We start from the raw sequence: 72,089 nt of genomic DNA, 5'->3' as shown, positions 1-72,089 counted from the left end.
CTCATGTAGAAAGAGCTCATTTATTGCAACTAAAATATCTCTTCTTGGAAGGCCATGACCTCAGAAAGGTGAGCACTTTAGTTTTTCTAAAGTAGTGAATATTTCATCTCTCTTACTTTGGACAAGTATTGAACCACATATTATTCCTGCTTGATCCCCTGGTCTGTTCACTCCTGGTTCCTTGTCCCTCTCTCATTTTCAAGTGAGAGCTTCAAATTGCACAGGAATTCCAACTGCACCATTCCTTTTACTCTTGACATTTCTATGAGCTTCAAGTACCCAATGAGAATTCTGTTTCTGGTGTTTACCAAGTGAATTGGCATGGACAGAAGGGCGCATGCCCCACACCATTTGCAGGAACTGTTTCTTATGATCAGTAATTTTAAAGCAATGCACCTCCTCGGGCTCTTAACTATGTCATCCCAGGAGCTGCTGCTCCTTTTTTCCCATCTCCTTTATCATCCATGTGTCAGACATGCCTCAGGCCTACTGGGCATCTGCTGTTTATCAGTGCGCCCCTCTCTGCCCCCAGCCCCCTGGGAAAGCCCTCTGAGGAGTGAATTATTGGAAACACAAGGCAAGGCCACAGACTTATTGGGGGAGACAAATATATAACAAGAAAATTATGGCAGGTGTGAATAATGCAATAATAATGTTGTTTACCAATAGGAGTGCAGAGGAGGGTCCCTTAGCACAGCCTATAATGGAGTGTGGAAAGGAGAAACCAAAAATTCTCTGGAAAGAAATGGCCTCAAAATTGAGGCTTAAAGATCTATCTTTAAGCTATCTTTGTTGCTATCTTTTTCAAAAGGAAGAGATTGGTAGAAAAGAGAAAAAACTTTTTTTTATTTCTGTTGTCCTTCCACTAGTATTTATTATGGGAAATCTGTGTCTACTGCTTCTTCAGAATTCATTACACCTGATGAGTCCCATGGGCCAAGGCCCCCATAAAATTTCTATGCCCTTGCTTAATTAAGACACTGTGATAGACTGGGCAGACATTTCCTGGCAATTTATGATCAGCTGGAGGAGCTTAAGTCTTAAAGCAAAGCTGTGAAAATATGCAGTTATGTTTATATAAAAAGTAGTGAAATTATAACTTTTCATGTCTTAGTCAGCTAAAAGTTGAAAAGGCACATTGCTGTGGTTGACAAGCTGCATTTATACTTTTTGTTCTTTTCCTATTCACTAAAAGCCATTCACAAATAAACAGGAAGAGAGAGACACACACTCTGAGTTTGACACTTGCTCTTTTTTATTAGGTATTTGGAATCCAGGTCAATGTGAAGAACTTCCCTAAGACTCATTGCTGGCTAACACTGGGATTAGTTACTCAAAGAGCTATGTAGTGTGACCATCATTAAGACTTTTACAGATGTCTTTATTTAATCACATAGGTTTAGCAGAGTTCAGCCAATAGACTGTGGAATGGACAGAATGAGCCCAATGCTTGTCTGACAAAATATGTTGAATTTGTCAGTTCTAAGTGTAACACTTGGATCTTTCACAGCTATCACCATGTAGTACAGTGTTATTCACCTATCCAAGTTCATAGAAGATTCCAGGCTCTGCACCAAGTATTTTCCATCTATAACAGGGATAAAGTTTTAGATATATTTTCTAAGTTTTCTTACAGTTGGGCTGATTTCTGTCCTTGCACCCTGCTAGGGTCTGACTGTTTCTGCCTTCTCAGAATTTGTATGTTGAAATTTTAACTCCTATGGTGATGGTATCAGAGGGTGAAGACTTAGGGTGGTGATTAGGTCATGGGGGCAGACCCACATGAATGGGATTAGTGCCCTTATGAGGCGCTCAAGGAAAAGCCCTCGCCTCTTCCACCAATGTGAGGACACAGTGAGAAAACACCATCTATGAACCAGAAAACAGGCCTCAGCAGACATGGAATTTGCTGGTGCCTTCATCTTAGACTTCCCAGACTTGAGAACGGTGAGAAATACGTTTCTGTTTTTTATAAGCTACCCAGTCTATGGTAGTTTGTTGTAGTAGCCAGAATAAACCAAGATACAGCCAATTTCATCATTTGGGCTGAACTTTGAGACTGAAATCTTAGAGGAATGAGGAGCAAATGATATAGGACAGTTGCATTCAGACAGGAAGGGAAAGTAACAGGAAAGCTTACCCCTTCCCATCCTGTCAGATAATGGAGGCAGGAAAAAAAAAAGTAGAACAAAAAGGTTCCTATTCCCACATAAGAATCATACACCAAATGCAAAAGTCTTTTAGGAACATAGAAGTATGGGGCAATATACAAATATCAGAGGAGTAGATTATTTTCCAAGGCAGAGTCTGCAGGCCCCTAGAACAACTTGTGCCTTCAGCTGGATGCCAGATCCATCATGGCTCCAGAGCAATTCTGTGGGAAGACTGCAGAATGGGTTCAGGTGGTGAGTCCACTATGGAGCCCTGGCTCTCCATTGTCTGCACTTGTTATGACAGGGATTTAAGATTTCCCAAATGCTCCAGAAGGGATGTGGAAGTGTTGAGAAAGGAGTGGGCAACTGTCAGAAGCTTGGGGTCAGAGTGGATAGGATAAAGTGGGGGTGGACTTGAATACACACAAATGCCTGAAACCTTGGATTCCAGGAAGCCAAAGCTTCACTCCAAAAGGATAGGCAGAGCTAGACAGAGCTCAGCAATCCTCAGACAAGGAGAGGTGGACCAGCCTGTCCACAGCTGGGCATAGAGGGCATCTAAGGATTCCACATGATCTGAATTTTTTTTCTCTCCACTATCACAAGGACACAGTAAACCCCTCATACAACTTGGTGTCATTCCAGGGAAGTTCAGGAGTAGGAGACAGAATCTGAAAGTCTGAAAAGCATCTAAAACAGATTGTGTTAACTAAATGACATGTCAATTACTAGATCAAACCAAGATCGCACGACTGCCTCCACTATCAATGGGAGTGCAAGTCTACAAAGACTAGTCTGCATATAGAACACTAAAAGGCCCCTGTTTTCCCCACATTTTGACTCTAACATCAGTACATTTGCAGCCCCACTGCATGTGTGTCATCTCATTGAATTCCCAGAACAAACCTGCAAGGTAAATATTGCTATTATTCCGATGAAAAAACAGATCTACAAAGGTCATATACATACATTACTCCCAGTTTTACAGCTAGACATGTAATGTGGAATCAGTTCCACATTTGAATATAGATCAGTCTGAATCTAAAAGTCATGGTGTTCCCATGATGACTCATGAGTTTGTTTCTTGAATGTGGAAACATACGATGCTTTGCATATGAAGGAAGATAAATGTAATTGATGTTGGGTATGCAATGTACCTTTTTTCTTCAGGGACTCTTATTGGGACCTGTAAGGACACATAAATGAAAAACAGTTACCTTCTAGTAGGTCTAAATGTCAGTGTAGCATAACAAGGGGATGGGCGCAGAGCCCCTGGAAGCAACAGGGTTTATGTTAGAGTTGAATGTTCCATCTTTGGAGCTGTTTGTTGGATAAGTGAAGAAACACAAAAGTAGTAATTGTTCAGGAGGTAGCAAGTGGCATGTGGTGTTGGTTTAATTAGAAGAGGTGAAAGCAGAGCTGAACTATTCAATGAAACAGACATTTATTTAGCTCTTACATTCAATGAAACAGACATTTATTTAGCTCTTAATAGATACATGACACAATGAGAGAATACAGTGATGCCTAAACCACGGCAGGGTACAATAGGATATAATATTATACGAGATGGTGCACTGAAAGTGGTTTTTTTTTTTCTTGTTTTAAAAGCAGCTTCTTTCTTGCTCTAATCTTTGTAAAACTAAAAGCAAAATCTGCACCTGTGTGGAGGAGATATGGTGCAGAGCTCTCAGTAAGGACTGAGCCAGTTAATAAATTTGCAGCCCCTTTTCACCTTGTCACCATCTCGCTGTCTATGGCAGCATCTGTGGCCTCTATCACACATTTTGCTTCTCTTACTTTCTTTATACTCTTATCCAGTTCAGCTTTGTTTGTCGGCTCTTATGCAACCTACACAAGTGGAATTCTCCTTGGACTCTTTTGTCTCAAACATAAATTGAAAAACCACAACTTTGGCAATGGCCTGCTGGGTGCATTTCGGTACACTATATCTCAACCAACTGAGTCAAAGGAGGCAACTTGTTTTTACTGACAACCTAAAGACAAAGGCTCTTCAGGGCTATGAAGAAAGCTTACTTTGAAAGTGCAGTAAAGGGGATTTTAAATAAGAAAACAAATGGCAATGGAATTTTACTGTTTCCAGGAAACAAAAAATTAGAATTTGTAGACTCTAAACTCAGACTGCTGGAAAAATAATTGGGCCTCTATTTGCTCCCTTTAGAGAAGAGAAAAAAAAATTTCTTAATTCTCCTGGGAGAATTAACTGCAGATGGAGAGTAGGTTCTTAGGAATTTCTCATAAGGTAATCAATGGCACATCCTGCCTGCCCTGTCCCCAAGCTAGATCAGCTGCTTCCTGGCCAGGAGACCACAATTATCACGTGACTTCAGTGGCACTGACAGCTCCCCTACATACCAGACCCAACCAATAGCTCATGTTGAAAATGGTGCCTGAGAGGCCCCAGTGAACTGGCAGGGGGCATGGGGCTTTCTTGCTGGAGAGAAACCTGTCCAATGACTTTGCAGTGTGCTCAAGGTTTACATGGGGTTTTCTGGAAAGATAGCGGCAGGGGTGAAAGGCATTTATCTGAGCTTTGCCATTGCCTTTTTCTAGGGCCTTATCCTAGCTCTCTTGCTCTTCATTCTTACCATGACAGAAAATATGGAGCAATCACAGGGACTCTTTTCTTGTATAAGCAGAGATATCATGCACAAATCTGGTGACTCTGAATGTGCAGTGGGAGGGGCTCAAGAGCTCTCATGCATTCAAGGTGGAAAAAGCCCCTCACTACTCACTGTACATCCATCCTCAAACTGACACACGTTGGCTCTTCCCTCATCCTCTAGAGCTAAAACATAAGCTGAAGGTGGCCCTACACTCCTTCTTCTTTATAGGAACACATTGCCCATGAACTTCCTGAGTCAGATAGCCCCATAGGAAAACATAGGTGAGAAAAGTTTGGGGAAAAACTTGAAGTAGCATGAACTAGAGAACACTCTGGAAGAGTTAAGAAAAGGTGCACTTTTTATCCCCTTATGTCTAGGAGGTCCAAAGACTGTGAGGAAGATTCAATAGAACTATTCAATAGCTAGTTATTCACAAGATTTATTTCTTTCCACACTGTAGGCAGTGTTTCCCAGTCTCCCTTGCAGTTAGGTGGCATGCAACTGCATTCAGCCTGTGGGAAGTGGGCAGAAGTGATTACTGACCTTGGCCACTTACCCTCCTGTGTACAATTCTTTCTCTTCACTTGCTGATGAATATTGACACTCAGGGAGATCCCAGAAGCTCCATGCTGAAAATGGTGGATCTTCTTTCAGCCTCGATCTCTGAAAGACTATGTAGACCCTTCTCTCCTCTTCTCCTTATAAGTAGAAGAAAGACCAGAGCATGCTCTCTCTCCCCCTGCCCAGCATTGAGAGCACAGAGGAAAGAAGATGTGAGGGCATAGTGAGAAGGAGGCCATCTGTGAGCGAGGTGTTGCGGGAGGTCAGGGACCCCGAACCGAGGGACCAGCTGCAGCCAAGGCAGAAGAACATAAATTGTGACGATCTCATGGACATTTATCAGTTCCCCAAATTAATACTTTTATAATTTCTTACACCTGTCTTTACTGCAATCTCTGAACATAAATTGTGAAGATTTCATGGACATTTATCACTTCCACCATCAATACTCTTATAGTTTCTTATGCCTGTCTTTACTTTAATCTCTTAATCCTATTATCTTTGTAAGCTGAGAATGTACGTCACCTCAGGACCACTATTGTATAAACTGATTGTAAAATATGTGTGTTTGAACAATATGAAATCAGTGCACCCTGAAAAAGAACAGAGTAACAGAGATTTTCAGGGAACAAGGGAAGACAACCATAAGGTCTGACTGCCTGCAGGATCAGGCAGAATAGAGCCATATTTTTCTTCTTGCAGAGATCCTATAGATGGGTGTGTGAGTACGAGAAATATCGCTGAATTCTTTTTCCAGAAAGGAATATTAATAATTGATAACCCTGGAGAAGGAATGCATTCCTGGGGGTAGGTCTGTAGATGGCTGCTCTGGGAGTGTCTGTCTTATGCGGTTCAGATAAGGGATGAAATATGCCCTGGTCTCCTGCAGTACCCTCAGGCTTACTAGGATTGGAAAATTCCAGCCTGGTAAATTCTAGTCAGACTGGTTGTCTGCTCTCGAAACCTGTTTCCTGCTAAGATGTTTATCAAGACAATGCAAGCACAGTGGGACATAGACCTTCATCAGTAATTCTAATTTTGCCTTTGCCTTGTGCTATGTATTGCCCTTTGAAGCATGTGATCCTTGTGACCTACTCTCTGTTTGTACACCCCCTCCCCTTTTAAAATCCCTAATAAAAACTTGCTGGTTTTGCGGCTCGTGGTTGCCATCACAGTCCTACCAATATGTGATGACACCCCCAGAGGCCCAGCTGTAAAATTTCTCTCTTTGTACTCTTTCTCTTTATTTCTCAGACCAGCCAACACTTAGGGAAAATAGAAAGAACCTATGTTGAAATATTGAGTGCTGGTTCCCCTGATAGTGAGGAAAACAGCCCTCACTAGACACCCACCCTGACAGCATCTTAATCTTGAATTTCTAGCCTCCAGAACTGTGATTTAAAAATGCTTTGTTTTTTAAGCCAAACAGTCTATGGTATTTTGTTATGGCAGCCTGAGCAGACTAATACAACCATAGATCACACTCTCACCCTAATCCTTGTTGCAGATTGAATTTTACATTATGAAAAATAAACATCTCTTTTTGTTAAGCCACTGAGATGTCAGGCTTTATCTCTTACAACAGCTGGTGTTTATATTTCTGATACAAAGACCACACAGAGCTAATCAAGTGTGTGATATCCCTTTTCTCAAAATGTACAGGCTGGATTTTGACATGCAAACTCTACCTTAAGTGCAAAAGATTCCTTAGGGTCAACACCCAAGCTTATTACCAGAAAAAACAAAACAAAACAAAACAAAAAAGCCAACTAATACTTCATTAACAGATATTTAAAAAATAAGAGTACTTATTTAAGCCAGCTAGTTTTTCAAACATTTTATGACTCTTAGCTCATTTCATTCTCATAGAAATCTATGAGGTATAATTCTTTTTTTTTTTTTTTTTTTGGCATTTCTAAATTTTTATTTTTTAGAGACAAGGATCACTCTGTCACCCAGGCTGGAGTGCCGTGGCACAATCTTGGCTCACTATAGCCATGACCTCCTAGGCTCAAGCAATCCTCCCACCTCAGCCTCACCAGTAGCTAGGACTACAGGCACACACCACCACGCCTGGCTAATTTTTGTATTTTTTGGTCAAGATGGGGTCTCACTATGTTGGCTGTTCTTGAACTCCTGGCCTCAAGTGATATGCCTGCCTTGGCCTCCCAAAGTGCTGGGATTACAGGTGTGTGCCACTGCGTGCGGCCAGGTTTTTCACAGGAAACCCAGACCATGGGATTAGGAGGCTGGAGAAAATGGAAGCCGCCCCCGCCCACCTCCCCACCACACTGCCCTGCGTGCATCCCACAGACGTTGTTCCCAACACTTGCTCTACCACAAAAATGGTTTTGTTGCAAGCACTGGTTTGTGACCAGCTCCTCTGAAGCGAGAAGCCCGTTCTCTAAGGAGCTGGGGCTGGGCAGCCAAGCCAGCTCTGGCCGAGAGAGTGTGGGATCTGCTGCCTATGGCTCCTGTACTCCCGTCTGTCCCATCAGCCGGGGCCTTGGAGGGTGTCCAGGCTGTCTCTGTGGATGCCGTGTCTGCTCGTGTCAGGGAAGGGCCAGGACACTGGACAGAAGGGATGCAGGCTCCAACTCGCCTCGGCCACCCACTTGCCAGGCAGCCTTGGCTGGGCTGCTGGAGCTATGAACCCTAAGCAGGCAGCAGGGCCAGGGGAGGTCAGACCATGGGGGCTCACAACAAGAGGGGCTGTGCACAGGGGCCACCCACATGCCCTGGAGCCAGGAGGCCCCGGAGTCCCTGGGACCACCCCCACCCCAGGCAGCCTGGGAAGGCTCAGGGTGCTGGGCCCCCGCCTGGAAGCTGAGAGTGGTCCTGCTCTGCACTTCCCAGACACCCCCAGTGGGGTGCACCACCATACCCAGCCTGCCCAGCCCTGCTGCAGGACATGGGCCAGCGAGGCCCCGCAGAGCACTGGGATGGGGGAAGCTCAGGCAGGGGGAGCCAAGCTGGGCGTCAGGGGCCTGGGGACGCACCACCCCCTTGCTTTCCACAACTTGAAAACAAGGACTGATCAGTCACTGATTCACAGTCCAAAAACCAACCCCCAAATCCCGGGGCTTCCAGCAACAAAGAAGGACCTCTCTCACTTCCGGGTCAGCAAGACCTTCAGGGCTGGGCCCACTCCACATCTCCTCCCTGCAGAAGGACCCTCTGCTCTCCGCCCCCCAGAGCAATGCAGTGGGCTGCCTGGGTTTGGAGCAGCTGGGTAGGGCGAGGGCAATGGGTGGGGTAGGGGGGTGCAGCCCAGGGGGTGCAGACAACAGGTGAGGAGCAGCCCCAGGGCCTTGCCAGGGCCATCTGTGTTCCTGGTCACTGAGGGTGGCAGGGGAGACTGAAAGAAAAACAGACCCCCAGGTGGGGAGGGCCCCGAGCCAGCCCCCACGGCAGCCCCTGCAGGCCTCAGTGCTCCTGGATCCCACCAGGGCCGCAGCAGGAACCGAGGCTGAAGCAAATCAGGGCAGCTGGTGGCACAGCTGAGGCCACACCCAGGCACAATTCCTTCCCAACACAGCCAGGAGGCTATCTTGGGGGCACCAGTGCCTGCTCAGGGATGGACTTGGGGCCTCCACAACTGCAGTCCCCACAAACCCTGTGCACGGTCCACCCTGACTGCGTGGGGGCTGGGGCCCCCAGTGGAGGGATGTGGCTTGTTGTCCTGAGGAGAGCGGGGGCAGCTGTCCCAGGGTGGGCCCAGCCCTGTGAATCAGGGAGCAGCTCATGGGAACGGCCCTGGGGGTGCAGGGGAAGTTCACAGAGCCATTTATTGAGCCCCACAACCGACCAGAAGGAAGGGCGTCCACCAGGCTCAGGCCGTGGTCCTTGAGGGGCCGGCGCTCTCTACTTGGCCCACACATGTGTCCTGAGGAGTTGTGGCATGCCCGCTGCCCTGGTCAGAGCTGGCCGCCATCTTCCAGCTGCATCTGCCGGGCCAGCGTCTGCCCGATGGCCACCAGGGGGCTGGCTCTGTAGGCCGGACTTGACAGCAGCTCCTGAAACCGGGTCTTTCCTTCCTCGAGAAGCTGCTGTCTCTGGGCTGCGCTCATCCGGCTGAGCTCTGAGGGCCGGGGCTTGTTGCTCTCCCTGCTGCAGGCTTGGCGCCGGCTGCCAGCCTCGAGCCCCAGCAGCTCGGGCAGGGCATCCCTGAGCGGGTGCAGGTCCCCCACCACCACCGTGGCCCTCCGCCTCCGCTCCTCCCTGTGCTTCTGCTCAGCCAGTTTTATGGCTTCGATTTTCTGCAACCATTGCTTACGCCTCAGCTTCATTCTCTCCTTCTTGGGCAAAACGGTCTTGGCCTCTGCACCTCTCCTGATGGAAGTGACGCTCCTCACATCCAGCTCCAGCTTCTGCACCAAGGCGCTGGGGTCTATCTTGGTCCTGGCAAAGATGTTGGTGTTGATGAACGGAGGTATAATTCTTATTAGCCCTGTTTTTATAGATGAAGACAATGAAAGAGCTATTGCAAACTTATAACTGAGAAAAGAGATCTGACCTAACCAACTCCACCTGCTTTTAACCTCCAAGCTGTCCTTGTTCATTCCTGGGTGTAGGGTGAACTAACTTTGGGAGGAACTTACTTTATAGTGTAAAACAAAGATATTAACACCCCTTTCTCAAAACAAACCTCCTTCTTTCCTGGGGACTAGACTGCCTTTGTAAGACTAACAAATTAGCTACAAAATTAGAAATTATCGTTTAGGAGTCATGCAGCTGGAGGCTACAAGATTCTAATCCTCTGTAAACTGCTCCTAAGATCAGTGCTTGAGTTATTTTGCAGACCCTGCACTTGATGGATCAGCTGGTACCCAGTTTATTGAAACACTCAGATCGATAAACTGGCTCATCGGATCTTGTGGCCCCCACCCAGGAACAGACTCAGTGAAAGAGGACAACTTCAATTCCCTATGATTTTATCTCTGACCTAACCAATCAGGACTCTGGACTCACTGGCCTTCCTCCATGCACCAAATTATCTTTAAAAACTCTGAAAGCTCTGGGAGATGGATTTGAGAAATAATGAATCTCCAGTCTCCTGTACAGCTGGCTCTGTGTGAATTCACTCTTTCTGTATTGCAATTCCCGTCTTGATTAATTGGCTCTGTCTAGGCAGTGGCCAAGGTAAACCCACTGGACGTTTACAACACTGAGGCACAGACAGGTTGAGTGACCAACCCAAAGTTTCGCAGGACACAGTAGAGTCAGGATTTGAACACAGACATTCTGACTCCAGAGTCTATGCCCTTAACCACAACTCATACTAATTCACTTATCTTTTTTGTCCATGTTTTCATTTATTTTCTTTAATCTACAATAAAACTTTGATTTTTACACTGGCTGAGGATGAAGTAAGAATGTTGCAAATAGAAAAATGTTAATTGAAAGACACAATTTATCTTATTCTAGCACCAAAAATGATCAGGCCTATTTTGACCATGAATCTCGCAAGCTGTGCTCTCTAAACTTTTGGATGAGAGGGCGTGGGCTCAGAGTCTGGGAACGCTCTCTCCCTCACTCCCTCTACTAAGTAGGTTCCATGCTCTATTCAAGTTTGAGAGACTTTGCTTGGTTGGGGCCTGCATTTATGTTACTCCTATTCTTTATACTTGGCACATCACAGACCGTGAAAAAATAATCTGGTGGAAATGGCAACTTTGGATTTTTAATTTCAGTTGTTAAAATTTTTCCAAATGAGAACACTTGGACACAGGGCAGGGAACATCACACCATAGGGCCTGTTGTGGGGTGGGGGGGAGGGGGGAGGGAGAGCATTAGGAGAAATACCTAAGGTAAATGACAAGTTAATGGGTGCAGCAAACCAACATGGCACATGTATACCTATGTAACAAACCCGCATGTTGTGCACATGTACCATAGAACTTAAAGTATAATTTAAAAAATTAAAAATTTAAAAATAATTCCAAATATATTTATCTTTTGAATAATCTAAGGCCCTTATTCCCCTAAGGTTTACATGGCATAGTTCATACTGCTTTTACTTTTCAAAGCCGTTAATCTTTTGTAATAACGTTTTGTATTCAGCTATGTTCCTTTGCTTAGTTTTCAACTTTGTTATTCTCCAAGCTGATTTTATTAATTAACACAGAGAGAGTCAGGAGTATCTGAATTAATTAGGTGATAGTGAACTAGGGGGAAATCACAGGCCTCAGTGTGAGACAAATCTGGATTTAAATCCTAGCTCTAACTCAGTCCATGACCTTGAGGAGGTCAGGTGGGTTCACTGGGCTCAGTTTCCAAATCTCTAAAATGGAGATGACAAAATCCACCTCACAGAATTGTTGAAAGGACAATTACATGTTTGAGAACGTGTTACTGTAGTGTCTATAACCTATCAAGTGTATAGCAAATTATGACGATGATGATGCTAATTTAAAAAATATCTATTGAAGGTCCCCGAAGTTTTACTTTAACATGTTGATTTTTGTCGCATGGAAAGGCATATGACTTGGTGGAAAATATAACCCCAAATGTTATTATGCATTGCTCTGTAAGATATTAACAAGTTTTATATATAACCCAAATATCTTAACATTTTAAAATTAAATGGTCTATAAATACCTAGCTCCTCAAATATTGTTTGAACTGGTCTTAATATCTAATTGTTTCCCCACCTAACTAATGAGTTGAACAAAATCCTTGCCATATATTCATATTATATTTGCATCAGCATCCTAATTATATCTTTTGAAATTATACTTTAGCAATAAGAATAAAAGTCATAATCAAAATGTTAGCATTTAGCATGGGAATGATTCTATCAGTCAGAGTTTAGTCAAGAAAAACTGGTTGCTCTAGATAGTCCAAATTAAAAAGGTTTAATGCAGATGTCAAGAAGCCTATACAACCATTGGAAGACTAGGGGAAGCTGAGGTCAACGAAGCCACGGTGGACAACCTCAGCTCAGCTCCCAGCTGAACAGTTTCCTGTTCATTGTCCATTGTCCTTGAACTTCTAGATATTTCTCTTCAACCATCACAGTCTGCAGTGATGAAGGGAGTGGCTTTCTGGTGGAGCCTCTTAGAATCTCATGGCTGTCCACATTTCTGCCTCTAACCCCCTTTAGCCTGTCATTCATTTCAGCCTTCCAAATCTTCAGGAAGGGAAGGGACTTCTTGGTAAACCAACCTGTAAGCATATGGGAAGGACGTTCTGCAAATATAGCTCCCAACTTTTCTGAATGACAGAGGAACTCTTAGAAGGGAGAGTTGGTGATGCCAAATTGGCAATAAATACCCCAGGACTGCAGCTCAGCTCAGCACCTAACTCCATAGAGCACTCACTTACTTCAGGAAGGGTGCATTTACTCAGTAAGACAGATTAAAGGATCACTTGGTTCATATGGACTCAGACAAAAGTGGGCTAAGTGATCTTTAAACAGATTTGACCAAGCTGAGAAATACCAAAGACTTACAATTTTTCAATCAGAAGACACAGCATGGAATAGCAGGAAGAGTACCAGACTGGAAGCCAGAGAACCTGGAATCCAGCTCAGCCTATCCTGAACTTGCTAGCTGGGGAAGCCCTCAGGGCGGTCACTTCACCTCTCTGTAATTCAAGTTTTGTCTTCTATGAAACAAGGAAAATAGTATCTGTCATGCCTCAGAGAATCACCACAAGGTTAACATATGTGGAAATATTTTAAAGTGTACAAACACCATATCAACATTAAAGTCCCCATATGAACATGAAGACCTAAGGCTTTCTTGGTTTAGTCTGAAGAAGCTTCCAACACAAGGCTGGATTAGGAAAGATGAAAATGAAATAAAAGTTGGACTGGGGCTGGGCGTAGTGGCTCACACCTGTAATCCCAGCACTTTGGGAGGCCAAGGCGGGCAGATCATGAGGTTAAGAGATTGAGACAAGCCTGGCCGACATGGTGAAACCCCGTCTCTACTAAAAATACAAAAATTAGCTGGGCATTGTGGCAAGTGTCTGTAATCCCAGCTACTCAGGAAACTGAGGTAGGAGAATCACTTGAATCCGGGAGGCAGAGGTTGCAGTGAGCCAAGATCACACCATTGCACTCCAGCCTGGGCTACAAGAGCAAAACTCCATCTCAAAAAAAAAGTTGGACTGGGAGCCTCACAGAGTTCACACATGTTTGTAACATTCTTCAGATGTCGTGTGCACAAATTGGAGTTATTAGTCCAATATTTATAAAGAAAAATCATATTTTGAATGTAGCCAAATAACTTCCTAATTAAAATAATGTGATCTTTAGAAGGTTTTTGGGGAGGAGGTAATGGAGAGAGGATCAGAATTAGGAGGATCAAAGTAGAATGCATATACTTGAAAATAAATATAAGGCCGGGCACGGTGGCTCACGCCTGTAATCCCAGCACTTTGGGAGGCCGAGGCAGGTGGATCACCTGAGGTCAGGAGTTCAAGACCAGCCTGACCAACATGGAGAAACCCCATCTCTACTAAAAATACAAAATTAGCCGGTCATGGGGTCATGGTGGCGCATGCCTGTAATCCCAGCTACTCAGGAGGCTGAGGCAGGAGAATTGCTTGAACCCCGGAGGTGGATTGCAGTGAGCTGAAATTGGGCCATTGCACTCCAGCCTGGGCAACAAAAGTGAAACTCCGTCTCAAAAAAAAAAAAAAAAAAGAAGAAAAGAAAAGAAATATAATATTTGGCCAAAGAAAAATAAAAGCTCTACCTAATCAGTCTGCAGAAATGCCTAGAAAATAAACCATCTTCTAAGTATATCAGCGATTTTAAATAGGATAAAGTATGAGGAAGGGGGAGAGTTGTCTATGAGAAAAAGTATATAATTTTACAACATTTTATGTTTATTAAAAGGGAGCATGGGTTAAAACCACCATGAGAATTAGGTCATCAAACCATCAACAATAGACTAATATTCTCCCAAAATTCCTATGTTGAAATTCCAGTTCCCAATATGATGGCATTAGGAGATGGAGCCTTTCATAAGTGATTAGTGATTCATGAATTGGTGAATGAGATTAGTGCTGTTATCAAAGACATGCAAGAGATCCACTGCAAGAGAAATCAATTGCAGGAGAAGACACAGTGAGAAGACAGCCATTGTCTGTGAACCAGGAAACGGCCTCACCAGATACCAATTCTGATAGTGACTTAATCTCAGCTTTCCAAGCCTCTAGTACTGTAAGAAATAAATTTATGTTGTTTATAACCTACCCAGTTTATGGTATTTTTGTAACAAAAATTTCTGTAACAGCCTAAATGGACTAAGATTCCATCTCTAAGTAGAACAGTCATCCTAAAGTAGTTACAACACAACAAAAACAAGGGGAAGACTTAATTGAAAAATTTCATTCCTGAGATGTAATAAACCAGGTGAATTTAGTAATGGGAAATGATTCTGCAAGGGACTTTTAGCATTCTCACCCTCCAGAAGCATGTCAGAAAAATCTAGCACATTATTCCCTGGGTGGGACAGATTTGGGAGAATGCATGCTACCTTATCAGCTCTCTGTCCCTCCCTGGGAGACTGATGCTTCCCAATGCACAACTCAATTCAAAGCAGCAACATACTCTGAAATTTCGTCTCTTTCTTTCTTTCTTCTTTCTCTTTCTTTTCTTTCTTTCCTTCTTTCTTTTCTTTCTTTCCTTTCTTTCTCTCTTTCTTTCTTTCTTTCTCTCCTTCCTTCCTTCCACCCTCCCTCCCTCTTTCTTTCTTTTCTTTTCTTTCTTTCTTTCTTTCTTTCTTTTTTTCTTTCTTCCTTTCTTTCTTTTCTCTTTCTCTTTTTTCTTTCTTTTTTTCCTTCCTTCCTTCCTTCCTTCCTTCCTTCCTTCCTTCCTTCCTTCCTTCTTCTCTTTTTCTTCTTACTGAGACAGGTTCTCACTCCGTTGCCCAGGCTGGAGTGCAGTGGCATGATTATAGCTCATTGCAGCCTTGAACTCCTGGCCTCAAACTATCCTCCCATCTCTGCCTCCTGAGTAGCTGGGTCTACAGGCATCCACCACTATGCCTGGTTAATTTTTTAAAGTTTTTGTAGAGATAGGGTCTCACTTTCTTGCCCAGGTTGGTCTTGAACTCTTGGTCTCAAGTGATCTTCCCACCTCAGCCTCCCAAAGTGTTGGGATTATAGGTATGAGTCACCATGCTCAAACCAGAAAGTATTTTTATGTAAAAATAAATTATGCAATGGCATTTTATGAACTTCAAAGAAAAATACTTTGTGTTGTTCTCATATCTGAGAATAAAAATGATTAATTTTCTAAATAAAACATATTCTGTTATTTTACAACTTTTCTAAAAATAGAAGGGTTTAAATTGTGATTAAAAGTAGTAGGTAGAGTGTATACCTATGTTCATAGCAGCATTACTTACAATAGTCAAGATTAGAAACTACCCAAGTGTTCATCTACAGATGAATGGAAACAAACTTTGTATATAGATATATATGAATATTATTCAGCCTTAAATGGGAATGAAACTCTGACACAATACTACAACGTGGATGCATCTTGCAGACACGCTAAGTAAAATAAGCAAGCCACAAAAAGACAAATACTATGAGTCCACTTACATGAAGTGTCTAAAGTAATAAAATGCATAGAAATGGAAAGTAGAATTAAGGTTGCCAGGAGCTGAGGAGAGGGGAAAATGAGGAGTTGTTTAATGGGGATAGAGTTTCAGTTGTGACAGATGGAAAAGTTCTGGACACTGATTACACAACAATGTAATTCACTTAACACTATTGAACTGCACACTTAAAAATGGTTAAGATGGTAAATTTTATGTTATGTGTATTTTACCACTATTTTAAAAATTAGTTGAAAAATAGTAGGCCAAAATTTGTTTCTAACTGTGGCTTCCCACTGCCATTTAGAGGGAGTTTTGTTGTGAAATTTTAGGCGATTTACTTTGTCAAATTTTACTGAGTCATGGGTTTGTTTTCCCATGGAAAAATTACTAAAATAAGGGCATGTGGAAATACATAACACTTAAGTCACTTCCAGGGGAGGTATTGCAAAGGTGTGTCCATAAGGCTTTTGACTTTGATGAGATAAAAGCCAGGCTGCCTTTTCTTCCTTCTCACTGCATCCCATCTCCCAGGGCCAGCCCATTCCTCAAAAGAGTGAAAAACACAGGAAAATTACTGCCTTAACTATCCTGATCTTCATTTTTTTTCCTGTGTAAAATGAAGACGTTAATAAACAATGCCTTTCTTGTTAGAAATGTAAAGGTCAAATGTAAAGAAATGTGAAATCCTAAGTCCTGCATGCCTTCTACCACTGGTCTAGTCACGTGTGCCAGCTGAACATTCCCTGGGCTGCAAGTAATGTGACTGATGGTTTTATCCCTGGTTTTCCCAGGGAGAAATCTAGACACAGAAATCCTGAAAAATGCCTCTGTGGAAAGGTGGATCCAAAGTGTGTCTTCTAAGGGAAGCTGCAGAATGTTTCTCCCTCAGCCTATAGTTTGACAGAATGCTAAGATATCAAGATGAAACTCTGAAAACCTGAGGATTTTTCATGGATTTCATTATTCTATTGAAGACCTAAAAAAAAAAGTGGCTGATAAATATATTTTTAGAAATTGCTTTAGTATGATTTTTATTAATTTAAATTAACATTTATTTAATTAACTACATAAAACCTGTGTATAAAAGAGGCAAAAGATTATTCTTGCTCTCAGCCAGACAGTTGCTGATAAGGTAGTTTCGACAGGAATCTCATAGAATAAGAGGGCCCTGACTCAACAACCATCAATATGGTTGGAATGTGGTATTTGCTCTTCCTGGAAACAATGCTTCCCACTTATAGAGTTTATATTCAATGTGGTGTTAATACATAGACCTCATCCAACTATCTCTCTGTGAAATCTGAGTTCCTACTCAAGTCAATATCCTGTAATATGCTAAACAAAAACCTCCTGTATTAGTGTCCTGAGGCCACTGTAACGAAGTACCACAAACTGGGTGGCTTAAACAACAAGAATGTATTCTCTCACTGTTGTGAAGGTCAGAAGTCCAAAATCAAGGTGTTAGCAGGGACACCCTTCCTTGGAAGGTTGCAATCCTTCCTTGCCTCTTTCATCTTCTTCTGGGCCTTTGCATTTCTTAGTCTGTGGCAGGATAACTCCAATCTCTGCCAGAGGTTACAAATGGCCTTATACCCTGTGTCTCTGTATTTTTCCCTCTTCTCATACAGACACTAGTCATTACACTAGATTTTTGTATGCACTGTAAATCCAGGATGGTTTTATCCCAGAATCCTTTTTATATCCCAAATATATCTACAAAGATTCTCTTTTCAAATAAGGTCACATTCTGATGTTCCAGGTTGGAATGCTCTGAATGTTTGTGTACCCCCAAAATTCATATGTTCAAACTTTTTTTTTTTTGAGAAAGAGTCTTCCTCTGTTACCTGGGCTTTAGTGCAGTGGCACCATCTCAGCTCACTGCAACCTCCACCTCCTGGGCTCAAGTGGTTCTCCTGCCTCAGCCTCCCTAGTAGCTGGGATTACAGGTGCGTGCCACCACGCCCAGTACTTTTAGTAGAGACAGGGTTTCACCATATTGGCCAGGCTGGTCTCAAACTCCTGACCTCAGGTGATTCACCCGCTTCAGCCTCCCAAAGTGCTGGGATTACAGGCATGAGCCACCATGCCCAGCCCATATGTTGAAACTTAATCCCCAATATGAGAGTGTTAAGAGATGTGGCTTTTTTTGAGGGGGGAGTGATTAAGCCATGAACACAGATTCCTCATGAATTGGATTAATACCCTATAAAAGAGGCTTCAAGGACCTTGGTCAACCTTTCTGCCATGTGAGGACGCAGCAAGAAGGCACCATCTATGAAGCAGTGAGTAAACCCCCACCAAACATTGAATAGGAAGTCATCTTGATCTTGCACTTCCCAGCCTCCAGAACTATGAGCAATAAATTTTCTTTTGTTTATAAATTACCTAGTCTATGGTATTTTTGTTATAGCGCCTCAAATGAACTAAGACACAGATGCGTACAAATTTAGGGAAAAATTATTCAACCCACTATACCTCTTTCCCTTTCACAAATTCCTATTTGATTAATGGTGCCTGTGGTTTATTTAGTGACAACAGTATCTATGGTCAATATGTGAGATTCTCAGAAAAGGAAATGTAGCCATCAGCAGCCAATAGAAAGTGGGAGGCAATGGAAATCCTACCTCATTCCCCATGTTAGAGAAAAAAAATCAGTACATGAAGACATGAAATAATGCTTTGTGGGCCTGTTTTCTTGTAGCTTCTGTATATGTCAATCTTTTATGCTCAGCTTTCTTCATATCTTATTTTTTAATTTTAGTATAAAAATAAATGTTTTATTGCCTTCAATTTACCATTACTATTTTTTACATCAGTTGTTCTTTGTGTGTGTGTATGTGTTGGATTTACTTTTCTGGAGTGTGACTGCATGTGGTATGTGTGTATGTGTGTGACCTAAATAAGTTTTTCCCCTGAAAAGAAAACAACATCAACATTTAAAGATGAGGTTAACAGAACTCACTTTATTAAATGCCTGTTAGGTGTCCAGGCCTTGAGCTAAGGAATAAGAACAATGATGAATAAAGGCCATCCCTGCTCTCAAGGTGTTTGTAGACTACAAAGGAGCCTGCAACCTTGCAGCAAAACAAAAAAGTAAAGAAACACAAACCACAGAGCATGTTGCACTCAACAGAGGTTCATTCTCACCCATTGTGAAGATGCTGGGAGTAATTGGAACTTTGTTGAAGAAAATAGGGAGATCATTTCTGTTTTGTCTGTGTATCACCGTGACTGCCTAGCACCATGGAGAAAGGGACCCCCTTTCAGAGCACAAACTCTGACCACAGAGGCCCTTGGTCTATCCTTTGCTTTACTCTAAACTTTTCTCAAAATAATCATGGATGAAGCTGGAAACCATCATTCTAAGCAAACTAACACAGGAACAGAAAACTAAGTATCACATATTCTCACTCACAAGTGGGAAATGAACAATAAGATCACATGGACACAAGGAGGGGAACATCACACAATGGGGCCTATTATGGGGTGAGGGGCTGGGAGAGTGATGGCATTAGGAGAAATACCTAACATAGATGATGTGTTGACGGGTGCAGCAAACCACCATGGCATGTGTATACCTATGTAACAAACCTGCACATTCTGCACATGTATCCCAGAACTTAAAGTATAATAAATAAATAAATAAATAAATAACGCTTTGTGAATCTGTACTTCTGGAGAAAAGCCCACACAACTCTGGGACATTAGTATGCATCACAAGTAAGATTTTAAAAATAATTTAAAAAGTATTATTTCTGTTTTTGTTACCTTGTCATTAAATAAGGTTTCTATCATCCTTGACCTCTCAAGATCAGTGATTTAGCTACATGTAAATGCCTTCTTGCATTGGATTCTTCTCATAAACCAGACTGCTCATTTCTCTCGTGGTTTGGGCCTTCTATGACTGCACATATATAGCTGCTTCAGAATAGAAAGCCACTTTCTCTCTTAGCAAGGTATGGCTTTTCCAATGTCCCCTCTTGCTTTGCCAAGCTGAATTCCAAAGTTGTGTTAAATCTCAGCTAAATCAGTGTATTTGCCTTTCCTGCCTATGGCATTAATTGCACTTTACCCATGCTATTATTTTCCATTTAACTTCTTAGACTTCCTAATTCCTTCATGTATTCTGGGATACCATTTGGATATGGAGATATTATGGAAATGATGTAGAAAGGGAATGAACTTCAGCACTCCAGGTCAGAGTTACTTGGCTACTTTTAAGCATTTTTTGCACCTTCTTTTTTGGTCCTTGGGAGCCTTGGACAATAAGCTTTATCCACTTACATTTCTGAATTCTACTTACATGAATCTGGTGCCAGAGAAAGTTCTTTGGTAAAGAATTAAAAGCAATGATCCCACTGTTTACAATCACAGCTGGTGACTAATGAGGGTGCCTCTACTGACTCCTATCCCCATTGCTAACCTTCCTCAGAGGAGTAAAGTTCATTGAGACTGAGTATCTTCCAGACTCCTATTTTCTTCCACATAAAACTATACATTTTGTGAAAAAATTGGATCAGGAATTTTACTCTCTCAGGCATTAACTAGCAATTCACTTTAAGAAAAGTGCAAGGAGAGGGGACAGCATGAAAATTATAAGCTACCCTTTGGATGGGCTTATGAAAGGCCCATTTACTCACAGACTATAAGAAATGGAATGTGTATATTATCAAAAAGCAAACTGGAATCAGCCATGAAGTTGTGAATGTAAGAGAGGGGATTCTCCATCTTATTTTGTTTTTCTTTTTAACTTAAGAGCCAATTTTGCTAAGGAAGCCAAAATCCCTGTCTGCCTGGCCCATCATACTCGGATGTATGTAGAAGGTAGACAGACAAGGCACATGACAATGGCACAGATGCTCTTGGGTTTATGTCTGTCAAAGGGGGAGAAATTGTTCTTTTAAGATCCAGATTTTGAAGGCAAATAAACCAAAATTTCAGTCCCAAACCCACCTCCTCCTCATTGTGTGGTCTTTAGTAAATTTCTGAAAATGTCTAAGCTTGGCTTTTTCAGCTAGAAAGTGGCAATAATCATTTAACCCGTAAGTACCAGGTCCTGGCTGGATCAGTTGGCATGCTAAAAAAAGGATAACTGAAGAGGGTTTAATCAAGAGTTCATTCAGGGTATGGACAAAGCTAAGGAACCCATTAGAAGCAGTGAGGCACCCAGGGACTAGAGGTGGTGAAGGCCATTCCTACCATCAGTCCTGTAGGGATGGGGGAGGTGGGAGCTCTTATCAGAGCACTGGGGAACCTGCACATGGGAGATACTCCCCAGCAAGAGCTGCTTCATTGAGGGATGCTGCCACTGCCACTGCCACATCACTGCCTGGCCAGGTGGGGGTGGAATAAACCCCACTAAGGCTCTTTCCTCTTGCTTTTCAATCCCATGGCAATGTGTTCCATTGGCTGCACTTGACATAAAGTCAGAGGACAAAGGAAGAGAGTGGCCAAGGAGGTGAGCTTCCTTTGCACAAAATCAGGTTAGAAAAGGATGAAGAGTGGATATGGAGGAACAAATAGATAATTTTCAGCATCTCTCTGTATTAGATGACTGTTGTTTGCCCAGTATCTCTTCTTTTGAGTAAATGCTATGCCTCACTCCATAAAACTTGAATGAGGCTGAAATAACATTTACCCCTCTCCAATGACCAGGACCAGAGAACTTCATCACCCTACCCTCTAGCAAATCAATCAAATTCAAATTTGAGATTTAATACAGGGTTTCTGGAAAATAGATAATCTCTTTTTCATTTGGATGTAGACTTGGGCCAAGCAACAGTCATCTTTCCAATTATACAGAAAGAACTAGCCTGACAGCAAAGGCAATGCAAAAAGAGCACAGAAGGGTCCAGGAATAGGGAGAAAGAGGCAGGTCCATGGTAACTTTGTTTGAGGCCCTTTGTTTAATTGTATCTAAAGGCAGTTATGCTTTTTAACATTTCGGTAATATGCTTTTTAATATCGTATTTTGGAAGAGTGGAAAGGTTAATAAGGAAATGTGAAGCACCCAGAGGTTAGCAACAACAGAAAGTCTCTGTGATATCAGAAATGGAGCTCAAAGGGAGGCGGTGGCACTACGGGATTCTCTGAGTTGGGGCCTCAGTAGGACCTGGAATCATGGAGAAGGAACTGCTTAGGAAATGCCGAGGCTGCCAGGCTGGAAGCATGGCAAAGACTGCACAACAGGAACTGAAACCAGAGAAGAGATGCTACCTCAAGTACAGAGAGTGAGAAGAAATAGTCTGGCTTCTCCTTCCCTTCCACCCTTTGGATGCCCACTCCTCTGCCTTCACTTAGCTAAATCTAATTGTGAGACTAACATTCAGAGCTGAGCAGAAAAAGGGGCAGGGTATGGCTTTCAGAGCAAATGAGTAATACACGTGGTCAGGACATATTCGTTCTGTTTTCCTCTTTCCTTCCAAAATGCATTCCAAACTTTAGTGAAGGATACACAATTTTTTCTCAAATCTCAGAGAATGGGGGTCAGGTTATTTTCTGCTTAGAAACTTGAGTGGGTTACTACATAAGACAAGGCAATTTGGTCTGATATTCAAGTTCATTTAGACTATTGCCATAATTTATGGGCATGAAATAACATGATAGAAAAATGTAAAGGTAAATTGAAATCCAGTCACATTAGGCTACTTGCTCTTTTTGATTAGAGTATATTTTCCTGCACTTGCTAATAATAGTCCTTCTGCCAGGCTTACCATCTTCTTCCCCATTTTTCTTTACTGAGATTTTATCTTCACATCACAAATTAAGTACTATTCCTTCAAGAAACATACTGGCTTGCCCAAACTTTGTTGTATCTCTCCCTTCTTAAACTCTTATATCATTCTCATGGCACTTAACACATTAGATCTTGTGTTTTAGATATTGAAATTTCTATCATATGCTTTGATAATAGATTGTGATTTCTGCAAAGGCAAAGAGTGCTTTCCTCAACTTTGTATCCTTTGGGGTGGGTTTAAATGATCTCTTTTACCTACTAGGTGTTTGATAAATGTTTGTTGTAGCAGATGAACACCTGAAACAGTAATTCAGAACCTTAGGTTCTAGTATTTTCTATGTCACATTAGTGTGACTTGCAGAATGGCTCAGCTTAGCTTTTCCTATGTAAAATAAGTTCAGACTAGATGAATTCCAAGGTCTCTCCTGGCCCTTTCAATTCCCTAATTTCAAGTAGAATTTAGAAGCAAAAATTTGTAAGCAGCAATTTTATAGTTCTATTATGGAATTTCTACTTGGGGAAAGCTAACATTTCATGATCTCATTCTTGCTGGATTCTTTCTCAAGATTTTCCATGGAGCTGAAATTTACCCACTACCTTGAGAAAGAAATGTACGTGCTTCATGATCCTCACTCCACTTTCTTGTCCTTAATGCTTTTCCTCTGATGATTGCTCATTTCACACCCCAAAAGCAACTCATTTTATAAACGTTTTACAGCACAGCAAGCAGTAAAGAATAAGAAATTACAAAATATTATATCCTATAAAGAAACACTGCTCCTAATGCATCCACAAAAATCAAGCTCATAATTGCTGGTTTGTCAATTATAATGGTAAAATATGTATTTATATAATACATATGATATGATGGATGCTATTGGAGTGAGTTTGGCATATTTATTTATTTATTTTTTTATGGTACTCATCCATGTTTCAAATTCAGGAACAATGGGAAAGTAATATATGAAACCTTAATAGGAAATACAATAGAGATCACAAAACACTACCATTTGATTTTTTATGCAAATACTTCAATATTCCAATATTTTTACTCACTTGCTAAATAAAGCACATGACTCGAAATGCTAAATAATTCAATTAGTCTAAATCTTTTAAATAAAATGTTGGTGAAAAACCAAAATTGTTTAGTAAGGTATGTATGACCTTGTTTATTATCTATCATAGACATCAAGATGATCATAGTTAATACCAATTTAAGCTTTATAGAATACTCTTTTAGGCCCAATATTGATATGTTAAAAGAAGGTATCAGAGAATCTTGTATTTATGGCATCAGGTTACAAAGATCTATTCAAAACCATTTTTGTCAAAGTTTAAACACTGGAACAAAAGTCAAATTGTTTCTAAATGAGACACAAATGATTCTTGCTAATAGTACAAATTTTGTCCCATGGGTAATACTATTGTCTTTTTCTTTTTTAAAACAATTATTTTGATTTTTTTTTAGATTCAGGGAACACATGGGCAGGTTTGTTAGCTGGGTGTACTGTGTGATGTTGAGGTTTAGGGTATGGATGATCCTGTCACCCAGGTAGTGAGCAGAGTCCCCAGTAGGTAGTTTTTCAGCTCTTGTCCCCGCTCCCCACCCTACCTCCCTAGTGTCTATTATTCCCATGGGTCCTCAGGTATTACTATTTTCAAGTTTTTTTCTTTACATGAAACTACTGAAAGCAAAAGTATGTCACACTTATAGGTTACTCTGTACATTTATCATTCTATTAATAAACATCTTAAGTAATTAAGTAGTATATTAAGGCCATAAACCAAGTCATTATCTCCTATCAAAGGACTACTGTTATTCAATCGTCTAGAAAATTCATTTTAGGCAGGACACAGTGGCTCACGTCTGTAATCTCAGCACTTTGGGAGGCCGAGGTGGGTGGATCATGAAGTCAGGAGTTCGAGACCATCCTGACCAGCATGGTGAAATCCCGCCTTTACTAAAAATACAAAACTTAGCTGGGCATGGTGGTGTGTGCCTATAATCCCAGCTACTCAGGAGGCTGAGGCAGGAGAATCGCTTGAACCCGGGAGGCAGAGGTTGCAGTGAGCTGAAATAGTGCCATTGCATTCCAGCTTGGGTGACAGAGAGAAACTCTGTCTTAAAAAAAAAGAAAATTCATTTTAATGGGTTATGTTACAGGGTTGAGGTCAGCCTACAGACACAAAATAGGTTAACTGAATTTTTTTTTTTTTTCGTAACAGGTTTTAATTTTTTCATTGGAACAGGTTTTGGGGGTGGGGATACTAAATGTGGCAGGGTTCAACAAACTTACATTTTATCAAAATAAAGTTCTTAAAGAATACAATGATAGCACATGCTTTAACTCTTATAGCACAAACCCTCATATTAATTGATGGTCACAGAAAAATACTGTAATGCTTTAAACAGAAGTTTTAAAATACATCAATGACACAAGTTTCAAACAAAATGCAGTGATCAAAATACTTAACTGTCCTTTCATAAAGCTTTTACAAACACAATCAGTCTTCGCTGTCTGAGCAAATCAGTTTTAGTTTCTTCATGGTCCTCCATTTATCTTTTAACATGACACTTGTCCGGTTGTTGAATTTATAATGCAGTAGTATTTTAGACCAGTTTCCCTCTCCATATTTCCTCACGCCAGATCTCAAATTCCTGTCTTCTTCCCAAAGCCATGACTGTCTTTTTCTAGCTCGATGTTTTTCAGGAGTTACCGGTTGCCTCTTTGAAACAGGTATTCTGCTTTCAGTGGCTCTTCTGCTTTCTTTTTTCTTTTTTGTACTTTGAGGAGTTCCTACTCTTCTTTCTTTCTTATTAAGGTCTTGTTGCTGGGTTCCATGTTGCAGCTTAGATAAGAAAAGATTCTTGTGAGTCCTTTTTCTTGTATCCAAATTAGCTTCAGTTTCCATGTCAACATAATTACCATTAGGTTTATCTTGAGAAGTTATTGTTCTTGTTCTTTTACTTTCTACTACTTTTGCTGCTGCCTTCATTAGAAAGGTTGATGATTTTTCACTTAGCACATAATTCACATAACTCTTAATTTTCTCCATCATGTGGTTGTAGCTGAAGTGTTGAAAAAAGGAATGAAATGTATCTTTCTGAGAGATTATCACAAGCAATTTGCTTTTGAGAGGCATGTAAGAATTTGGATCACCAAATATTCTTTCAAAGACTTCTTCTGCTTCTTTAAAGTTGTCATTTTCCATACAAACAGCTATAGCCTGAATTTTAATTAAATTCTGTATTTCTTCTTGAAGTTTGTCATGTTCCTTTTCAATCGAACCCCAAATCATCAGGGCTGATTCCAAGGGTGTAATTCGTTCATCATTTTCAAACTGTGCATCAAGGGTTTTTCCTGCTGCAATTCTTGTCAAAAACTGACATACGTATATCATTCTCAACTGGTAAGCTGTTAGACTGGATAGTCCGTGAATAATAGCCTCTGCGCTGTTGCGGGTCCTGCAGAAGTCCTTGGAGCGGCCGTCGCGGAAAGCTCGGCAAAGAGAGAGGCAGAGGAAATCGAGCATGCAGCCGGCAGCCACGGCCTCGGCCTCGGCCACCAGGCCCGCGTCCTCCTCCTCCTCCTCCTCCTCCTCCTCCGCGGGGGCCCCCACCTGCACCTGGCACTTGAGCCGTTCCTGGCATTCGAACTGCTCCTCATCGTTTCTCTCTGTTTCTGCCACCTGCTCCTCAGTAGGGTCGGCATCCCTACCATCCGCCGGCATATTTATTAAAATTTATTTTTATGAAAAAAGATTTAAAAACGAAATGTCTGCTCTAAGCAGTTACATGAAAATGGATAAATACAAAAGCAAGCACAAGAGTATTCAATAGAGAATTGTGAGCCTGAACAATCAAGTTTCAGGCAAATCTTGTGTGGTTCATAATTTTAGCCCTTTATTATGCAAACCTGCCAATTCGATTTCCCAATTCAAGAAATGTTTGGGGTGATTATCAAGTTATATTTACTGTTCTGTGGACCTACTAAAATATGCACCATCTTGAAAGAGTGTTCAAATTACCTTGGAATACACTTTTAGATCCTCTTTTGTAAGCAAAAGTTGACAGACTAAAATGTATTCTTTCTTAACTGGCATCAGCATGTGAGACTTTAGAAAAGTTGGTAGAGCAAGTAATGATTCTGTTGCAGAGCTAGACAAATACCTTCCAAATCAACAAATTCAAACAGAGAAAAAAAGTTGCTGATCTTAGATGAATTGCCACATGTTGCCACTTCCTTTCACATGTGTCTTGGTAGAAAAATTCTCATATAGAATTTTTCCCACCCATCAGAAGAAAGTAGTTATTACCTCAATTTCCTATCTCCTCTTCTGCATCTCACCTTCTGAGGAGATAAATATTAGAATCTCAAAGTATCCACTGCTAAAACCCAGACATAAGGGGTTGAGATGCAAACTGGAAAAACTGGGAAAGTATTAAATTCTGGACCTCTCTTCCCCCTCTGGCTTCTCTCTCATCTCTCTCACTCTGTCTGTCTGTCTCTCTCTCTATCTTCCTTACTCTTTCTAAAAGAAGACCTTGAAAGAGTTTTATGTATATGCAGAATCAAATTTCTCTCCTCTCTTCTTCTCTCTTCAGTGCACTCTGTTCAGGCTTCTGTTATCATCCCTCCACCAAAACTGTTTTAGTCAACATCGTCGATGACCTCAATGCTACTAATACCAAAGTTCTAGTTTCAAGCTTTGTCTAACTCAACTCTAGCAGCATGAAACACAACTTATTACTCTCTACTCCTTGAAGCATTGTCTTGTCTTCCAGGAATACACACTGCCAGTGTTCCTTCTCTTATTGCCTGCTCTTTTTCTTTCTGACAAATAGAAGTATTTCAAGGCTCAGGCCTTGAAACTCTTCCCTTATCCATCTAACTATCCATTCACACTCACTTTCTTCATGAGTTCATTTAGTCTTGTGATAACTTCTAAATACATAACTTTAGTCTCAGCCTCTTTCCTGAGACATAGACTCAGAGATCCAGCTGAGTACCGGATGTCTTCACTTGAATGTTCAATGGCCATCTCAAAGTCAACATGTCCGGAACCAAGCTTCTATATTCAATCCAGCCTCCCCAAATTTGCTTCTGCTCAGCCTGCCCCAACTCAGTGGATGGTGATACCATTGATCCAGTCAGGACTAGGACAAGAGTGAAGTAAGCCAACCACTTAGGCACAAACTTTAAGGCATTCAGAGCATCAAGGAAGTGCTGACCTTGCTTTTGCATGGCTATGCAAGGGCCTCCTTAAATTGTATGCCCTCAACATCTCACTTGGCTCACCCTAGTACGAGCCCTGCTTCTTCTTGCTCAAGCCAAAAACTTCAGCATCATCCTTTATGCCTCTGTTTCTCTCACTGTCTCTTCCAATCTACCAGGATATCCTATTGGCTCTACCTTCATTAATATTAAAGTGTTTGATCCAGTTATTAAAGAAATAATTAGATATATCAAAAGTAATGGAGGAGTTATTATAAAAATATAATTCTTGTCCTAAAGAAGAAAAACCAAAAGTCTGCTCTTATTTTCACAAAGGCAGGGAACTAATAGACATACTGTTTCAAGGTGTTTAAAAAAATTAATAGACTTTGATTTTTAGACCAGTTTTAGGTTTTCAGAAAATGTGAGCAAAATATATGGGGTTCCTGTTTACTCTCTTCCCCCACCAGCCTCTGGTTTTTCCTATTGTTAACATTTTGTGTTGGTGTGGCACATTTGTTACAACTGATGAACCAATATTCATGCATTATGATTAACTAACATCCACAGTTTATATTAGGATTTAGTCCCGTGTTGTACGGTTCTATGGGCTTTGCTAAATGCATTATGTCATATATTTCCCATAACAGTATCTTAAAGAGTAATTTCACTGCCCTAACAATCTTCAGGGGCTTATTTCCCCTCAGCTAGCAGTGACATCTTTAGGTACAAGTACACACCACCTATAACAACTTAATTTATTGCCTTCTAGGCAAGCCAGGGCAGGGACTAAGGACAGTGACAATGTCTCCTATCTTCCATTCAGGAGCCTGTGTTTGGTGCAGAGCCCAGGGTTCCTAGGTCCAGCCTATATGCTCCAACGGTGGTTTCCTACACTCAGAGACAATGAACTTGCAGACACATCACAAACGCCGGATGCTCTGCAAAGCTGTCCTGATTTCTCCTAGCAACATGAGTTGCCACATTTTCTTTACTCTAAGGTGTCAGGCACATGATCATGGTATTCATCAGGCTGTCTGATCCTCTGATTATATGTCAGTCTCCCAGACTAGATCAGGGGCTTTTCAAGGGCAGAAGCTCTGTCTTAGTCATCTGTGTCTTCCTCAGGGCCTGTACTTGCCACTTGTTGATAATATGAAAAGAGTTGGGGTTGTCAGGGGGAGGAAGAAGGATAGTGGAATGAATAAAGGGAAAAGAGGGAAAGAAAAAAGACAGGGAGATAGGGAAGGTGTTTGTGCCCATGCCCTTGGTCACAGGTCACTATGGGTGGGCACAGGTGTTCAGCACCAGAATGACAGGAAGATGAGTAAGAGAGGGCATCTCTGAGTCAGGGCTGGTGCATTTCTCACACCCAACAATCCAGCCACATCACTGACGAATCTGGGATGTTGTACTTTTCCCCACCAGCAGCCCTAGTTGCACATGACACGATATTGCCTGCTATTGCACTGACTTCATATAGTCCTAGGACCTCAGGGTTAATGAGTTCTCAGTTACGTGGAACAGCTTTGTTTGATAGGTTACTCTAGTTTTATATGTAAGAAAACTTGGTGTTCTTATATTATTTAATATATTGATTTGCTACGTTGTATAAAAAGACAAATAAATGAGACTTCTTTAAACTGTCTTAGAAGAAGTCTCAAGTCTCCTGTGGCTCTCAAACCTCAGTGTGGACAGGCAGTTCACGACATTTGTTGTCCATAGTGTACTTGTTTGGACAGTTTCTCAATTTCCAAACAGCAGTGATGTTTTTTGCAACAAATAAATTACAAAACAAAATATTTCACGTTTTGTCCTCCCTCTGATAGAAATCTCTGTGGTCCTAAACAATTAAAGCTCCTTAGTTTAAATTGGAAGTATTATTAAGGAAAGTTGAAATTTTATGAAAGTGATTAAATTGAAGATTCAAAAATGTGTCTACATTTGGGAATATTGATTGTGACTTTAATGTTAACTTTTTTGATCTGATACCATTTCCAAAAATTTAACCCTACAGAAATACTAAAACATATGTGCAGTTATAGGTTAAAAGAATATGATGAAATTATTTGCAGTAGGACAAAATTTAAAACAATTCAAATGGTTTTAAAAGAGGCTTAAATAACTATATTTAATGATGAGTAAGTAGTAGGTTAAAAAACGAATTATTTTGAATAATAAGAAAAATAAAGATTCTAAGATACGTATTCAGTGAAGAAAGTTTCAGGATCACATGTTTGCTATTATTTCATTTTTGCAAAACAAACAAACAAGAATAAAACCAAAAGCTACACAGGCACGCGTGCGCGCACACACACACACACACAGCGCAAGACACTTGTGAATTGAAGGGGATAATATTAATATTCACACAGGAACCATCAGCATGATATAGGAGTGTCAAGAAAACCAGGATCTATAACCACCTTAATTTAATGGACTTTATATTCTGTATTATACCTTACTATCTATAAGAATAAAATTAAATTTTCCATACTTAAAGTATCTATAAAAAAATTGAGTAAATTGTAATCTTGGATCTCAAGTCCAGTTCCTCTAGTTCTGTCAGAACTATCTCCCTTCATTTCAAAGTTCATGGATTGATTTTTGGTTTTCCTAAAATGTACCACTGTATTTTAGATTTACACATCACCAGGGCATTCTTTTTTCTTGTTCTCTTATTATTAGAACATACATTTAACCCCTTCTGACAATCTAGTCATTGTAAACCTCCCAGCTTTATCAACTATTTTCCAAGCACTCACAGTGCAGATTTCTGGTATTACAATGGCCTTAAATTTTTTCCTTTGGATTTTTTGGAAAATAAATTACGGTGTCTATTTACATGGATAAAGAGTGACCACTGTCTTTGGCTGGTTCCTGTTGATAATGAGGTCAAGGCAGGGGCCTTCACTGAATTCCCACATGTGCTTTGTTGCAAGCCACACTCAGGTGACAGACAGTCTTGCAGTTGGTGCTGCTGGTCACATGAAGACTGGGAAAGAAAGTGCATCAGATCAAAATAAACTTATTTCTCTTGCAAAAAATAAAAACTCGAGGCACATGCGTTATGAATATTGGGTCAGAAGCATTATCTTCATATTCAAAGACTAGCATATAATTATCAAGAACAGAAATGTAAAGAACATAAACAGCTTGATGATAGAATTGGTACACGTTTATTATTAGAAATTCTATTTGAAATCCAGAGAAGAGTAACTGAACGGAGAAAAACACAGACATTAGATGACAAAGAATATGAGAAAATTTCAACTTTTTTTTCCAATTGAATTTAACAATGTTTTACTCCACAGTTAACTGATTGATTTGCCTCTGCCAGGATGTAAATTCTCAGAGATATTCTTTCTGCCATTGTGCCAATCTGTGACACAGCTAGCCTAGGATTTATATGCTGTGCTTGTCAATATCCTTCAGAAATGCCCAGCAGAACACAGGCACATACATTCTCTTCAGCAAACACTCATGGAATGTGAAATCAGAATGTGATTTCACTCATAGAACACTCATAGAATGTGAATTCTACTGGTACTGACTCATCTGGAGGGCTTGTTATGAGGCCTCATTCAGTATGAGGCAAAGGTTGTGAAGTTTGCATTTAAGTTTTTAAAAAGCTATGTATAAAAAGTGGCCACCATGATGATTAAACACATTATATTGTACCCTTATAAAATTTGAATAAAAACCACAAACTTCAATGACAATAAGTAATTGGTCTTACTTGGTCTGCTCATTCTGAAAAAACTGAGTCTTGTCCTATGCAACAGGGCTGGAACAGTTGCAACATGCATCAGTTGGAACATGTTTAGGAGCTAATGGATAGCATTGGTTTACATTTCATATAAGACAGAGTAAATTAAGGACACATTTCTAGTATCTTCAGGTATTCAAACAAGTAAATATTTCATATATCTCAGTTTGCTCCATTGTCAAGCACATTTTCATTTTGATAAAAATGTCTCAAAAATGCCTTAATAATGTGTGCATTGGTGAGGGAAATTTGGAAATAATGAACGTGAGCTAATCCTCTCTTTGTGACTGAAAGGTCCTCACATGAAATCATCACCTTTGGAGCTGTGCTTTTATAATGTGATGCTCACTGGATTTTTGAGATATAATGCCTGTCCCTAAACTGAATTGCCCCAAACTGCTTTATAGTTGTTGATTTCACTACCAGTGTCCTCTCCTTCACTCTTATTTTGCATTTCAGTGTACCAAATTTACAACGTTTTTGTTGGTTTTGTTACCAACAGAAACATCAGGTGAATTAAAAGATACCGAGATAAGTACTCATCAAACTAAAAAGTAAATGCAATTAGATGTTATTTTTGCCAGAGGGTGGGTGGGCAAATTTACCATAATCCATTGCATTAGTTGTCAGTATGGAGCATGCTTCAGAGTCATCTGGAAGGCTTGTTAAAATGCAGGTTGTTGGGTTCCACCCCAGAGCTTCTGATTCAGCAGATCTTGGGTGAGGCCTGAGAATGTGCATTTCTAGCAGTTTTCCAGTGGATGCTGCCCATCTGAGGACTACACATTGAGAGCTACTTGCTGCAGAGAAAAGTGGAATGGGGACAGTTTAAAGAATCAGTAAGAGTTTAAGGTTTCAGGAAATGTTTGGAAGTCTGCAAGTAGAAAAAGGGGAATGTTAATTTTCTCTTCACATATTGGGCATTACATTTATGGAACTCTAACACAAAGAGGGAGAGCTGTGGGAAAAAATCAAGGGATTTCTCTGAAATGATAGATTTACATGTTAGTTCACAAAATGATTTTGGGAAGATATTTTAAATAATTCCAACAGTACAAACTGATACCACATCGGGCAACCTTGCTCTCCAAAATCCTCTCATGTTGCTTTTGCACTAGGCTGGCCTGGATGGAGCATTGGTTGGACCGCATGTGGCATTCCTAATGTCTCTATATTCTAACCCATTGGTTGCCAATAAAGTGCTTTGCCAACAGATTTTGTTCTGAGATAGGGCACAGCGCTGAAGAGAAAATAAATTTGCAAATCCAGTGATTTCATGGGCCACTAGGCTCTCTGGATTCTCTATTACCCAGTTTATCTTTTGTTCATTTAATGCATCGCAAACAACATTGAATTAGTTTGTTGGACAATTGGGTAAGATATTAAACTAACGATATACATATAAATATGTCAAGTCATTATTTTAAGAGTACATCTGTAAGTCATAGTTGGAGAAGGCTTTTTCTTGTGAACGCTGTAAAGGCTTTTCCCCACAACTCTAATAGTTCAACAGGTACCAACTTTTATAAATAATACTTTTTCAGAGTTGTTCACAAGTGAGACAAAGAATTTTCTATAATGGATGTTTAAAAAAATCAGTTCCAAGGAAATTAATTCTTGTAAACCTCCCAAAATAAACATCAGGAAATTAAATTGGTGTTGGTTTGTTAGTAGAATGAACATCCCCAAAGAAATCCAAGATTGCAAATGTTTTAGCTCAGACTTAGTTTCTAGTCTCTGAAAGACCCTTCCTTCCTGAGCTATGACCACCTACAGCCCTCCTGCAGCTTCACCATTGCCTTGACTTTCAGCACGAATCCTGCAATGATGCTAAGGAGATTTACATGACTACGTGTCTGCCAGCTGTGGTTTCATCATTTTTCTTTGTCTCTGAGCTTATGCAGAGACAATACCCTGGGTCTGGTAAGTGGATCTCAGTCTGTTCCTTAGTCTCCTCTCCCGGCACCCAAGTCTGATTTCTGAGCTTCAGCTTGATCCTTTTTTGTTACCTGTCATCGTCCTCAGGAAGGGGTTCCCCAATCCTGGATCCTGGACCATTGTCTTGGACCCTCCTCTGAAATGACAAATATTCCTAATTCCAATTTGCTATCTTTCTTGTAAGGATAAATTGTCTTGTACTGCATCCGTCTGCTTGGACAGGTCAACACTTCATTTGCAACCCTTCGTGGATATCTACTTACCTGCACTACAACCTGCTATCACTCGATCTTGTTGGACACACTACTGTAGTCTTGCTTTACATCTGTGATGGAATCCATCCATCCAGATCCTATTCAGTAATAGAGCCTTTTCTCAAATCCCAGCCCTTTCTCATCTGAGCTACATGACAATAAGTAATTGCTCTTACTTGGTCTGTTCATTCTGAAAAAACTGAGTCCTTACTGAGTGGAGTTTCATAAGGACTGAGTTCTTATGGAACCATGTTATGCATGGGAGTGATGGACATGAACAAGGTACAATTTCTCTCTTGAAGAAACTCATTCTTTTTTTTTTTTTTTTTTTGAGACAGAGTTTCACTCTCTCACCCAGGCTGGAGTGTAGTGACATAATCTTGGCTCACGGGAACCTCTGTCTCCTGGGCTCAAGCGATTCTTCTGCCTCAGCCTCCTGAGTAGCTGGGATTACAAAATTAGCCTGCCACCATGCCAGACTAAGTGTTTTTTTAACTTTTAGTAGAGACAGAGTTTTGCCATATTGGCCAGGTGGGTCTCCAGCTCCTCGAGTGATCTGCCCACCTCAACCTCCCAAAGTGCTGGGAGTACAGGCATGAGCCACCGCACCTGGCTCATTTTTGAAGACAGAGCAAACAAGCAAACAATTGAAATACAGGTTGAGTATTCCTTATCCAAAATTCTCGGGACAAGATGCGTTTTGGATTTTTAAAAAAGTTTTCAACATTTGCATTAAACTTACTGGTTGACACCCCAAATTCAAAAATCTGAAATCTAAAAAGCTTTAATGAGCATTTCCTTTTGAGTATGACCTTTGAACATTGTGTCAGCATTCAAAAAATGTGAATTTCAGATTTTTGGATTAGGAATGCTCAACCTATACAATGCTTTAACCATACATTCTGAGAACCTTTCTCAAAAGTGTATAGTAGAAGAGGTAAGACAATCGTCCTTCCATAAACATTCATTCTATCATTTGCTCAAACCCCACTGGGTTTCAGGCATTTTGTTAATATATCGGGAATGGACCCAGAGGGCCTTTCTGAGAATTGTGAGTTAGACCCAGGTACTCACCCAGGGCCAGATCATCCATCACCTTTTGCCTTCAAATACCAATGATAACTTGTCTTGTGGTCCTAAGATGTTAATCAGAGCTGCTTATAATAGACAGCCTCTGAAACTGTCTTCTCTCCCCGGTGGCCCCAGATGGTCTACCCTGGATCCTGATGACATTAGGTTGGGGGGTTGTAAGTGCAGTCACTTTGTTGCCAGGTCCATTTTCTTTCCAGAACCTCTGAATCAAATGTCAGCCTGTTTTCATTGTTCCCTACCTGATAAGCTGGAGCTGGATATACCGAAGGAATGAAAGTTTTCTGAGCTGACTGCACTGATAAACCTAGAAGGAGACCATAGTGATAAACGCTTCATAATTTTCAGAAGTCAGCATTAACTGCTGAGTAGCAGAGTGGACTTAAATTTGTGTTTTCAGTGGAAATGATCACCGTGATGTCCTTACTGCCTCCTAACTCATGAAAGGAACAACTGGCTGGCCTCTGGAACTCCCTGCGTGACTGGTGATTGCCCATGGACTTCTAAAACACTCTTTACTCTGAGATGTGAATGTTGCCCACGGCCTTCAGCTGGTGGATGATATCTGGGCCTGAGATGACAGTATCAGGTATTCCTGAAGACATCCTAGGGAAATGTGGGGATTGCCATGGTGCCTCTGAGCTTACCTCTAGAACAGACACTTTGATAAGTGCCTTTGCTTCTTTCTCTGAATTCTAAATCAGCCCTAGAATGCTGGATGATAATTCTGAAACAAGCCCTACCCAGTCGATTTTCCTGAAGTTTCATGAGGATTCTGAAGAGTGGTGACAGGTGTTGGACTAAAATAAGGGAGGAAGGCCGAGGTGAGGAGAGCACTCAGAGACGGTGGGTGGACAGACGTCATCCAGAGACTTGCAGAAAATAGGACCAAAGCCATGGCCCCCGACAAGAGTGGCAATCCTAAGTGCAGTTTTAGTTGCACTTTTGAGATAATGAAAGTACAAAATCAATCACTTAATCTCTTTTAACATTAGTTTATTAATCTGCAAAACATTGACATGCTACCTCACAGCATTCTTCACATATAATAAGAAACAGCGTGTTAAAATACTAAACAAAGTTTAAGAAGTGATGCAAATATACTGTTAGGGTAGATTGTAGATTATAGTTCTATCACTTATCTCTTTCTTATTTTCTGATAAGCTCTTATGAACATTGATTTAATTATTTCTTTTTCCTCTTTATTTATGAGCGTACATGTCTTATTCAAGATTTAAAATATCACTTGGAAATTAACAAGGGGTTTCACAAATATAGTCGTATTCCTTATTTGTTCACAATATTTTGTCCCAAAATGTTGCTTTTAAAGAAATAAAAGAACTACTTCTAAAATTGTGGTAGAGTCAAGGCCGACTATAAACAAATGCTCACCAGCCAACAGAAGAAATCTATCCTGCAATATCAGTGACTTTCCCAGTGTACCATGATAGTTCCTTAAAGCTGTTATGAATTATTCCATAAACCTGTATTTAGAGACTTTTTTTTCGAATATCTTTTTAATGACTTAAACACCAGCGCGGAGACTCACAATGTAAACAGCCTCATTTCTCTGCTCTGTGCTTTGGGAGCGACAGGGATGCCATTTCCCTCCTTGGCTGAGATAAAACCTGTCTTGTAAATTAATAAATAATTTTCTAACTAACACAGCAAAAAAAAGAAAAAAAAAATCCAAACGAGACCTAGTTTCCATCCAGGGACAGGATGTTTCTGGACACCCCCGGTTGCTGCTCCTCCTAAGGGCCTGGCTGTGGCTACTGCAGGGAGGATGTAGTGAGAATGGCTTCCCTGCTGCTGTTTGCTGCTGTCTACACCGGCCAAGAACCTGCTCCCATCTGCCCGGGCTGATGGAGTCTCACTCTTGAGAAAAATCTTGCTGGGGCAGGTCCTCTGGCAGCCCCAGCACCTTACCCTGAGTCATGGGAACTTGAGACTTTGTCCAAACCTTGGCTGGAAGGCTGGTCTTGGCACTTAACGACTTAGCTAGTGGATTTTTCACATTAAGACTGTACCTGGGCCTTTTTCATGATGACTTGGGTCCCAATCCTCGGAGCAGCTGAAAAAAGAGCTAGCGCCACCTGTGGATGCACCCACAATGAAATCAGAGGCCACGTGAGGTTTGCAAGGTGGAGTGGCCTGTAGTTTTAACTCGGGCACTATGGCAATGCAGACCCAAACCAATTGTGCCAGTTCTTGCTGGGTGGCAAAGCGTTGTCAGGCTTTGTGGTCACTCCTGATTTCTGTTTGGAAGCACAGTTCTCTTTCCAATGAGAATGGAAAATTGGAAAGGCCTGTAAAATTGGAAAGCCTGTAAAAGGCCGTAGAGTGGAGATGTATAAAAATGTACGGTCACCCATGTTTTAGGGGTCGACACCATGGACTTTTATCTCGCTCACCAACTTCCTCACACATACAGCTCTCTCCCTGTGGCCTCAGCCATCTCAGGCACTACAAAATCCTCACTGCTTGAAATTCACTTATGGAGTCCAACAAACAACTTTCTTTAAAAAAAAAAGGCAGTAAAATCTCAGAATTTCTGTGCAATGCTTGCAACCTGCCCACTTGTTAAATAAACAGAACACCAAACTAACCAAAAGCTATGCAAGTGGCAGGCTGCCCTGAGCAGAGCCCTGCCTGTCTGCCAGGGACTACGGTGGCACAGGAGCAGGTCGTGATCATGCTGGAAGAAATGAGAGGTGGTTTCATTCCCTGACTTTCAAACTCTCATCTCGGGAGCCCCCAGTCCTAACACTGTATTCAGCAGCTGGAGTTACCTGGCCATGTAAAAGGACAAGGGAAGGCAGACCATCCTCAACTTCTTCCTGTGTTTCTAGCAGGGAAGGAAAGCAATGGCTTCAGTCCCTCCGCCTCTAGGTAACAAGGCAAAGGCCTCCGTAACCCAGGCAGACAGGATGTGGGGAAGGTCTTGTGTCTTTTCCTAACTCAGAATTTCTGAGTCAGTGGGCTCCCGGAGAAAGACTGTCCTCTTAGCATGTGACCCTGAAGGCTTCTAGCACCAAAGGCTCGCTAACACCTCAGACCCTGTCTTCAGGTAAAGGGGATGGGAGGCAGAACCCTTCTCCTGATTGGTGTCTGAAGGAGGCAAGAAGGAGCATCTGCTATACCCCAGCCTGATTTCCCCCGTCTCAGCAGGAGAGGGGAGAGCTGAGGGTGCAGATGTTCTGGGCAGGTCAGTGCAGTTCGATGAATGCCTCCAGATCTTCCGGGATGAAGCCCTTGTAAGGGATCTTGTTCTTACCCAGGGCCTGGGCTGCAAGGCACTGCAGGGTCACGTAGTTGAAGGGCTGCATGGTACCCCCGGCCAGCAGCTTCTCTTCCAGCAGCTCCTCTTCCAGCAGCTCGTAGGCCGTCTTCTTGAAGGCGTTGGTGGCATCCATGTGGGCCCCTGCTTCAATCAGGGCATTCACGATAGCCGGGCAGTTGTTCTGGGCTGCTATGTGTAGCGGGGTGTTGTCAAAATCCCTGCTGTCCCGGTCGGCCCCGCAGTCGAACAGCACTTTGACCACGTGCAAGGTGGGGAATCTGCCCACAAAGTAGCGGCCCACGTTTGTGGTGTCCTTGTCCACAGCCATGTGCAGAGGGGTGAAGCCGTTCTTGCCCCTGGGTGCGCACTTGAGCAGGCGGTAGATGGTCTGGTGCTTCAGGTGCTCCTGGCTGGGGGTGCACTCCACTTTCTCCAGCAGGTAGAGCAGGTGGAGGATGATGAGCAGCGCCTTGTTGAACTGGCCCGAGTCTCTAGGCTCCCTGAGCAGCTGCAGGGCCCATTCCACTTCCCGGACCCCTTTGGTGAGGACCCCCATGAGGTCTGCAAAGCCGATCTGGGTGCCCAGGCTGCCTTTGGCAGCCCGGTCCTGCAGCACGTAGGAGAAGAGTTCGGCGAAGGAGAGGAAGCTGCTGGCGGTCATGGGGCTCAGAGGCTCCAGGTTGCTCTGTTGCATGTCCAGGGCGTACTTCCACAAGCGGATGTAGCACTCGATATTGCCCAAGTCGGCGTACACGGCGCCCCTGTAACAGATACAATAGGAAGTGTCGGGGTTCGAGGGACTGAGGATGCGCTCCCGGATCAACAGGGCCTGCATACGCATCTCATCGGGGTCGGTGATCAGCGCCTCCAGCTCCTCGGTGGTGTTGACCTCCCTGGAATAGTCATAGGCCAGGACCAGCTGTGGGGGCTCCAGTTTGGGCAAGTACTCACCCCTCTGGTGACGCAGCTCCATGGCCCGCCTCCAGTGTTTAAGGGCACCAAGCAGATCTCGTTTCTTATCCACATATGTAGATCCCAGCAATTTCAAGGCTTCCACGGCAGCTTCCCAGCTGGTGGGACAGCAGCTTTGGTAAGATTCCCCGTTCAGTACCTCAGGGGAGAAGATGCAGCACGGAGCCCCCTGAGGCTGCGTACACCCCTGGCTGGTGGAGGAGCCTTCTTGGGGCAGCCCAGGCTGAACCTCTACCCCTGTGACCTGCTCCTGGCCGGGCTGCTCTTGGATGAGGTACTCCACGATGTTGGTGTGGCCCGTCACGCTGGCCGGGAGCAACGGGGTCATGCCGTAGCTATCACGTTCCATGCTGGCCTTGCACCCCAGCAGCAGCTGCAGGATCTCCAGGCTGCTGGTCTCCGCACAGTTGTGCAGGGCCGTGTTGCCCTTGGTGCTGCGCCAGTTCACCTGGGCGCCCTGCTCCAGCAGGTAGCGGGCGATCTCACGGTGGCCCTTGTAGCACGAGATATGAGGCACGTGTGGCCGTGCCGGTTGGCCACCTCCAGGTTGGCCTGGTGCTCGCCGACCAGGTAGCGCACCACCTCCAGGAGGCCCTCGAAGCAGGCGGCGCGGAGGGGCGTGGAGTTGGTGCGCGTGGTGCTGTTCACCGAGGCCCCGCGGCGCAGCAGGCTCCGCACCACGTCCAGGTGGTCCGCGCCCACAGCGGCGGCGCACCCTCCATGGCATCGCCATGGAAGTGCACCGAGCCACCGGCCTCCACGCTCGCGCCGCACGGGTCCACCAGGTACTCCACCACGTCCAGGTGGCCGTAGCAGGCGGCAATGAGCAGCGGCGTCCCCCAGCCAGCCACCTAGCCAGTCAGCTCGTCCAGTTCCTCCCGGCTCTGGCCGCTGAGCAGCTTCTGGAGCAGCTGCAGCTTGCCGTCACGGGCGGCGTTGTACACGGCGGTGCGGAGGTCTTTGGTTCGGGCCTCCGCCAGGCCATGAGCCGGCCGCAGGGGGAGGGGGAGACAGAGGATCAGAGCCCAGACAGGCGGGAGCCAACCTTCACCGTCTCCCTCGCCGCCATCTTAGGGTGTCCTAGAGACTTTTAAATATGCAGATTATTGACCTGAGAAACCATTTCGTCTCCAAAGGAACATTTGCAGGCTGTCATGCAAATCTGCACTTGAGCAACTTTCACATTATGATCTTAGTGAATTCTTGACCAGATGGACTTGAACAGCTGCCACCCATGCTTGGGAAGTCCCTTTACTCGAGAAGAGAAAATAGCTCATTTGTTTGCAATTCTTTCCTGAAAGTACATAAGGGCAATTTTCTACATTGTGACTAGTATCAGAGCAACATTTTCCCTGAAAGACCATAGTTCATTATACTATTTAGGAACAAACAAACAAAAATATATACAAACATTTTTTGGGGAGTTTTATAATTTGTGCCCAGAAGGGACAAGTTTCTTTTCAGATTAAGTTTTAAAAAATGTTCTTTTATTCAAGCTGACATGGAGGTTATAACTGAGAAAAACCTCCCTCTGAAATTAGAATGCCTTACATTTGTATAACATTTTATACTTTTCAAAGTGCTTTCAGGCACATTATTTCATCTGATCTTCAAAACAGCTCAGTGAGGCAGGTAAAATGGGTGTTTTTATTCCTTACTTTTTAGATAAGGAAATAGGTTCAGACTACAGATATTATCTGAGTATCTACTAACTTCATTGTATTGTGCTAGGTGTCATAGAGGATAAAATAACATGTATTCCTAAAAGAAGAATCTTGGTTTTAGATAAGACATAACAACACAAAGCTAAATAATACATAAATGTACAATATGGTCAAAAGATGACAAAAGACAATATATGGTCAAAGTATTAGAAGCACAAGCAAACTGTGTTCTCAGATTAAGGGAGACTTCTTAAAGCAGGTGCCACCCGAATATATATGCCTGGAAGGAGGTTTGGAATTTGTGGAATATTTACTCTTTGGCATCAAAATCACTTTCTCATATAACCTTAGAATGTAAGAGATTTTGGCATTCATCTAGTTTGTTCTGATACTCGATGTTGGCACTCCCTATGGCCCCCTAAGCAAAGATGTTGGAATAGCTATGAGTCTTAACAAATCTATCTATATGCAGCTGCAATCTCCATTTCTATAATTCTACCCTTTGTTGACCAGAGTAAAACAAGACTAATCTATTTTCTCTTTCTGTGGAAAGCCTTTACTATGTCTGTAGTCAGCATGATAGCTTGATCTGCCTTTAGTCTTTTCTTCTTTTCATTTAATCTTAAAGCTTTTGGAGATACAGTCATTATTTTACTGCTGAGCCCCTATTTTATTTATCCAAATTATCTATAACTTTGGCCATCCCAAATTGATACACTATTGTAGATATGCGGATTTGAATGAGGCTCTAAAAACTATTGTTATCTTTTTAATTCACTGCCAGCATGTCTGTTAATACTGCTAGTTGTGAACATTTCTCAATATAAAGTAACTTTTGTGTAAAAGTTGCATAATTACTATGCGTGGAATGAGTTATGAATGTCTTCCTAAAGAACAAAGGCCACCTTCATTGTGATGGCTTTTTTCTTTTTGTTTTGTATTTTTGTTAAGCCATTCATGATCTGTGCATGCCTGCACAGATGATACTTGCTTAAGGAACTAACACCAAAGCTCTAATATAGTAATAATCTTTGGTATTTTGTTTCTCATCTTTATTACTGGGAAAGTAAAAATTAATCACTCATGTAAATTAATAATCCAATACTGACCTCTGGTGTGTAATGATGAAATTGCTTACTGGATGAACTAGTGGATGCTTGGGAAGAGTTTTATGTTTTAATATAAGAACATCTTTCTCCAAGCAAAGAAGCTTCCTAGGCTATAATTACAAATGTGGAAATTGGGAAACGTAAAACTAACTAACTGAATGTAAAGAATGTATCTACGGTAGTTTATAGTAGTGGGTAAGTAAAAAAGGAAAAGAGAGAACAACTGACACTAGAACTGCCCCATTCAAAAACTTTTTTTACAATTCGGCCATCTTTTAAGAAACTAAACACAGTGAGTTGAGAATGAATGATGTACCCTCCCTCACTTGACTATATTTGACTTGGACTTAAAAAAAAGAGGCTGTTTTGAATTTCTGTGAGTCATCTCCTCAGGTGGTATATGTGTTTTCATTGCCTGCCACTCCCCAAAGTGCCTCTCCATTTACTTCAGACACAAGGTCCCAAAGTCATAATTTTCTAGTCTTATTTGCTCATCTTTATGATCTTGTAATTTTCTAAAGCCATACCATATGCCTGCTTTATAATTCAAAGGCCTAATATTTGTTAGGCTGGTTCTTGATTCAGGTTTCTCATTCTCCTTCCTATTTTCAGTATGTGTCCTTCCCTCACACTCTATGCTCAAGCCAAATTATCTATCTAGCATTTCCCCCATTGGCAGCTTCTGAGCAGAGGTACTGCAGAGCGCACAGATAGGACTGGAATGAGTCAGTCACTTTGCAGACAGAAGTGTAAGCCATGCAGGTTTAGGCCTCTACTGCCACCAGCGACCCTATTGCTGGCCTAATTCCTCCTGTAGCTGTGCTCATAGAACCTTAGAAATTCGTTACCTGTTGAGAGAGTATCGCTGGGCCAGTCATCAATGAACCCCAATTCCAATTTAATCCTGGCGCTGCCCCTGACTTGCTATGGGACTTTCTGCAATTCGGTTCAACTCCTAGGCTATGAGATTTCTATTTTCTAGTCTGTAACAAAGGGTCACTAGATTAGACGATTTCTGACATCCTTTGTAGTACTCCAATTCTACAACTCTATACATGTGGATTCAGGAGGCTAGCTCAAACCCTGGGTTCTTCACTTCTTGCAATGCTCTCTCAATTCCCTTCTTCTCCCATCCTCTAGTTTGTCCAGATGTTACTGTACTTGTGTACTTCCTATGTATACTAAGCCATTATATGGACTACATTCTACTGTATCTATTTGTCTATCTTTTTTCCTTCATTGAACTGAGATATGGTCGGCTGTTACTAGCTATCAATGGAGTGAATGAGAAAAGACTGCATATCTTGTCTTTATCCTGCAGGTCTGTCTCTGCCACATATTTCTGAGGAGATCCTGGGCCTGGGAAACTTTGGAGTCAACAATGACCTTTTATCCTGGTTCTATAAACCAGATTACATGCAAGAATGTTGCCTCTTAAAAATTCTCAAAAGTGATGAATAGCTATAGTCCACGCTAAAGGAAAATGGAGAACACCAGGTTGTTAGTGAGAGCCGAATCACTCTGAGTTATGGAGTGAGAAGTTTTATTAGGCTGGTGCAAAAGTAATTTGTGGTTTTTGACATCAATTTTAATGGCAAAAAGTGCAATTACTTTTGCTCCAACTGATAGTTCCCAGAGTCAGGTAGACTAGGAAGTGGCATTCAGAAAGCAGAGACTGGGAAGGTGGAGAAGAGTTAGTGAAATGATTTGAGTTTGGAGACAATGGGGTGAAGGCCCAAGGAGAGTTCCACACTCTTGGGGTGGCCATAGGAAAGCATTAAAACTCAGAATTTAATTTGACTAAATTTGTTTGCCAATTCAACTCTCAATTTCTAATTTTCAGTAAACTTTTCTATCCTCACAAATGCTTTACATGGGTAGGTTTTTGTGGAAAACAATAAAGGTGATGAACATTATATCTGGGTCAATGGTTCTTGATCTTCAGGATGCTTTGAATCACTTGGGGAACTTTTGAAATCTGGATGCTGATGTCAGACTCCTGAGCGATTACAACATAATCTCTGCAGGTGGGACCCAGGAATCGGTATATCTTAAAAGATCCCAGGTGAATCCAATATGCAGCTTGCTTTGGAATGAGTTATTGTGAAACAATAGACTACAATGATCAACGTGAACTCATCTGAGAGACTCCTCGGCAATCATGTCTCCTTTGTTCTTTAATCAGTTCTATTTCATCTTATTGGAAACAACTATTTTAATTTTATAAGCCTCCACTTTTCTCAAAACTTCCAACTCCAATGCCATGTATACTCTCAACTAATGACTTCCCTTCTACCTTTCGGAGATAATTGGAGCTCAACATGAAAAATTTCTTCATTTCTTGTCACCAGATCTGTAAATGTGTTTTTTCTGAATTACGTTTCACTAGTGCCTTTCTATCAATATTTGACCATCCAAAGTCATCCATCTCTAGAAAGTAACAATACAGAAATATAGGCCGTGTGTTTGTTGGAAATAAAATAACACTAACAAAGACCTCTCTGAACCAACATAGAAAAGAGAACACAGTTTATTACTACATGAACATGGTCAGATTTCTATGCATGTAGGTACTACAAAAGTGACTAAAATGAATAGGCAGACTTTCACATAATTTATTTAGCAAAGCAGAAGTAAGAATAACTTCTCATCTCCTCAAGAGACAAAGGGCTACATCCTAAGATAGTCCTCTTGTGAAAAACTCCCAAGTAAGTTTTGGAGGCATTTGTTTACAATTCCAAGGGTCAGAAAGTCCCCATTCTTCCATTGCAAAATCAAAAGCGTAAACCTGTTATTTGGACCTATTAAGATTTCAAGGAAATACTCTAAGGAAGACAGGATGGAGAGATAGTGACCTCCAACCTCAAAAAAGTCATCATTTTACCCTTATGGTATGCTTTGCTTGGTATATGCATATGTATTTCTTAGCTTTGTAAAGTGAAAGAATCTAGAAGCAATGACACCCTAGTAGAACACCTAGCCTCTAGACCTTTGTATCCAGACACTATTTCTCCACGAAAGAAACCCACACTCTTTGGGGAAATGATTAATTTTTAGAATAGGGAAAAATGGTTAATTCCTCCATCCACAGAGGAAGGCTGCCTCATTTGGATTGAAGCCACAACTGAGTAAGGGCTTCAATGCATGTAGGTGACCCACGTGGGGTGCCAGAATCAAAACAAGGTGAGGGAGCATCCAGACAGAAGTATTATCCATCACCTGGTGTCTAAATCCCTCAGGCTAGTGGGAAGAGAACACCCATGTAAGGCAGTGGCACAGAATGGGATAAAAAGGATTTGCATGTAGAAGAGTCAGGTCACTGTGGGATTTTCTGGTGTAAATAGACTGAAAGGGGCATCTGTATAGGAGGGCTCCAAGGTGCCAGGTATCAAAGCCAAAGAACAGGAGAAGGAGTCCACACAGAAGTGGTGGCAGAACCCAAGCAAGATGAAAAGGGCATCACCGCAGTGATGTAGCAAGGTTGGAGTGTCAGAGCCTGACTGAGCAGAATGGGGTGAGCACCCATGTGGGTTTAACCCAGGAAGGATGAGAAGAGTGTCTATGTGAAATGGATGATAATCTAGGGAGTAGATCAGAGCCCAGGGATGGCATCCAAGAATGACGGTGGCCAAGCATGAGGTGTTGGAGTCAGAGTAGAGTGAAGAAGGTAACTATACCCAGGTGTAGCTTAAAGTAGAGTGCCAGGGTCTTGAATGGGGTCTGAGGATTAGACAGTAACAGGGTGTTAGTGGGAATACAACCAATGCTGATAGTTGTGTTGTGAACACGTAGGAGAAACCTGTTTGTAAGGAATAAACCCCAACATATTTGGTGGTAACTGGGAATCAGGTCAGTAACTTATTCTCTAATGGTTCAAGAAATTTCCTTCTGTATTTTACTTGTAAATTTTGTCTAAAGCTCAATATATAAATATATATACTTTTATGAACTGGCAAAGAGCAAATTCATTCTTAGGTGTATTCTCAATAGAAATGTATACATACTGAAAAGCTTCCTGTTTGGATGTTTGAAAGGAACCACCACATTCCATAGATCATATTTACATGGGGCTTTTATTTAAAGGCAAAGGATATGGTGCAGCAAGTGAAAGAGAGTGCGGGCATGGACTGGGAGTCTGAAAGACATCCCAGGTTGAAAGCTACCCAGGGCTCCAAGTATTCACAGACACAGAGTGTGCATTCTGTCTCCAGTGTCAACCACCAAGATTCTGTGCTAGGAATCATGCTTTCAGGAGGGCTTCGAGGAGAAATTCTCAACAAGCCTTTTATGTCTCCTTGTCCATGTAATCAAGCTAGGTTTGTCAAACCAATTAGGCCAGTTGTAACCCATCAGTGAAAAACTGACCCTGTAGGTTACCAAGAGGCATTTCCTGACTTTAAATCATACATGATAAACGTCATTGCAGTTATCTTCACCAAGAGTAAAAAATCCAGATATCCAGGTTAAAAGACAAAGCTTTTTCTGTTCAGCTATAAATCTGCACATATTTTTACTAAAAAAAAAGAATATTTAAAGCATCGTATTCATAATAACAATAACAGAAGCCAACCCAAATATATCTATTAAGAGAAGAAATAGCAAATAAATTGTGATCTATTTCTACATGGAACACTATGGAACAATGAATAAATATGCATTATTGTTACATAAAATAACATAGATCAATATGGCAAATAATGTACTGATAGTCCCTTTATATAAAGTTCAACACCCAGGCAAAACCAATCTCTTGTGTGAGAAATTAGGATATCAGTTGCCTTTGGGGTGTTAAAAAAGAGTAATGGGCCAGGCACAGTAACTCATACCTGTAATCCCAGCACTTCAGGAGGCTGAGGTGGGCAAACTGCTTGAGGCCAGGAGTTCAAGGCCAGCCTGGCCAACATGGCAAAACCCTGTCTCTACTAAAATTACAAAAATTAGCTGGGCATGGTGGTGAGTGCCTGTAATCCTAGCTACTTGGGAGGCTGAGGCATAAGAATTGCTTGAACCCAGGGTGTAGAGGTTGCAGTGAGCTGAGATCATGCCACTGCACTCCAGCCTGAGCAACAGAATGAGACTGTCTCAAATTTAAAAAAGAGTAAGGATTGATAGTGAATATAAAACGAGGTGAGAGTTGCTGGTTATGTTTTATTTCCTCTCTTAGCTGATAGTTAAATGGCTGTGTCAACAGTGTAAAAATTCATCAAGCTTAAAATTTGTTCTTAGATGTGCATATGCAATATTTCAATAAAAGTGATTTTAAAATATTTTATATAGGGTTGCACACATACACACACACATGTGCACACACATACTCGACATTTATACCTGCTTTTGGAGTCTTCTCAACAAATCCATTTAACTTAACACTGAGTGGGTAGTGACATTACAGCATGTGTTTCTTTATTCTCTACCTTTTAAAGTTTTCTTCTATTATTTCTGTGAGTATTTGTTTTCATTTTTCATCTTGTATCTCTTGGTGACTCATTTAGATGGATATCACAACTTATGAATTCAAATTCCATTTCACTTAATATTTCCCTCATATTTTTCATCTTTTTATATATTTTTAAATTTATTTTATGAAAATAGCTGAGGTTGATCCTCAAATTCAATTTGAAGGCAAAGGATGTTCATGCATAAAGTACTAGGCAGTTATTTTTAAAAATAAGACAGATTTCAGTCTTGTACATGTGCTATAATATAAAAAAATCACATTATCTTTTTTTTATTTTTTATTTTTTGAGACAGAGTCTCGCTCTGTCACCAGGCTGGAGTGCAGCGGCGCGATCTCAGGTGACTTCAACCTCTGCCTCCAGGGTTCAAGCAATTCCCCTGCCTCAGCCTCCCAAGTAGCTGGGACTACAGGCACACACCACCATGCCCGGCTAGTTTTTTGTATTTTAGTAGAGATGGGGTTTCACCATGTTGGCCAGGGTGGTTTTGATCTCCTGACCTTGTGATCCACCTGCCTTGGCCTCCCAAAGTGCTGGGATTACAGGTGTGAGCCACTGCACCTGGCCCATATTTTTAAATTAAAAAATAGTACAATTTATGTAGTACAAGACCTTTAAAAATATCTCTCCGTGTGTATGTGGTCTGTGTGTCTTAAAAATGAGTGCAGGCAAGTGTATTTCTAGAAACGTACTTTATTAGTTGGGTGCATTGGGTTGCAGGTAACAGAAAACATCCTTATAGTGACTTAAGCAATAAAGTCATCCAATTTTTCTACATAGCAAGACCTCTGGAAATGGAGACTAACAGATTTCCTGCAGCAGCTCAACAATGTCAATCACCCAACTTCTTTCTGTTCTGCCACCACAGCACATTCCATTTTCATTCTATGTAATTCCTCACAGTTATAAGATCACACACAACTAACACAACTTAAATAATTATGTCTTTAAACAATAAAAACCAAAGAAAGAAAAAATTTCATATATTTGGCCATCATTTTCATTAGAGGTCAAAATCCTACTAATAAGCTCCCTCCTTTGGCATTCTTCCTAAATACATTGTATTACCTGGAAACAGGACAAATATTCATCTCTAAATCAATGACAAGCAAAGGAATTACATTAACGTTTGTATTAGTTTGCTTTTGCTCCAATAATGCTTAAGAAACATGACAAGAAGTTACTGACCAATAACAGCAAGCATTTACTCCTTGCTCATGAATTTTGCGAATTGGTTGCAGCAGTTCTACCTTAGACTACAGATGAGAGTCAGGTGTGCTCCAGGTGTCTCTCATTCCTGGACGCATGTTGAAGGACACAGACTACTTAGGGCATTTGATTTTTATAATGCTTTATATATATTGATTTTTATAATGCTTTATAAGCAAGAGTTGAAGAGGAGAAGCTTCTTTAAAGTTCTGCTTAGTTACTTCTATTACTATTAACCTACCCAAATTCTATTGGGTAGAGCAGTCACATAGCCAAGCCCAAAGTCAGTGATACAGGGAAATATTCTCTTTCCTCATTAAAAAAAGGTAAGGATGGGGAGGGAACAAGAATCATCTTTTTTAATTATTTTTTTCTGAGACAGAGTCTCGCTCTGTCATCCAGGCTGGAGTGCAGTGGCACAATCTTGGCTCACTGCATTCTTTGCCTTCTGGGTTCAAGTGATTCTCACTCCTCAGGCTCCCAAGTAGCTGGGATTACAGGTGCGCACCAGCATACCCAGCTAATTTTTTGTATTTTTAGTAGAGAGGGGTTTTGCCTTGTTGCCCTGGCCGGTCTCGAACTCCTGAGCTCTGGCAATCTGCCCGCCTCAGTTTCCCGAAGTGCTAGGATTACAGGCGTGAGACACTGCACCTGGCCAGAGAACAAAGAATTATGAACACACAATACAATCTACCACAATATTCATGGCCTAGACCAACCATGGCTCATCCTCTCAGATTGGGAGAGGAATCCATTGTCTGTGAACTTGTTGCAACAATACAAACATAAACAATCTATGGTCATCGTAAACAAGAAATAAGGGATTGTGGCTATTGAGTAGACAACAGTTCAATGTTGACTTCTCACTATTTAAACAAATTAGACTTTTTTTCTAATTGAGAAAACACACAAACTTGAAGAAACAACTCCAATATTGATGAAAACAGCAGTGATTTATTTATTAACTAAATATTTTAATTCAACAATTTAGAAAGAGAGTTTTTAATCTTCCACAAACAATTCTACCTTATTTTAAAAAGGCTGCAATTTATATATATGGGACATTCATGTCACAGTATATCAGACAACTCTCTGACACCTTGGGTGCCCAGTTTTCTTTCAGGCAGGACATCAATATTTATCCTCTTTTAATTCTGGCCCATCCACTGGCACAGACTGGTCCCTTATGTTATTATCATGAGCTAGTGATACAGGAAGAGAAGCATTGCTGATCTGTGAAACTGGACAATACATTTAATCTGTCTTGGTATTTAAACCACAGTAGGCACCATGTTTAATTGGGTTTATGAAATGACATCTTGTTCAGGGCAAGGGTCAGTATTAAAGAGGAGCTATATTTAATGCTAAATTAAGTGCCCAAGTTAAAGCTAAATTGTTACACACACAAGTCAGTAATTTCAGAACTATGACTTGCAAATAAATCACAAATTGACCTCTTTGAGCACACTGCAGGAAATACTTTGTGTGACATTATATGGCACTAATTGTAAAAGCCAAATCTGACTTCTTTCCAATTATATGTCCAAAAATCAGAACTGAGAATTCTCTCTTTTTGGATTTTCTGACATTCTTTCCTTAGTATTAAGGTAATGAATGGCTTCAAAGCTAAAGTTATGGGAAATGCAAGAGCTTATCCAATAGTTAATATCTGAATCTTAGGGTTTATCAACTGTAGCATATCTAAAGACACAAAACCCACCTTCGCTGATTTCCTGGATGCTCTAGATGTGCAAATACAAACCTCACTGCACATGGAAGTGCCCTGTCAGGCACAATTTTCATAAAGGGAATTTAAATAGCTATTTTAATCTCTAGACCAGACTGTGCATTCCAGGAATCTAAGACTAATGAGCCACTTTCTCAGATAATCACTTCTAAATAAACAAGGTCTTTTGCACTGACCCAGGAATCTGCATTGTAGCTGAAAAATTAATTATACCAATATTATACTAGGCATATCTACAACAATACAAAAGAATGTTCTCTCCATCTCCAAAGTTAGATGTTCATTCAGATGAAATGCAATTTATTCATCTGGAAAGTTCTAAATGTTTTCCTTTGCACCTCTAAATGAGCAGAAAGATATTTCCTTTTAAGAAGAAAAGAGAAAATCCATTATTTTTACTTTTTCTTTAATATATATATAAATCAATAAATTCCCAAACTAAATTTCTCCCCTACTAATTTAATTTGGAATAAAATTAGAACCAATCGTTATGAGCAAAATGTTTTCAATTAAGACATAATTAATTAAATGTGCAAATGCAGAATACATTTAGATGGGCTATCAGATGACTGATTATACTGGAAATCTAATTTTACACTTAAATTGCCAGCCACACACTTCATCTTGAGCTGTTGATCCATAGCAAGTTACCGTAAGTTAAACCTTACCTCTGGAGGAAGCAGCCTCAGTGGACAAATTTTTCCTGCAGTAATTCTATGACCATGCCATAGTATCTGTCTTTAGAGGGTAGTCAGAGGTATCTTGCACGAAGGAGCTTCATTCTTGCCATCCTTCTTGTTTTTCAAACAGCATTTTTTTTTATTTTAAATAAGTAATGCATGTCTCGGCAAATCGTGAAAGAAAGGCCTTTTACTCTTTTCTACTTACTAACCCTTTTCTACTCACTCTTTAAAAGGAAGTTGATAATCAAAGTATTAATGTGTGAAAAGGTACTGAGCTTTGAACAATTTTTGAATTACTTAATATTGCATTTTAAACTGTCTAAATTATAGATACAAATGTCTGAATCTATACTTGCTGTTGGTGTTTATGGGTTAAGTATATCCTCAAACTAACCAGGATAATGAATTTTATTGCCTCAGAGATAGAAAGGATGATTTAGCAAGGTTTGTAATTGATATGCATCCATGTTGCTCTAAAAAATGAAGAGATTCCCATCACATAGTTTAAAAAATGTATAGGTCCAAAAATTGGCTACAGTCAATAATTCTTCTCTAAATCTGATGTTATTTAAGTTTCCTGAATATTTGAAAAATTTGTAAGATTTTTTCAAGGATTCTAAAAAGTGGGTGATTGAGGAGGAAAGCAAAAGTTGTCAGTGAGAAGCATTTGTTGAATGTCTACTATGTGCCAAGCAGTGCACTTGGTATTCTCATGTGTCATGTCTTTGTGTATCAATTACTAATCCATAGGTTGATGCAAAAGTCATTGCAGTTTTAACCATCATTTTCAAGGGCAAAAAATCGCAATTACTTTTGCACCAAATGAATATCATTTCTCAGTCCCAAGCCAATGCTTCTATACCTGTTTTTTGCAATGTTTAGTTGGACATCTATAACGGCCTTCCATGAGGCAGCCTACTGTCTCCCAGAGCATGATAAGGAAGTTCCTTGGGTTAGATATCTTTCTAGCCTGAAATATTACAATTTGCATTTCAGCCCATTGAATTAGACATTTTTGTCTTCAGATAATTTCTTTGGAAATGCAAATGTTCCTCAAAGTGTAGCTACCTATTGGGTCACTGAAGCTTTAATATTAGCAGGTTTGCTGGTTCGCTTTCTTCAAGAATAGTGGATATTTTGCCAAAAAGGGAGAATAGGAAGCCAGAGTGGAAAGAGGGGAACAAAAACAGGGATAGATACAAGGGAAGGAGATAGACGGTATTAGCATTTACTACCCCATCATTATATGTACCTTGATTTGTTCCTGGAGTTGCTGAAGGATGACTCAGTTTCCCTTTTCTTGTGTAATTCTTTGATTCAGTTGTAGTCTGACTTTTGAAAGCTGACTGTAGAAAGAGGAATATTTAGAAAAATAGGCAAAGTGATGTTATGGTTTAAAATCATCAAGTGGGAAATCCAAAACCACGGTTCTCAACCTTAGCTACTCATGGAAACCACCTGGGAAATTTTTAAAAATACTGATGGATGGGTTCCATGCCCATAGATTTTAAAAAAATTATTCCAAAGGATTCTGACATCATAATCAGGGTTGAAAGCTACTGCTCCAAAGAGCTTGACATAATCCAATGAACATTTATCAGGTGTTCACAAGGTTTAGGAAGGCCCAGCACAAAGCAAAACCATAGAGACGTTGAGTACTCTTTTGCTTCAGCATTCAGCATCCAATTCCAACTCCATGCTTTTCCTTACTTCCAACTTCCATTTTTGCCCCAAGCAACCTGTGCAGGAAACCATCAGTTTCCCTGCTCCACTGGACATCTAAAGACTATGGTGGTGATAGAAAATGAGAGTCATCAAAAAGGTCCAAGTTTAGTGAAGATGCGCAAAGGGAACCAGCCCTTCCCAAAGAATTCAGTGAATGAGCCAAGATTCTCCAGAAACCGCTCAGCTTTGCAGTGATAATTTTCTGTGAAGACATAGACTGAAATGGGAACAAGAGATAGAAAGTTGAAAAAGAATTTTCTCAGAATCCACATGTAACCTTACAGAAGGCAAACAGAAGGGTTAGTGAGATACATGGAATCACGCAGCTGAGGTGAGACAATGTAGGAAAATCAAGCATGAGATAGGAAATCAGGATATTGTGTTTCTTTGTGAAGACTCGGTTCCCTCTAATTGCTTGTAAACCTAAAATCCCTACTTCATTCTTTGTAACATTTTTCCTCATTTCTTTCTGGAATTTTTGGATTCCATGCTTTTTAAGATGGCTTGAGAGAAAGACTTATCAGAGTCAACCTAACAGGCATTTATTAAGACACTACCAGGGGTGAGACCCTGAGTAAATGATTGTCAAATTTGAATATGTGGTTAGAAACACCTGAAGGACTGCTGGGCCCCACACCCAGAGTTTCTGATTCATTGAGTTTGAGCTGGGACTTGAGAAGTTACATTTCTAGCAAATTCCCAGATGATATTGATATTGCTGTCTGGAGGCCACACTTTGAAGACCACTGCCTCTAGGAATGGGAAAAGAAATTAGATATCAGCAATCTGTCCTTAATGAGATTGCTTAAGGCTTTGTATTAGGGATGTACATTGTCATGGAACATATCATACAAATGACAAACTGAGAACACTGGCAACATATTTTAAAAGTAAAATATAGTACAATACACGCCAGAAGTTCTGAGAAGGATAAATAATTAAGTAGTGGTGAGGCAGAAGAGGCTAATTAGAGATGACAAAGAATAATACAAAAACCATGGGCCACAGAGCCAGGGGTGGCCTGGAGCTGAGCTGAGCTTATCAGGGGACAACTGCATAGGTGGACCTAAGGGCAAAACTGAAGGTTTTAAATGCTATGAAGTGTAGGGCCATGCTGCTGGTGCTAATTAAGCACTGAGAACTACCTTTCATACAAGGCTGAGATCTGTACATGAGAGCTGAAACAGCCTCTTGCTTCTTGATCATGAACATCTTCAGTTAGATCCAGAAAGGGTCTAGTGAGGGTAGGTGGGTTACTCAAAATCCCTAGTGTTTAATTAGTTTTAGTTAGTTGAGACTGATTGTGATGAAACACAACATTTAACTTTGCTATCTCCTAGGCAAGTGCTGCCAGAAATAAAAAGTCTCCTTTTTACAGAAAAGAGAACATGGAAAGGCCGTCCAGAGTTCAGTCTCAAAGGCAATGCTGGGCAGGGACTGACAAAGGGTTGAGGAGTGTCCATTAACCTGGGTATTGGTGATGGAAAGCATATCCTGAAATTGGAGATAGCAAGACTCTTGGTGAACTGTTGAGTAGACTGGGTTGAATTCAGTGAAGGATCTAAAGGAAAAATAAAAATATTAATGCTTCTATGTAGTTTTAAAAGTTGTGACCATAAGATAGCAAGTATAATCACACACCAAAAAATGACTTTTCTGTCCCAAGTGAGTGGTTGGCTTCAATGTAGTCACCCAGAAAACATTAAATATTTGTCATATGTTCAAGATACATTTTGAAACATCTAAGGAAATAGAAATTATCACTTTGTTACATGTGCATGTAGGTGCACACACAGAGTATTACTCAGCGAATTTTTTCAGCTTTATTCTATATAATTATATATTTTTTCCAGCCTTATTCTGCCTGACTATCCAGATTTTACACTGTTTAGATCTAGCTGTTTCCAAATTGCACAAACTGTCTTGAACTGAAATGGACAGAAGGCAGGCAAATACTGGTAGAAGAGGGCAGGATCTTTGGCAAGGGCTCCACCCACAAGCCTGGACCTGCAGCCCAAAGTGAGAACTATCCCTGTTTTCCCACCTGATTGTTGCCTTTTGGCCCACCCCACACCACCCCCTATCCTGTGCCCATAAGAATCCCAAGCCCCAGACTCAGTGGACACACATACAGAAGAGAGAAGTGTCTGGATATTGAGATGAGAAGAAGCAGCTGGAGGTCAGGGACTATGGTCAGAGAGGAGTTCAGCTGGAGACTCCTGGGCTCCAGGGGAAGATTATCTTCCCGCTCCGTCCCCTTTCCAGCTCCCTTTCCCACTGAGGCCCACTTTTACCACTCAATAAAGTCCTCCACATTCACCATCTTCAATTTGTTCATGTGACCTGATTCTTCCTGGACACTGGATCAGAACTCAGGTACCAAGACAGCAAAGTGTAAAAGGCTGTCACCCTGACCTTCCACTGAGCTGGTTAACACTTAGCCATCCACAGACAGCAAATGTTAAAGGAGCACTGATTGTAACACAGGCCCTCTGGGGCTCTGGGGGTCGCAGACAGCCCCTCCCAGACCGCAGAGCTAAAAGACCATTGTAACACACTTTGACACTGCTGCAGAACCCACACAAAGCTTGCTCCCGCTGGAGAGGAGCCACAGGCCAGTTCCACATTCATTTGCTCTGGTTCCCACACCAATCCACTCATGTGCTTCCTTCCATAAGGGATTCAGCATGGTAAACAAGTCACTCATGTCACAAGTCCCGCAAAGGGGTCAAGGGAACACTCTTGTTTCAGAACCACTGAAGAAATTCAAAGAATCTGTGATAAGTTTCTTAACAGTGCCCTGGGATCTTGTGATTTCCCAGGATAGAAATCAAGAGAGCTCACCAGAGGCAGCAATGAAGAGAGTTTATTACCTCTCAGGGAGCCAGCCATGAGAGAGCAAAAAGGAGTGGGCTGTTCCCTGAAGATACTGTGTGGTTCGGTTAGGTATAGGGTCTTTCCATAGGGAAGGATTCCCTCAGGGAATGTATAGGGGGAGTTTTGCTAGCACCTGCACAATGGCTCAACATGTTTCTTCATACATTTCATGTAGCATTAGCATTTTAAATCTCCACCCCTGGGCATGAACTTTAGGGTTAAAATGAGGAAAAGATAACTTTAGGTTGGAGTTTAAGTCTGACTCCACATATGGGACTCTGGGAAAGCCTCTAGCCCCCTGAAATAGAAATTTGCAATTAATAGCTTCCTTGATCTTTTATTGCTGATTGGCTGAGAGTTAGACAAGCTAGAGCTTGAGTTGAGGGGCTTTTATCCTTTTCCTTCAGACAATCTTAAGATAGGGAACCAACCAGTCGGCCTGTCTCAGGCTCTAAGGAAAATTCTGAGAGGTCAGCAAGAAACCTAATATTATAAACAACAGTGCCATCAGCACTTATTTAAATATATAAATATAAATTTTAAGGCCCTATTAAAGTCATTCTGAGCCTGTACATTTAAACCATTCTAAATGTTTACGGGTATTTAGATATGAGAAGAAATTAGACCCAAATTATGCATCAATATCCAATACGTGTGCACTGTGTATTCAAGATCAATATAATCTCCCACAGACTGTTCTGCTGAGTTAGCTAATATACAAAGACTTAGTTTGTTTTCTATATGTTAGAACATGAAAGAAAAGATATGTAGCTCACTGCCATTCCAAAATCCCAACAAATTATGGAACTGCCTCCATTGTGAAGCTGGCTAGTTTTCTTTTTTCTTTTCTTCTTTTTTTTAACGGAGTTTCACTCTTGTCGCCCAGGCTGGAGTACAGTTGAGCAATCTCGGCTCACTGCAACCTCTGCCTTCTGGGTTCAAGCAAGTCTCCTGCCTCAGCCTCCCAAGTAGCTGGGATTACAGGCATCTGCCACCACACCTGGCTAATTTTTTTGTATTTTTAATAGAGATGGGGTTTCACCATGTTGGGCAAGCTGGTCTCGAACTCCTGACCTCAGGTGATCTGTCCACCTTGGCGCTAGTTGTTTTTTAAAAGCCATCTTTCTAATGAAATGTAACACTGATGATTGCCTTACACATAGATGACATTAGGCCTCACATAGTAATCTCAGTGCTAACTACATGTCTTACCCTTCCTAAAATTTTACATTTTCTCTGTGGTTAAAGTCATCTTACAAAAAGACCCACATTTTACAAAGATTTAATTGTCTTGGATTTCAAATTACAACTAGTTTGAAAGACAAAAGGTTAAAAACAAATTGATTTTATGAAAATTCTTATAGTATTAAATTTGACATGGATTACCATTAATAATAGAATCCTCTGCTGGCTGTGAGACATGCAAAGTTGCAAAGCCCAGATCCACAGATTAGAAAGGATTTTGACATGTATAATTGTCTTAGTCAGTTTGGGCTGCTATAACAAGATATCATAGACTGAGTGATTTAAACAACAGAGATTGATTTCTGGAGTTCTGGAGCCTAGGATAGTCCAGGGTCAGGGTGTCAGCAGACTGTGACTGGTGAAGACCCCCTTCCTGGTTTGCAGATGCTGTCTTCTTGTATCCTTAGATGGCGGAGAGAGAGATCATCTTTTCTTATAAGGGCAGGAATCACACCTATGAGGGTTCCACACTCATGACCTAATCACCTCCCCAAGGCCCAACTCCAAATATCATCAACTTGGGGGTTAGGCTTCAATATATGAATTTTGGGGGGACACAGATATTCATTCACAGTAATAGTGAGCACTGTTCACAGCACACACAGATACCCCACATTCTTTTACTCTTTCTGTAAGCCTCTTCCAGCTGCTTTGTGCTTTGCTTCCGAAGGCCTGCAACTGAGACTTTTTTTTTTGAGACTGAGTCTTCCTCTGTCACCCAGGCTGGAATGCAGTGGCATGATCTCAGCTTACTGCAACCTCTGCCTCCTGGGTTCAAGCAATCCTCCTGCTTCAGCCTCCTGAGTAGCTGGGATTACAGGCACCTGCCACCAAACCTGGCTAGTTTTTGTATTTTTAGTAGAGATGAGGTTTCACTATATTGGCCAGGCTGGTCTCGAACTCCTGACCTCTTGATCCGCCTGCCTCAGCCTTCCAAAGTGCTGGGATAACAGGCATGAGCCACCACACCCGGCTGCAACTGAGACTGTCTTTAAGGATCTCTGCATGGAGCTGGGAGAATGGGGAGTTTTAACCCTCTGTGCAGTTCTTAGGCAATGACTGACTGACTGGTCCAAGTGTCTGACAATCTGACTCCCTGGCCTCAAGCTGGATGAGGCTGAAGCTGGACTTTGACAAAATCACACACTTTCTTGGGTTCTCTCTCTTCCATATCCTTCTTTCCCTTCTCCTTCCCTGTCTTCCTTTGAGATCACCTTCTTAATAAATTACTCCCACATGACTCCTCACCTCAGGGGCTGCTTGAGGAGAATATGACATCAGACAATATATGCACAAAGAGCTTTACAAATTTATAAAATTTTTTTAATTAATTTTTTTTTGTAGAAATGGGATCTCGCTATGTTTCCTAGGCTGGTCTCAAACTCTTGGGCTCAAGCAGTTCTCCTACCTCTGCCTCCCAAAGTGCTGGGATTATAAGTATGAGCCATCGCACCCTGCCAAAATAAGATAACTTTTGTAACCAAAATATAGGCAGAGCCCTTCATGGCACAGACTCTGCACAGATTTCATCTGAAACCAACAGCAATCCAGTATTCTTTAGTTACCCCTCAGAAATATTTAATTAAGTTTGGGGAGAAATGGCTGTTATGAGACAAGGAACATATATTGATGCAAGTAGATTTATTACAATGATCCCATTTCTACTCACATGTTACTGAGGCTCAAAGAAGTGAGTACTGCACATTGAGTATATGACATGGGACCAGCCCAACAGGTGAAATAAGTTGGAAATCTGTTTTATGTCTGAATTTGGAATGCAATAGCAGAAATCTGTTTTATGTGTAAATTTGGAATGCACTGCCATAAAGTATATCCTTTAAAGGTTTTATGCCTATGGTTACAAATCTTGTGGAGTGAGGACTTTAACATATCCCTCTTTTCTCTCAGACAGAACTGTAAGGTCTAATAAACATATTGGATTTAAGTTCTAATAAAGATATAAGCCATAAAATTAATCTCTTGTTAGGCTTCTCTGCTTACATTTGTACACTTACTTCCAATCTTCAAGCAAGAGAGCTCTGCCCTCTAGAAAGAAGATGTGGGCCCATTCTGCAGGCCCAGAGGATTCAGGGACAGCTGCAGTTTCACATTTATCAATGACATCTATTCACATTTTCTGATTCCAAGTCTTAAGAAGCCATTTCTTCCTTACCAAGGTCCTGGCTGTTGCATGGGATTGCTGAGGATGTAAACTGGGCGTCCCTGAAGGTCCACTGTTTTGTTTTTGTTTTGTTTTGTTTGTTTGTTTTGAGATGGAGTCTTGCTCTTGTTGCCCAGGCTGGAGTGCAATGGCATGATCTCAGCTCTCTGCAACCTCTGCCTCCCGGGTTCAAGTGATTCTCCTGCCTCAGCCTCCTGAGTAACTGGGATTACGGGCACATGCCACCATGCCTGGCTAATTTTGTATTTTTAGTAGAGATGGGGTTTCTCCATGTTGCTCAGGCTGGTCTCGAACTCCCGACCTCAGGTGATCCATCTGCCTCGGCCTCCCAAAGTGCCAGGATTACAGGCATGAGCCACCAAAGGTCCACTGTTCTTATAGTTGGTCCTGGCCTGGTCTTCAGCATGGTCTCCCTTGGCTATAGAAAAAGGGGGTTTGTTTAAGAGCTGCCAAGGGACTTTCTGACTTTCTCACTTTGCCTTATGCTGACCAACTGGAGTCTATTTATCATGGAACCCATCCACAGCCTTTGTAATGACCATTTACCTTGTACCATCAAAAGCCAAAGAAAATTGCACAATCTAGCATACCTGTTCTGTCAGAATCCCTTCTGTATTAGTTTCCTAGGGCTTCTATAACAAAATACAATAAATTGGGTGGCATAGAACATGAGGAATTTATTGTCTCACAGTTCTGGAGACTAGAAGTCCAAAATCAAGGTGTCGGCAAGTTTGGTTCTGAGAACCGTAGGGAAGAATCTGTTCCATGACCTCCCTGTTGGCCTCAAATTGTTCTTGTGGATGCCCTGTGTCTTCACACCATCTTTCCTCTAAGCATGTATGTCTCCACGTTCAAATTTCACTTTTTTTGTGAGGTCAACAGTGATATTGAATTAGGGCCCACCCTAATGATCTCATTCTAGTTGGATTATCTGCAAATATCTTATTTCCCAGTAATATCACATTCCCAGGTACTGGGGGTGAAATTCAACATCTTTTGAGGTTACATAATTCAACCCATAACATCATCTTAATTCGCTCCAGGTAAAAGTTTTAGCAACTGCAATGCTCTAGTGTGTCAGGGCCCCTCTGGGCTCCACATACCCCCTGTGATGGGGTATTTATTGCCACTTAGCTGGTGACTTAACTCTAGAATCCCATCCTCAGAATCTGCCTCCAAAAATCATCCTTGCGCTCCTAACCAAATACTTAAGGCTGGACCTCCAGAAGCCGACTCTGAGACACAGATCATGAACAAGGTATTTATTATCAGCCAGGAGAAGAATGCAAGAGAAAAGGAAATGAAGAACAGAGAAAGGCACAATTTTAGCCAACTCCCTGGCCTTAGCCAGATCTTTGGGGAGCTCTAGACCATAAATTATGTCAGAATTTGCCCCATTTTGAGGAAAGGGAGTCAGGCTTTCAGAATCTTGCACAGTCATTGGCTATACGCTTCCCTAGAACTACACTACCAGGCATTCCAGGCTCTCTCTGGGAGGGATGGACTGGCCCATGGTCAGCCTCTGAAGAAGGTCACAGGGGCAGGCCATTTGGAACAAAGCACAGAGAAGCTATAGGATGCATTCACATGGCTGGTAAAGTGGATAAGAAGGGGTCCGGGGAGAGCATGGAGAAAGTTTACCACCCAAAGCAATATGCTTTTGCCTACTTGTGCTGACATTTACTGAGCTTCAACACAGGAATGTTCTAGATAAAATATTACTCTGGAACATTGAGGGAAGACCAAGAATGCCTTGAGATAGGACTCAGCATGTCCTGGAAGCAGGGTGCCATTGTGTGGGAGGGAGGTGCCCAGCAGAGGTAATTCTTGGATCCATGGCACCTGCAGTGGACAACTGGCCAGGAGGAGCCACAGGAACCAGCCCCATGGGCTCAACAAGGCCACAGAGCAGCAGCAGGAGGCCCTGAGTAAGACCCTGTTTATGACAGTCCCCTGAAACTTTAAAAGACAAAGCAAGGGAAGAAAGCGGCAGTGAAGATGGATTAAAGGCCTCACAGTAACAGGTCTGTAGGTAGAGCCAGAGAAATCAACGCTTATTGTTTTTAATGTGTCCCGCTTTTTCTTCTTCCTTTTAATGCTAGATGGGTGCGGCAATCCTTTGTTAAGACAGAAATTATTTTACTTTTTTTCCACAGTGGTACAGAAAAATGTACAGGGCTCATTAGAAATATTCAGTGGATGGAAAGTAGTTTGAAGAAATCGATGAGGTTGAAAATAATAATAAAAGAAGTCAGAAAGGGGCAGAGAAAGATAGAAATTTACAGGTTTCAAAGCAGGGATACATGAGGAAAAAGGTTACATAAGTTCTCTCTTTGAAGCACAGAAGGTGTGCAGGAAGGGAATAACACCCATCCAAATGCTCGTGCTCAAGAGATTCAGGTTTCTCTTAAAGTGAGGTCCTGGGAGTGCAGACTGAATATATTTGAGGAAATCTAGGTTCAGACAGGTTAAGTGATTTTTCTCAGTTACACAGCTGTGGATTGCACAGCTTAAAAAATATTATAAAAATTCTCATGAGGATTATAACTGAGAAGTAGGTGTCTTTTTTGCTCACAGAATATTCTATGGCAAATCCTAGACTCAGGTTCTTATAACCATAGCCCCAGGCTGTGCCAAACATCCACACACACCCACTTTCCCATTCTCTCCAGCAGACCTCATAAGTTATCTTAATATGTATAGTCTATGGTCTATTTAGCCAACACCTGCACACAATCATCATTTATCAAATTGCCTAGGCAAACCAACATCGGCTTTGCTATATCTGGGCAAATGTCTCTCCTATATTTAGCCTTTTAGCCACAGTGCGATGATTGGAATGTGTCTCACAGAAAGGAAGATTTCTCTGAGAGCCATGCAGGGGTGAGGCGGCAAGCCTCTGACGGAGATAACTTCCTGACTTGTGTTTGGGATTTCTCCGAGCTGCTGAAATAGTACTTGAAGTGTTTCATGGACACACGGAGATTTAACACCTGCAAAGTTAAGCCTGACGCCCTAAGGTGGAATGCTGAAACGGCAGAGAGCAGAGCAAGTGTAGGTGAGGATTGTGTTTCACCTTCCTACTGCCCTCATAGGGTGCTGTTGGATTTGTCTCACTGAGTGAGGCGCCCTCTCCTGGCCGACGATCCCACTGGCTCAGTCACAGCAGGAAAGCGAGAGCTGCAGGTTGCAGAAAGACATGGCTCCACTCTCAAGGGAAACTGCTGACAATGCCAAAAGTCAGAATCCTTTCACTGTCTCTTTACATCCCAGCTGTCAGACAAGCTAACTTTAAATTTTAACTTAGGCAAGATTGTGTTTTTTATAGAAAAGTTCAACACAGAGGGCAAATTTCATTCTAATGTGACAAAAGCAGCGTTGGGAAAAGAACTGGAAATGTGTGCTTTTGAATGTGACCTGAGATATAGCTTCCAAAGCTGGCCATTGCTCTCCTGGCCCAGAGCCTGACCCCATCTCATGACAGGAGAAGCTGAATCTCACGCTCTGTAAGAACCTGGCTTACTCCCTCATTAAATGTGAGTCCCTGTTCTCAGAAGTGGATCACTGTAGTTTGAAGGATCAACATTGATCAAACATATCCATTTCTGCCAGTTTTACCCCTCTCTATGCTGTTACTAAACAAGAGAAGTTATTCTACAATTTATGTAAGTTATAAAATAGTAATTAAATATTTTGGAATATGTGAAAAAGTAAACTACCACAATCTCCCTACCTACCTACAGTATTATCATTTTAATGTATTTCCTTTTTTCTCCTTTTATATGCACATTTACACTAAATGTTTATGTGTACATATATATTTTAGCCTATAACACTATTTTATTTTGATTTAACATGTATTTTATTTACTATGTAATATATGACATATAAATATATATTTTATGTTATATTATCACCTTATATTTATAGCTTTCTTCTGTAATGTTGATTAATTATTATCATGAGTAAATTATATTTAGAGAATATGCTGCAGCAATAAAAAGCTTAATAACAAGGAATCTGGACTAAAGTAGAACAGGGTAAGCCCACATCCAATTAAGAAAGCTCTTTGGACACATATATATTCCACCAACAGAGCTACTAAAATGTAACTTACATTCTTAAGTTTTCCATAGTCTGTGTACCCATGTTGCCAAAGATACACTACAGTAAGAAAGAAGAGAATTTTATACCTGAAAGATTTTTGTCTGTGCTGGCTTGTAGGGAATATTCTTAAAGACTAGCTTCAACTCTGTCTGTTGTTGTTCCCAATGAATTATCCAAGTATCTAAGAGTTTAGGGTTCATGCTGCCTTCAGCCATTGAGGCCATTCACCTGTTGAGATATGTTTGCCCCAACAAAACATGGACCCCCTGGAGAATATACACGTGTCTGCAGTCATGTTCCATTATGGTTTTGCTTTCAGTTAGCCAATCATATATATAATTCATAGTAAGTGTATCAAGGTCTGTTTTTGTTCCACCAGCAAGCCCATGGCAGTTTGGGAACCAGAGGCATTCAGAGTATCTGAAATCACTCCAAGTCCCAGGATGGGCTGGACCTACCTGAGAGCTCTACAGGGCAAAGGCAAGCTGTTCTGTGTCTATTTTCTCCTTAAGCCATTTCATACACACATCTTTGATGAGAGCACCTAAGTGTCATAAAATGCTGACTTTGGACCCAAAGACAGATTACCTTGAATGAAATGGGCTGGGATTTCCAATTAGCAGCAGAAATTCCAGGAATTTCCAGATTACTTGGCACCCATATTATCAGCTACATATAGGGAGTCTGGACTTGAAAATTCAGGAGCATGGGGGTGCATGGTAGTGAATTCCTGTAATTTTATATTGCCTTGGCATTCATTTTGAATATAAATTGGACTTTCTCATACAAGAAACATGGTTTAGTCACCCTTGGCACAATTTCCAGTTCTCTGTTTCATCCCAGTTCCTTAATATGGTCAATCCAGATATCTCCCTTATACAATTGTCTGCCGTTGACCACCTTCCCTAAGGGACGGTTAGGTACCACCTATTGGCTTACCCCACTGACTCCTCCATCCCCCATAGACTGTACAGATATGCTGCAGCGACAACCTCTCAGTAACAGCGTGGCCACATAGGACTTGGAACAGCTTGCTTTAAACTCACAAATTAGAACTCCCATGGAAACCCACCTAATAATACCCTGGACTCCAATAAAAGCTTTAGCACACAGGTCCCTCACTCTCTCTTTTGCTCTGCACTTTGTGGTTCTGGTAGAGCATGTATGTCTGGAATGGCTGCGCTTTTCCATCAGCTCTGCAAGGAGTGCTGCCCTTTTCTCTAATCTGTAAGTAATAAACTCCTCCTATTATTGTGTGGTTTTTGTTGCATCGCCTCCTCTGCATCTCACCTGACTGACACACCTGAACCTAGCTTCTTTCCAAGGGAAAGCTCTCCTAGACAATGGATATCTTGGTAGAAATAAACTGGACATAGGTCAGACAAGAGCCACGAGGGTGCCTGCTGGTATAAGCATGTTTCCTGTGAGTGGGACACCTGGTCATGGGTTGGACGCTTAGGCACTAGGCAACACTTAGGCATTAGGCCATCCACTAGGATAAAGAAGTCACTGTAGACATCCATGACCCAAATACTGGAGCCCTTTCAGTGCAGGGTTAGAATTTATAGCCATTTTCCAGAGAGAAACCTCAAGACCAAATTAGAAAAACAAAATTCCAGTACTCACCAACAGCCTCCTGCTTTTAGAGAAGAGGGTGCTTGAAACTTCTGATTAGCCTCTCACTCTGTCATTTCCCATCTCCCCAGGAGGTAAAATAGCTCACCCCTGCTAGGGAAGGGTAGAAGTGGGGAGAAGCTAGGCAGATGGTTGGCAAGGATTACTTCTCGTATTTCATCCTAATTTGCATTAATGCTCAACTTTGCATCACTCTTTCTGTGTATATAATTTTTTAGTAAAAAAATTCCTCTTCTTTTCAATTTTGAGCCTGAAATTGTGAACAATTTGATTGCTATTTGTTAGTCACATTAAGATTCTCTTAAAATATACTCACACATTGTTATGTATCTAGCAGGTGTATACTAATGTATGTTCTTGTAAAAATATGCCTATGGGTATTTAATGCCAGAGACAATTACTGTATTTCGTTTCAAGTTCAGTCCACAGCATGGGACCTCTTCTGAGAGTGCATGTACAAAAATGATCATGTCTAGTATAGCTCAAAGTATTGTCTTCCGTTCTCATTCCTGGAGAATATTACATTTTGTCCCCCTCCAGAATTTTGTAATTACTGTAGGGGAAAGAAAAATTAAAAGATGCTGAATTTACCAAGTGTAGATCTTTCAAAACTTCACAGGTAAAAGTGCCACAGAAACATTTTTCAAAATGGTTTTGTCAATACTTTAATCAAAGAATTAGCTAAAGACTTGTTGTTTGAATATGAAATTATGTTATTCTCACAAAATCTTTCCCTCTGTGATTAAAAATTGTAATCCTCATGTTCTTGTTTTATTACCTGCTATATATAAAATATATTTAGGGCAGGGCACAGTGGATCATGCCTGTAATCCCAGCACTTTGGGAGACCTAGGCAGGAGGATTATTTGAGCCCAGGAATTTGAGACCAGCCTGGGCAGCACGCAGAGACCCCAACTCTCTCTCTATGTGTGTGAATAAACTAATGTGAATTTCCTTTCCCTACTTGTACTGGAACAAGTTTAAAAGTCCTACACACATAGGGGAAACATTAAGAAATGTAAGTCATTATCATCATCATGGTCATCTTCACCAAACACTCATTTGGCTGGTGGGAAACAGATTCAAATTCATTTCTGTTTGACATCTGAATTCAAGACATTCACATCTTGAAAGTTTAATCCTTATCCTTTACTGCCTCATGTATTCTATGTAACCAAGAGAGATGATGGGCTTGTATTTATTTGCGCCTTTTCTTTGGTTCTACATGGGCAACTATTTGTCTTCTACATAAAACTTTATTTATCCTGAGCCAGTCTGGATAGGCTTGTGTTCCTGAATATTTAGAGTTCTCTGGGTAAATGCTCTCTCTAGATAATTTTATCCTATATCATATGTTTTAATCTTACCCAAATGCTGGTTATTTCTAAACTAACACATCCAGCCTCGACCTCCCCCTCTGTGTCCAGATTCAGATACCTGACTGCCAAATTAACACCTCCTCTGGGATATCTGAGAAGCATTCTGAATTTAACCACTCAAAACAGAAACTTTGATTCCTCCCTGCCCCAAATATGATGCTCCCCCTCACTTCCAGTCTTAGTGGAAATATCATCTCTAACTATCCAGTGGCTCTGGCCCTCAATTTAAAAATCAGCCTGGATTCCCTATGTTTTACACACTCCACATCCATTCCATTGGCAAAGCCTGTCAACTTTACCTTCACAACACATCCTAAATCGAGTTCTCACCTTTTTTGTAGATACTACCCGAGGCCATGGTTCCGTTATCTCTCTTCTAAATTACTGCAGTCACTTCTGACTGTTCCCTCTACTTCCATTACTTTTTTTTTTTCCAACCCAATCCCAGCTATTTTCCAAACAGGAGCCAGAATGATTCTTTCAAAAACGTAGATCAGATCACATCATTTCCTGCTCAAATTCTACAACAGATTTTCATCACAGGAAACAAATCCATAAGTCTTCACCATTATCTCCCAGGCCACAGGGAACCTAGGCCCTGCTTGTCTTTTGTATCTCTTACTTACTACTTTTCCCTCTGCCACTCTATATCACTTTGGCACTATTTTTCTTGCTGTTTATTAAACCTCCCAGCTCTTGCAGCCTTAAGGCTTCTGATTGGCTATTCCCTCTTGCATCAGATATTGGTGTGGTTCTTTCATCATTTCTTTCACTTCTGAGCCTTCTCTCCAACAATACTCTCTACACACACACATTGTATCATTCTATATTCAACCACGCTTTATTTTTTCCACATAGCCCTTGTCACAACCTAACACTATATTATGCATTTGCTTCTTAACTTGCTTACTGTTTTTTCATTAGACTGGACACTCCACAGGGGCAGAGATTTCACCAATTTTGCTCATCCTTGTATTAAAAACATTTTTTAAAGTGCCTGACACACAGTAGGTTCTAAAAATAAGTGTTGAATTTTACCATTATGCTTTTAATATTTTTTCTAAAATAGGTTTTTATGCTCTGTATTCTTAGATTATGCTGAACACCATCGTCTTTAAGATTTGCAGCATTTGTTAGAAATGCTAGTTGTGTTGCTCTGTTAGAAAGTACAGATCTAAGACCAGGCATAGTGGCTCATGCCTGTAATCCCAGCACTTTGGGAGGCTGAGGCGGGCGGGTCATGAGGTCAGGAATTTGAGACCAGCCTGGCCAGCATGGTGAAACCCCATCTCTACTAAAAATACAAAAAATTAGCTGGGCATGGTGGCACATGCGTGTAATCCCAGCTACTCGAGAGGCTGAGGCAGGAGAATCGCTTGACCCCAGGAGGCAGAGGTTGCAGTGAGCTGAGATCACGCCATCGCACTCCAGCCTTGGTGACAGAGAGAGACTCTGTCTCAAAAAAAAAAAAAAGTACAGATATAAGAAGAGTATGATAAAAGTGTGGGAGGCTTCTGTTGAATATGGCTTTAGTTCTCATTTTGAACATAATGTAACAGTCGCGGTATATTAATGGCTTCCCTACTTTTATTTTTTAAAGCATTACTTATTACATTACTCATATTTTTCTTTCATATCTCTTACATCTTATTCCATGAAATAAGTGCATTTTTTTCTGCCCTTTTTTCCTGTTGAATGTTCATTCACACTTCAAAATGCAGGTAAAATGTTAGCTTCATCAGCACTCACAGTTATAACTTTTCCCTTGTCTTCCAATATATAGGTAATTATATACAATCTTACTATAAAATTTATTATGTTATTGCAATCTGATTATTAAACTAGATTTAGTGAGATGAAAGCAGAAAAAATAGCTACTCACTTTGTCCACTAAATTTCTTTTTTTTATTAGACTTTAAGTTCTAGGGTACATTTGCACAACGTGCAGGTTTGTTAACTAGGTATACATGTGCCACGTTGGTTTGCTGCACCCATCAACTCACCATTTACATTAGGTATTTCTCCTAATGCTATCCCTCCCCCAGCTGCCCACCCCCCAACAGGCCCCGGTGTGTGATGTTCCCCACCCTATGTCCACGTGTTCTCATTGTTCAATTACCACCTATGAGTGAGAACATGCAGTGTTTGGTTTTCTATCCTTGTGATAGTTTGCTGAGAATGATGGTTTCCAGCTTCATCTATGTCCCTCCAAAAACATGAACTCATCCTTTTTTATGACTACATAGTATTCCATGGTATATATGTGCCACATTTTCTTAATCCAGTCTATCACTGATGGACATTTGGGTTGGTTCCAAGTCTTTGCTATTGTGAAGAGTGCCACAATAAACATACGTGTGTATGTGTCTTTACAGTAGCGTGATTTATAATCCTTTGGGTATATACCCAGTAATGGGATTGCTGGGTCAAATGGTATTTCTAGTTCTGGATCCTTGAGGAATCACCACACTGTCTTCCCCAATGGTTAAACTCATTTACACTCCCACCAACAGTGTAAAAGCTTTCCTATTTCTCCACATCCTCTCCAGCATTTGTTGTTTCCTAACTTTTTAATGGTCGCCATTCTAACTGGCATGAGATGGTATCTCATTGTGGTTTTGATTTGCATTTCTCTGATGACCAGTAATGATGAGCATTTTTTCATGTGTCTGTTGGCTGCATAAATGTCTTCTTTTGAGAAGTGTCTGTTCATATTCTTTGCCCACTTTTTGATGGGTTTGTTTGTTTTTTTCTTGTAAATTTGTTTGAGTTCTTCATAGATTCTGGATATTAGCCCTTTGTCAGATAGGTAGATTGCAAAATTTTCGCCCAATCTTTAGGTTGCCTGTTCACTCTGATGATAGTTTCTTTTGCTGTGCAGAAGCTCTGTCGTTTAATTAGATCCCATTTGTCTATTTTGGCTTTTGTTGTCATTGGTTTTGGTGTTTTTAGTCATGAAGTCTTTGCCCTTGCCTATGTCTTGAATGGTATTGTCTAGGTTTTCTTCTAGGGTTTTTATGGTTTTTAGGTCTAACATTTAAGTTTTTAATCCATCTTGAGTTAATTTTTGTATAAGGTGTAAGAAAGGGACCCAGTTTCAGCTTTCTATGTATGGCTAGCCAGTTTTCCTAACACCATTTATTAAATAGGGAATCTTTTCCCTGTTGCTTGTTTTTGTCAGGTTTGCCATGATCAGATGGTTGTAGATGTGTGGTGTTACTTCTGAGGCCTCTTTTCTGTTCCATTGGTCTATATACCTGTTTTGGTACCAGTACCATGCTGTTTTGGTTACGGTAGCCTTGTAGTATTTGAAGTCAGGTAGCGTGAGGCTTCCAGCTTTGTTCTGTTTGCTTAGGATTGTCTTGGCTAGGTGGGCTCTTTTTTGGTTCCATATGAACTTTAAAGTAGTTTTTCCAATGCTGTGAAAAAAGACACTGGTAGCTTGATGGGGATGGCATTGAATCTGTAAATTACCTTGGGCAGTATGGCCACTTTCATGATATTGATTCTTCCTATCCATGAGCATGGAATGTTCTTCCATTTGTTTTTGTCCTCTTTTATTTCATTGAGCAGTGGTTTGTAGTTCTCCTTGAAGAGGTCCTTCACATCCCTTGTAAGTTGGATTCCTAGGTATTTTATTCTCTTTGTAACAATTGTGAATGGGAGTTCACTCATGATTTGGCTCTCTGTTTGTCTGTTATTGGTTTATAGTATCGGGGGAACCAGCCCCCAATATTTCAATGTAGGTTGTATTTTCCCTAAGTGTTGGCTGGCCTGAGAAATAAAGAAAAACAGTACAAAGAGAGGAATTTTACATCTGGGCCTCTGGGGGTGACATCACATAACAATAGGTCCGTGATGTCCCCCTGAGCCACAAAACCAGCAGGTTTTTATTAAGGACTTTAAAAGGGGAGGGCATGTATGAACAGGGAGTACGTCACAAAGATCACATGCTTTAAAGGGCAATAAAGATCACAAGGCAAAGGGCAAAATTAGAGTTACTGATGAGGGTCTATGTTCAGCTGTGCACATATTGTCTTGATATACATCTTAAACAACAGAAAACAGGGTTTGAGAGCAGAGAACTGGTCTGACCTCAAACTTACCAGGGCAGGATCTTTTCCCTACCCTAATAAGCCTGAGGGTATTGCAGGAGACCAGGGTGTATTTCAGTCCTTATCACAACCGCATAAGACAGACACTCCCAGAGCGGCTGTTTATATACCTCCCCCCAGGAATCCATTCCCTCCCCAGGGTATCAATTATTAATATTCCTTGCTGGGAAAAGAATTCAGCGATATCTCTCCTACTTGCACATCTGTTTATAGGCTCTCTGCAAGAAGAAAAATATGGCTTTATTCTGCCTGACCCCGCAGGCAGTCAGACCTTTGGTTGTCTTCCCTTGTTCCCTAAAATCGCTGTTATTCTGTTCGTTTTCAAGGTGCACTGATTTCATATTGTTCAAACACCCATGTTTTACAGTCAGATTTCATATTGTTCAAACACACATGGTCTACAATCAATTTGTACAATAGTGGTCCTGAGGTGATGTACATTTTCAGCTTAGGAAGATAACAGGATTAAGAGATTAAAGTAAAGACAGGCATAAGAAATTCAAAGAGTACTATATGGGAACTGATAAATGTCCCTGAAATTGTCACAATTTATGTTCAGAGATTGCAGTATAGACAGGTGTTAGAAATTATAAAAGTATTAATTTTGGGAACTGATAAATGTCCATGAAATCTTCACAATTTATGTTCCTCTGCTGCGGCTCCAGCTGGTCCCTCTGTTTGGGGTCCCTGACTTCTGGCAACATTATAGGAATGCTTATGATTTTAGCACATTGATTTTGTATCCTGAGACTTTGCTGAAGTTGCTTATCAGCTTAAGGAGATTTTGGGCTGAGACGATGGGGTTTTCTAAATATACAATCATGTCATCTGCAAATAGGGACAATTGGACTTCCTCATTTCCTAATTGAATACCCTTTATTTCTGTCTCTTGCCTGATTGCCCTGGCCAGAACTTCCAACACTATGTTGAACAGGAGTGGTGAGAGAGGGCATCCCTGTCTTGTGGTGGTTTTCAAAGGGAATGCTTCCAGTTTTTGCCCATTCGATATGGTGTTGGCTGTGGGTTTGTTTTAAATATCTCTTATTATTTTGAGATACATTCCATCAATACCTAGTTCATTGAGAGTTTTTAGCATGAAGGGCTGTTGAATTTTGTCGAAGGCCTTTTCTGCATCTATTGAGATAATCATGTGGTTTTTGTCATTGGTTCTGTTTAAGTGATGGATTAAGTTTATTAATTTGTGTATGTTGAACCAGCCTTGCATCCCAGAGACGAAGCCCATTTGATCATGGTGGATAAGCTTTTTGATGTGCTGCTGGATTTGGTTTGCCAGTATTTTATTGAGGATTTTTGCATTGATGTTCATCAGGGATATTGGTCTAAATTTCTCTTTTTTTGTTGTGTCTCTGCCAGGCTTTGGTATCAGGATGATGTTGGCCTCATAAAATGAGTTAGGGAGGATTCCCTCTTTTTCTGTTGATTGGAATAGTTTCAGAAGGCATAGTACCAGCTCCTCTTTGTACCTCTGGTAGAATTCGGCTGTGAATCCATTTGGTCCTGGACTTTTTTTGGTTGGTATGCTATTAATTATTGCCTCAATTTCAGAACCTGTTATTAGTCTATTCAGAGATTCAACTTCTTCCTACTTCTGTCTTGGGAGGGTGTGTATGTCCAGGAATTTATCCATTTCTTCTAGATTTTCTAGTTTATTTGCATAGAGGTGTTTATAGTATTCTCTGGTGGTAGTTTATATTTCTGTGAGATTGGTGGTGATATCCCCTTTATCATTTTTATTGAGCATATTTGATTCTTCTCTCTTTTCTTCTTTATTAGTC

At 41.1% G+C, this 72,089-nt stretch overlaps 3 protein-coding genes and 1 long non-coding RNA gene across 5 annotated transcripts; all 4 read right to left on the bottom strand.

The window, feature by feature from the left end:
* Window positions 1-9,116: 9,116 nt before the first annotated feature.
* On the bottom strand, window positions 9,117-9,757 carry LOC750247 (ribosome biogenesis protein SLX9 homolog). Its single transcript, XM_054665657.2, has one exon. It carries the CDS (start codon window positions 9,628-9,630, stop codon window positions 9,259-9,261), a length of 372 nt encoding a protein of 123 aa, XP_054521632.2. The 5' UTR covers window positions 9,631-9,757; the 3' UTR covers window positions 9,117-9,258.
* A 15,319-nt stretch (window positions 9,758-25,076) lies between these two features.
* On the bottom strand, window positions 25,077-26,371 carry LOC107972238 (telomeric repeat-binding factor 1-like). The gene has a single exon (XM_054665656.2). The coding sequence runs from the start codon at window positions 26,369-26,371 to the stop codon at window positions 25,145-25,147; it is 1,227 nt and encodes a 408-aa protein (XP_054521631.2). The 3' UTR covers window positions 25,077-25,144.
* Window positions 26,372-36,508: 10,137 nt separating this feature from the next.
* On the bottom strand, window positions 36,509-40,229 carry LOC750274 (protein fem-1 homolog A-like). Its single transcript, XM_016925636.4, is given in 4 exon segments — window positions 36,509-39,670; window positions 39,673-39,858; window positions 39,861-40,131; window positions 40,206-40,229. Coding segments are annotated over 4 exon segments (2,037 nt in total). The 3' UTR covers window positions 36,509-38,114.
* A 19-nt stretch (window positions 40,230-40,248) lies between these two features.
* On the bottom strand, window positions 40,249-54,318 carry LOC129136710 (uncharacterized). Of its 2 annotated transcripts, none has more exons than XR_008538631.1 (3): window positions 54,221-54,318; window positions 52,281-52,374; window positions 40,249-40,454 (listed from the first exon to the last, which is right to left on the bottom strand). It is a non-coding gene; the product is annotated as an uncharacterized LOC129136710 (long non-coding RNA). The 2 variants fall into 2 exon arrangements; XR_008538630.2 differs by lacking the exon at window positions 40,249-40,454 and adding an exon at window positions 48,013-49,249.
* Window positions 54,319-72,089: the final 17,771 nt, after the last annotated feature.

This window comes from Pan troglodytes, chromosome 14, assembly GCF_028858775.2.
Source record: "Pan troglodytes isolate AG18354 chromosome 14, NHGRI_mPanTro3-v2.0_pri, whole genome shotgun sequence".
NCBI lineage: Eukaryota > Metazoa > Chordata > Mammalia > Primates > Hominidae > Pan > Pan troglodytes.
The sequence above is the reverse complement of the archived record's forward strand: the minus strand, read 5'-3'. Positions and strand labels throughout refer to the sequence as shown.

What these genes read in the sequence shown, in the direction of transcription:
- LOC750247 (XM_054665657.2), bottom strand. Translation starts at nt 9,630, where the DNA reads ATGAAGCTGAGGCGTAAGCAATGGTTGCAGAAAATCGAAGCCATAAAA.
- LOC107972238 (XM_054665656.2), bottom strand. Translation starts at nt 26,371, where the DNA reads ATGCCGGCGGATGGTAGGGATGCCGACCCTACTGAGGAGCAGGTGGCA.